This window comes from Paramisgurnus dabryanus, chromosome 2 (assembly GCF_030506205.2).
Source record: "Paramisgurnus dabryanus chromosome 2, PD_genome_1.1, whole genome shotgun sequence".
Lineage (NCBI taxonomy): Eukaryota > Metazoa > Chordata > Actinopteri > Cypriniformes > Cobitidae > Paramisgurnus > Paramisgurnus dabryanus.
Window position 1 is genome coordinate 14838830 of NC_133338.1, and position 72089 is coordinate 14910918.

Below are 72089 nucleotides of genomic sequence, written 5' to 3' on the forward strand. Positions count from 1 at the left end.
TGTTAGAGATGATGATCTGAGGGGTATTGCACAAAAGCAAGATACGGTATTAAGCTGGGATTTTCCAGTTATCCTGGCTGAATTTAGCCCTGACTTGGTTGCATGAAGGAAGGCTAAATTAATCTAGATGAAGTTACTATGGATATTTACTCTTTGCAGCTAGCCTGCTCCAGAGCAGGCTAACAACCAGGCTAAGATTAAAGTGATTAATTCAATTCAAAGAATTGTATTAATCCCAGGGGGAAATTGCTTTAATGTTACAATTATAGAAAGAAAGAAATGAAAGAAAAAAGAAAGAAAAACATAATTATATGCCCATCATTGATTTAAAAATTAATAGAAAAGAAATGTAAAAAAAATCAATAAACACATAAAAAAGGTAATTTACTTCAACAATGAATTGTCCTAGCACTTACAAAGAGGAGTTATACAGCCTAATGGCCACAGGTATAAAGGATCTTCTATGGCCCTGTCCCAAATGGCGCACTTCATGTGGACTTTCGGTCTCGTGGAATTAAATTGCGCGTTCTCGCTTAGTCTACGAGTCCGTAGGGTGTCCCATCTGTCATTTTTACGCTTTGAAGTGTGCTCATCAGCGCCTCCTTTGCCCCCTTGATGCGGTCTTCAGCGAAGCCCGCACTGCAGCAGGCTTCGCGCACTTTGCCAACCCAGAAGTCCTTGCGAAAGGGCAATCGAACCAATCAGACGACGGAAGGGAGGAGTTCACACTGACGGGCAACTTCTCTACCTATTTTCCGGTGTGATGCTCGAGTCTGTCCCAAAATACGACTCCGGTGCACCCACGTGGACTCGCATCAAGGGTCCCTAAAGTCTGGACTACGTGATGTCATCAAAGTGTGGACTCTGAGGAGGACCACAAGTCCGAAGTGTGCCATTTGGGACAGGGCCCAAAACGCTCAGTAAAACACTTAGCAGTTATCAGTCTCTGACTAAATGTAACTTCTCTGGTCGGCTAGCATCCTATGTAGTGGGTGAAAGGGATCGTGCCATTCGTAGATAGGAGTTTTCCTTACTCAAACATGTTCTGAGGGCAGAAAGAATGTGATTGGTTCACAAAAACGACCAATCAAAATGCTCGTTACTGGTTTAAGCCCTCGGCGGAGCCTCCAAGGCAGCTTCTGCAGTGAAGCAGTTCGAGCTCACCGTCGGTCAGATGAGTAGCGCAGATATGGTAAGATAGGAACGAGACTGTTTTTGAATTCAGCTCGAAACGTTTCGAGCATTTAAGTGACGAGTTTTCACGTGTATGTGGCACGACTTTCTTTTTCGTGCTAGTTTCACATATTAGTTATTCAATTTTTTTTCCTTTTTTCAAACCATTGTCGCTTGGGATTGGTGTTAGATTTGTGGTTTTCGGCACATTTTTACTGTTTTCGCACGAGGATAAAGTTGGGTTTGGGTTAGAATGGCATTGTTTATACATTTATTTGTCAGAAATTTAAATTGTTCTTGCTTGGAGTTGGGGTTAGAGTTGGGTTAGGGTGAGGATGTCACTTTATGTAACAGAAAGTTGTTCTAACCCCAATCCCAAGCAACAATGGTAAGAATATAGGAAAAACAATTGAATAACTAATATGTGAAACTGGCACGAAAAAGAAAGTCGTGCCACGGACATGTGAAAACGCGTCACTTAAATGCTCGAAACGTTTCGAGCTGAATTCAAAAACAGTCTCGTTCCTATCTTACCATATCTGCGCTACTCATCTGACCGACGGTGAGCTCGAACTGCTTCACTGCAGAAGCTGCCTTGGAGGCTCCGCCGAGGGCTTAAACCAGTAACGAGCATTTTGATTGGTCGTTTTGTGAACCAATCACATTCTTTCTGCCCTCAGAACATGTTTGAGTAAGGAAAACTCCTACGTGCGGATTGCACAGAGTTGAATTTAGTTTTGACAGTATTCTTCTTTCAGCCACAACATGAACAGAGTCCAGCTCCATACCATGTACAGAGCCAGAACCTCTTATTAACTTGTCCAGTTTATTTCTGTCCACCACCTTCATACCAATTCCCCAACAGACCACTGCATAAAAAATGATGCTAAACACCACAGACTCATAAAACATCCACAGCATGGTATAGAAGACTATACCATTTCAGATTAATCGGCTAGATCCTCTGTCAATCCTACTAGATATTCATGTGTTTTAGTCACTTCGTGGTCCTGCATTAAAATACTAGATATACTGTAATTTATTTACTGTTATTTTAGTGTTATTATTAAGACTGCTGTCAGGGGTTTGATGAATATATTTATTAATGCAGTTGTTGAGATAAGAAATGGCTGATGAAGTTAAAAGGCTTCAATTAAGTTTCAATTAAGTACATATGTAGACTAGCATTAAGGCATGAGAAATATCTGACACAGAGGTATAGATTCTCAGGTAAAGAAATGTCAGTCTAGCACTGAAATCACTTCTTCAAGATTGCAAGTAACATAAACAGATTACTCCATAAAGTGTTAGGGCAGTCACAGTAGAACAGGCATTCTTTTGTTTTACAGCTTTCCCTGTTGTCATTGGATGCAGTGGACTGCAACCACCCCTGTGGCAGATATACAAGACTTTTTTAATGTTAAAATTGTGATGGATTGTCCAAATTATTATGCACATGCTATTTTTTTTAATAAAGTCAATAAGTTTACAAATTGTATTTTAATCTCAATAGTTATATGACAGTGTGCATGTTATTCTATTTAAATACACAATTTGACATATTTAAAATGTCAAAAGATACTTTAATACTTAAAAAAATATGCAAATTATGCTTTTCCAAATTATTATGCAAAATGCACTTTATCAAAATTTAGTGTGTTAAAATAATCCACAAAACAGATATCTGTCAAATGTGCTGCATGGACAGATAATGAAAAAAAAAAACATTGTAAATCAAATAATTTATTAAGTTACATAATAATATATGAGCATATTTTTGACAGTACAGGACTTTAACTCTCCCATTTATTAAACTTGTAAGTCTATATTTTCTGTCTTTATTTCACTTGAAGATGCATCCCAGAGTTGATGTTTGAATATGAATTATAGTGCTGTCCACCTCACAGATGGACAGCACCAGAGGCGATTCTAGGGTTAGAGCTTTAGGGGTGCTGAGCACCCAATAAGCTCCGCTGCCACCACCCACTCTTTTTTCCTAGAGAAACCAATAATATGTCTATTGTAAAATAACTATAATTTTAACATTGGTTCAACTAACTCCAAAATCCAGATTTTTTTGGAGACCTTTCAGGCATGAAAACGGGTCAGGGGTGAAAAAGATGAGAAGAATATTACCCCTCTAGGGTCTGGGAGCATGCTCTCCCTTAGAATTTTTTTAAAATTACACATTTTAAAGCATCAATCTGATGAGTTTTGAGATGCATTTTTTTGCCAACCTTTTTATTTCTAATTAATGGTGAGCTAGCACGTTTTTGCCATTAATGCCATATTAAAGTCTCAGGACAAAAGGTGGGCTACAGCAGCAGTGTGTATGGTTTTATGTGAATATACAGTGTATCGTTTTAAGCTTTTGTCAAAATGACAAATCTCCTAATTTATAACTTTTATGCCTACAATATATGGTAGGTTTATTAATAGTTTGGTAATTTGCAGCTTTTCTTTTAACAGTCCTTTAATTGAACCATTACCTTTACTATATGTCTAAAAGAAAACTCCTGCACTAAGGGTTAAAAGCGTTATCCCCTTCATATTAATCTACATGTGACAAACTAAAAAAAAAATTATTGTCTAGTTTGATAGTCAGACAGTTAGTGATTTCACATATAACTTACCGGTATACACAGTGATATGTAGTTTGTTTTCACTGACGACTGACCAGAAAAGACGCACGTGACATCATGTTTACATGACTCCCGATTGTTAAAATAAGTCTCAAATTAACGATAAATCATACAATAAACTTTAACAACGGAGACACACGTATGCAACTACACTGAGACGCACAAAACTGCATGCGTCTTGCGGAAGAACATTGTAACCGGCGCTACTTTTCTCCGTTTAAGTCTATGGACAAGTCACACAGGTACTGTGCTACTCCGCAGCGCGCGGGTACCCGCCGGACTAAAATAATCCGAAAATAAACACTTATTATACGTGTACCATGGTGATTCAGTATAAGACAAAAACACGGCTTGAAAGATTGATTCGTGATGTACTCGCTCATTATAAACATAACGTAAACATTTTGTAAGATTTGAACAAAAAAGTTGCATCACAAGCTGATTCTCACTCTGCATGTGTTTCGCGCTCGGGCTATAAGCGATGCAGGTACAGATAAGTAGAAGAAGAGGGTGACACCATTTGCTAAGCGGGGAGGTTTTCATTTTCTACCTTAACATAAACATTTTAAACCACAAACTAAGGAGTATGTTTTGGACATTATTTAACCTTGTCAAAGACGAACGAACATTTTAGAATAAATAAATTTCTTGCTCCAAGTTTAAGGGGTGCTGAGCACCCCTAAAAATGGGCTAGCCTCGCCCATGGACAGCACTATAATGATGCTTCATAGACTCCTGAGACTAAGGTCAGAGGATAGTATTCATACTGTACCTTAATTTTTTTCTTATTTCATGCCCATATTAAAATAGTCAGTGTTGCTTTTTTGCAGCATGCTATAGTGTATTGTCCTGCATGAAAGTAAATTAATTTCAGAAGACACGATTCATGAAGGTCACAGTTCCACCAAATATAAATCGTTATAGGAAATAAATAGCTTTTTTAAGATAATGCACACTTTTTTGCATCAAATACTGTAGATACACATATTAGTAGTTAAGTGTTTGCAGTTTCATGATGAATTTTTATGAGTTTTATCCATTTTTGCATCAGTGATTCTGTGACCGATCCTGTGGTCTGTCTAAGAATTCCATGAATGTGCACTTATCCAAGCTCAAGTCCCCCCTCAAGGGACTTACCATCTTACTTCCCAATATTCCAGTCCAAACCAGCCTTGTTTGAAGATGATGGCTATTCACCAACAATCCAGAATATACTATTTAGTGTACTATGGCATATCGATGAATAAAACTGTTTGAAAACTTCATGAAGGTCACAGTAAATGTAGTAATTTTGGAAGCTTTAGTTTGGGGGTGGGGTTGAAATCCACTTTTATGCACTGAAGGATCCCATATTGAGGGCTTCTTGGTATTACAGAGACACCAGCATGTTTGCTGCTTATGAGGTGGCATTTTTATTGTTGCCTTTTCCTAATATTTTCTTTAAAAAATTCTTCATATGGTCAAATCCTGTACATAAATCTTATAATAATTCAATGATTTTGGTTTAGTTCCACCAAATATAAATCGTTATAGGAAATAAATAGCTTTTTTAAGATAATGCACACTTTTTTGCATCAAATACTGTAGATACACATATTAGTAGTTAAGTGTTTGCAGTTTCATGATGAATTTTTATGAGTTTTATCCATTTTTGCATCAGTGATTCTGTGACCGATCCTGTGGTCTGTCTAAGAATTCCATGAATGTGCACTTATCCAAGCTAGCTACACCTGGCTTGACATAGCTGCCCGTTCTCATCCTGACTTAGCAATCGTGCAACAGACTTAGCCAGGATGGGCTGATTAAACTAGGTCAAGCTGGGCCTTTTCTGTTATCCTGGCTTTCTTAATTCTACTTTTGTGCAATACCCCCCCTGGGGTTCAGTTTATGTGAATTAGTATGTTTGCAAGTATCACACTTATTATTGTTTATAACATCCCTGCAAGTAAGCCTACGATGGCCCTGTATGGGCATAGCCTAAGGCAGGTGTGGGCAACTCCTGGGGGGTATTGCACAAAAGTAGAATTAAGAAAGCCAGTATAACAGAAAAGGCCCAGCTTGACCTAGTTTAATCAGCCCATCCTAGCTTATTCTGTTGCACGATTGCTAAGCCAGGATGAGAACGTGCAGCTATGTCAAGCCAGGTGTAGCTAGCTAGGATAAGTGCACGTTCACGGCATTCCTAAACAGACCACGGGATCGATCACAGAATCACTGATGTAAAAATTGATAAAACTCATAAAAATTCATCATGAAACTGCAAACACTTAACTACTACTATGTGTATCTACAGTATTTGTTGCAAAAAAGTGTGCATTATCTTTAAAAAAGCAATTTATTCCCTATAACAATTTATATTTGGTGAAACTAAACAGAAATCATTCAATTATTATAGGATTTTTGTACAGGATTTGAGCATATGAAGAATTGTTAAAAAAAAAAAAAAATAGGAAAAGGCAACAATAAAAAGGCCACCTGCTAAAAAACAAACATGCTGGGGTCTCTGTGATACCAAGAAGCCCTCAACCCTACCCCCAAACTAAAGCTTCCAAAAATGCTACATTTGCTGTGAGGTTCATGAAGTTTTCAAACAGTTTTATTAATTGACATGCCATAATACACTGAATATTATATTCTGGATTGTTGGTGAATAGCCACCATGTTCAAACAAGGCTGGTTTGGACTGGAATACTGGGAAGTAAGAGGGTAGGTCCCTTGAAGGGGCCAAAAGGACATATATAGAGTACCTTAAAGATGGGAAAAAAGGAATCATGTCTTCTGAAATTAATTTACTTTAATGCATGATAATACACTATTGCATGCTGCAAAAAAGCAACACTGACTATTTTATTATATGGGCATGAAATAAGAAAAAATGAAGGTACAGTATGAATACTATCCTCTGACCTCTCTATGGAGCATCAATATATGAAAGATCTGTGAGGTGGACAGCACTATAATTCATATTCAAACATAAACTCTGGGATGCAATACTAGCATCTTCAAGTGAAATAAAGACAGAAACTATAGACTTACAAGGTTAATTAATGGGAGAGTTAAAGTTATGTCAAAAATATGCTCATATATTAATATGTAACCTAAATATTTACCATGTTTTTTTAATTATGTGTTCATGCAGCACATTTGACAGATATCTGTTTTGTGGATCATTTTAACACACTGAATTTTGATAAAGTGCATTTTGGATAATAATTTGGAAAAGCATAATTTGCATATTATTTTAAGTAATAAAGTATCTTTTGACATTTTAAATATGTCAAATTATGTATTTAAATAGAATAACATGCACAATGTCATATAACTATTGAGATTAAAATACAATTTGTAAACTTACTAACTTTATAAAAAAAATAGCATGTGCATAATAATTTGGACCATCCATCACAATTTTAACATGAAAGAAGTCTTGTATATCTGGCACAGGGGTGGGTGCAGTCCACTGCATCCAATGACAATAGGGAAAGCTGTAACACAAAATAATGCCTGTTCTACTGTGACTGCCCTAATGTAACACTTTATGGACTAATCTGTTCATGTTACTTGCAATCTTGTAGAAGTGATTTCAGTGCTAGACTGACATTTCTTCACCTGAGAATCTGTACCTCTCAGTCAGATATTTCTCATGCCTTAATGCTAGTCTACATAATGTACTTAATTGAAACCGCCTTTCAACTGCATCTGCCATTTCTTATCTCAACAACTGCATTAATAAATATATTCATCAAACCCCTGACAGCAGTCTTCTTAATAACACTAAAATAACAGTACGCATACTTAGATAAATTACAGTATATCTAGTATTTTAATGCAGGACCACGAAGTGACTAAAACACATGAATATCTAGTAGTATTGACAGCGGAACAAGCCGATTAATCTGAAATGGTATCTGCTATACCATGCTGTGGATGGTTTATGAGTCTGTGGTGTCTAGCATCAATTTTTATGCAGTGGTCTGTTGGGGAATTAGTATGAAGGTGGCGGACAGAAATAAACTGGACAAATTCATTAGAGGCGCTGGCTCTGTACTTGGTATGGAGCTGGACTCTGTTCTGTTGTGGCTGAGAAAAGAATACTGTCAAAACTATATTCAATTCTGAGCAATCCCTTTCACCCACTACATAGGGTGCTGGCCGAACAGAGAAGTACATTTAGTCAGAGACTGATCACTGCTAAGTGTTCTACTGAGCGTTTTAGCAGATCCTTTATACCTGTGGTCATTAGGCTGTTTAACTCCACTTTGTAAGTGCTGGGACAATTCACTATTGAAGTAAATTACCTTTTTTTATATGGGAAAAGTTATAGTTTTTTTTTATTTCTTATCTATTAATTTTTAAAACATTGATGGGCAATTATGTTTTTATTTCTTTTTTCTTTAATTTCTTTCTTTTTTATAATTGTAACATTAAAGCACCTTCCCCCTGGGATTAATAAAGTTCTTTGAATTAAATTAATCACTAGGATTAATCTTAGCCTGGTTGTTAGCCTGCTCTGGAGCAGGCTAGCTGCAAAGAGTAAATCTCCATAGTAACTTCATCTAGATTAATTTAGCCTCCCTTCATGCAACCGAGTCAGGGCTAAATTCAGCCAGGATAACTGGAAAATCCCATCTTAATCCCTTATCTTGCTTTTGTGCAATACCCCTCAGGTCCTGAGGGCCACAGCCCTGCAGAGTTTGGCTCCAACCCTAATCAAACACAGCTGAAAAATTTAATTGAAGTCTTCAGGACTGTTTGGAAATGACATTCAGGTGTGTTCGATTAAGGTTGAAGCTAAACTCTGCAGGACTGTGGCCCTCGATGCCCACCCCTGGCCTAAGGGCCCCGCGCAGCTTTGCTAATTGGCAAAATGTTGGCCCCTTAGTGCTGACCCTGCATGGGCAGCCCTCACTTAGCCCCAAGGATGCCCTCACACAGAAAAATCCCCAAAGTTAAATGAACACTGCTGGGTGTATATATTGTCCCAATCTTGCAGAGTGTTAAAAAGTAACACTGAAGCAGAATGAAAAGCTCAGTTATCCTCTTTCTCACCATCTCTGTCTGAAACCTAAAATTGCATTTTTACATCTTACTCATAAGCTGTGTCCCAATTCAAGTGCTGCAACCTTATGAGCATTCGACCTTAAAAGGTGAGCACTCTGTCTTTCAAGGTGGAAGCCTCAGAAGTTCGCGAAGAGAACTGAAATGAGACGGTCTAACCTTCGGAGGACCCATAATGAGCGTCACCTGCTGCACGCGCCCACCTGCACGTTTCTGACTTATTAAAATAAATATGACATCAGAAAAATCATTAATTTATTTTAGAAATATGACACGTTGATGTATATTAAACTATTCAACAGTATACCAAATTAATCAACCTTATAAATATACGCAACATAAAAAGAATATTATTAACACAAAACATAACTTATAATACTAAAACAGTGACAAGAAAAAATGTTTTCTGATAAATACACTTTTGTTTAATAAAGATTTTAATTGTTTATTTTAGAATATCCACCCATTATATGCAGCCGTTGCAGACGCGCAATGACTCTTGGGATATCCTCGGCTGTTAAGGATCCATTCGTTCTATCCTTAACAGCGCGGAGAAATGAGGACGCATTTTGAGGCTTCATTCTAAGCATCCTTTGAATTGGGACGGCCTTACTGGCCTTAAGTCGCGCTGCTGTGACGCAATCGGTCTTAAAATACGTCCTTAGAAGGTCGCAGCCCTTGAATTGGGAAACAGCTATAGAGTCATTTTCTTACTTTAGGTTGAGATTTTGTTTCATTTAAAGTCACCATTATTGTGATCAGTGTTTGAATTAGTTGAACTTGACTCTTGACTCTTGCATTGTTTAGTCTTTTGACTGCTATAACTTTATGTGTTTGACATGTTTGTTATGGCAGAGTGCAATCCTTTGGTGGTGTTTAGTACTGTAAATAAAGTCTAAACATCATCATATTTAGAACTCAAATATTAATTTAGTGTTTGAACTTTTATCAGAAGCATCTTTCTCTGACAATAATGTAATACTATCTTATGAGATCCAGGAGAGGTTTGTCATTCTGAAGAATTTTGAAACACTGACAATTAAAATTAAGCAGTGTATAATGTAGACACACAAACATCAAGAATCAGAGTATGAATCACAACAATGTTGACAATAAAATGAAAAGCCTTATGCTGCAATGCATGCTGGTTATCAACAAATTACATATCTCATCCAGGACTCCCAAAATGCACTGCGGCATGAATAAATAATGAAAAATGTTTGTGTGTCTAATTTACAAAATTGAGTTTTTTTATGTGCACAAGTTTTCCAAAATCCTTCAAAAGGTCGAGATGCTATGAGAGTTCTGTAGTATTTTATTATTAACAGAAAATAATACTTCAAATGAGTATTTAATAAATACTCAAAACAAAATTCACACACTATTTAATTTTTTTTACATATGATAATGTTTCATATTATGTACAAACTACAACCAAAGAGATATTGTCTTCACAAACATGTTTTAAACACACAAAGTTATGGCAGTCAAAAAGACTAAACAAGTTAAGAGTCAAGAGACAAGATCAACTAAAACAAACACTTATCACAATAATGGTGAATTTAAATTAAACAAAATCTAAACCTGAAGAAAATAACTCTACAAGTAAGATGTAAAATGCAATTTTAGGTTTCAGACAGAGATGGTGAGAAAGAGGATAACAGAGTTTTTAATTCTGCTTCAGTGTTACTTTTTAACACTCTGTAAGATTGTGACAATATATACATCCAGCAGTGTTTATTTAACTCTGGGGATTTTTCGGTATGAGGACTAAGGCCTGGGAGCTAAGTGAGAACTGTCCATGCAGGGCCAGCACTAAGGGGCCAACATTTTGCCAGTGAGCAACCTGCGCGTGGCCCTTGGGATAGCCCTTAGTGGGCCCATAAAGGGCCATTGTAGGCTTGCTTCCAGGGATGAGGCTGTTGAATTCTGATTGGTTGAGAAATGTTCCACGGGTGTGCATTATTTTTCAATAACCCCACACCTTACCTGTCAAATGTTTTAAAAATAACAACCAGAGAAATTTCTGTGGTAACCATGGTATAAGTGGAATAATTAATGCGGTGTAAAGGCACTCCGCTTCACATCATGCTGCATTACCACCTTGGGTGTGCATTATTTTTGAACAATCTAACGGCCCTTCGTCCATTATTCCTTACATAATCCAAGTCTTAAAGTTGCTTGAGTCAAAGCAGACTCTTCAGATAACTCCAGACAGAGTTTTGATGTAAAATAAAGCAATGCAGCAAACATCATATCTACAAATTATGCAACTGTACCACAATTGAAAAGTGTGTCAAGTAGTTTGGTTTTATTTAGTCCAGTGTTAATGTATATTTCAGTTCCATGTGATGTTTCCAAGGTTGTTGGGTAAAATGTTTGCACTAGGTTGCTGCTGCACTGTGAGGGGGAACAAGACGCTGCATCCTCCTGAAACTTCATCTGCTGTTGTTTGTGCACAGATTTTGTGATATCTTTTATGTTAACATTGGAGTCATGCCTGACACACATGTACTTTTCTTCACTGTAAAGGAGATAAACGACAGTGGTAATCTTTCCTGTGTGTACTGGAACATCAGTGAGTGGATTGTAGATGGTTGTTCTGTTGTAAAGACCAACAGCAACTTCACTGTGTGTTCATGTCTTCATCTGTCAACATTCGCTCTTATCATGCAAACCAGCAGCAGATCATCAGAGGTAAGACAACTTGACACAGATGTGACTTAAATAAGTAAGAAAACGTTTAAGGTAGACTTAAACCCTATCAAGAATTACAAGCACTCCATAGACTTCTAACTCAAATGCAGATGTGACAGCAGTAGATTTAACACATTGTATCATGACATATTTTCTAAGGTTAAAAGTCAGCCGATGGACTCGATGAATGTGGTGTTTGTTATCGTGGGTCTGGTGTTTACTAGTTTGGCTCTGTTGACTTTTGCTTTCTGTCGATGGAAACCTGGAGTGAACAATGTAGCTCGAATCAACCTCTGCATCAGTCTGCTGTCTGCTCATCTTCTGTTCTTACTCACACAACGCTTCCTGACTTTCATAAAACCTCACAAGGTGAAAACTTTTGATTACAGAATACCAACATCTTTAGTTTGACTAGTTAGTAAGAAATTAGTGTAAAACAGAAAATCCCTTTTATTGTTTAAACTCTGTCTTCAGGAGTTGTGTGCTGTGATATCAGGAGCTCTTCACTTCTTCTTTCTCTCCTGCTTTATGTGGATGTTCATTGAAGCTGTGCTGCTCTTCATCTGTGTGAAAAACCTACCACAGATCAGCTCCAGACAGAGGGCGATACTTCACAAGGGATTCTTGATTGTGATTGGTTATGCAATTGATTTTGTTATAGTAGGCGTGTCTGCTGGACTGGTTCCTGAAGGCTACGGCAGTGAAAAGTATGTATAAAGAGGATCGTTCAGTTGATTGGATTCAATAAATTACATCTTAAAGGGGTCATAACCTGCATTTTTCTATTATTTTATGTTCCCAGAGGTACTTATCATTACTTAAAGAGCACCCATTACGTTGCTAAAAACAATGCCATTTTGTTTATTTGTGTAATACAATGTGTACAGCAAACACGCGAGTTAAAATTTTTTAACAAAAATTGTGATGCGTTGAACACCCTGTTCTGATGATGCAAGAGGTGCAACTACAGTAGCTGAGAAGGCCATTCTTTGTGTTCTTTTTTTAAATATGTGACCAGTCACGGAAAGTAGGGACACAACATTCTGGGGCATTTTGAGTTATTCATAGATTCTGAAAGTGCAGTTTCTAAGCTTTCTAACGATGTGTAACACATGGAAATCTGATAAGATTTGGAGAAGTTGTGGCCATTTGAATGTAACACATTCAAGAAGGAGAATGCTGAGAAATTTGAGAAAGAAAAAAGTTAACACTTTCCCTGTTCCCTGGCTGGAGAGACAATAGGGCTCATTTACATCTCATTTAGCTAAGACATACCCCCTGTAAAGCCGTTTTGAGATAGGCTACAGATGTTCTAGCATCATATGTAGTATTTAATTACAGAAGTCCGAATGAACAACATGCAAAAATAAACAGGACTTTTACCTTTGTGGGGATCACAAGTCGAATCCAGTCTGTTTCAGATGTGTGAATCATCCAATGATTTTTGTCCACAAATGCGTATAATCCGTGAAATATAGTCTATTAGTACATCAGATTTCGCATGAACTTCTGGTAATACAATATAATATAAAATTTGAGGACTATTTACATCGTAACATGTAAGGGTATATCAGATTACAGTCCGGTATTTGCGTTCCGTTAAACACATGAACCCGCCTTCAAATTTTGTATTTAAAATAGGGTCTCTGTGTAACTTATGAGTTTGACTTCATGCTGCGCTGCAAGACGTCTCGCGGTACTTTGACGTCATCCGACTGCGGCGCCCCATAAAGTCAGTGACGCGGCTGACGTACGATGCGGCTGACTGTTATTTGTTCCGCCCCAGCTTCTTTTATATTTCTTTTGTTTTGTGCGCCCGAGCTTCATTTACAGTCTGGGGAGACGCACGCTATAAGTTTGAAAAAAATAAATAAAACTAAGCAAACATGTCTGAGGAACAGGGCAGCGCGTCACTACAAGTCACGTGACTTCACGCTCCAGCCGGAAAAGAAGACAATGCTGAATAAAGTCGTAATTCTTGCTATTTTTGGACCAACCTGTATTGTCGATGCTTCACCACAATCTCACTGACCCACTGATGTCACATGGACTACTTTGATGATGTTTTTATTACCTTTCTGGGCATGGAAACCGTACATAGATTTTCAATGGAGGAAACAGAAAGCTCTCGGACTAAATCTAAAGTTAAAACATCTTAAACTGTGTACTGAAGATGAACTGAGGTCTTCCGAGTTTAGAACGACATACGGGTAAGTCATTAATGATATTATTTTCAGTTTTGGGCGAACTATCCTTATTCAGTAGTCACGCTGTTCCCTGTGGGGGCGGAGGCAAAAACACAAGCTTATACAGTATGTAAATATACACACAGACAATGACGCCCCCCGCTGCACGCTAGAATCTCTGGAAAAACAAGCCTATTTCAACCGCAAAATGTACCATTTTAAATATACATAAACTGCTATCTCAAACATGAAGAGGCTTCTTCGTGATCTCAACTAACAGATTCGGCAATAAAACGAAAATCACAAATTTTGAAAAAAAAAAAAACTTTGATTCTCATTTTCTCGAAACTTGTGCTGCCGACTTGTGCCCCTGGTTTCCGTGACGGGTCACATATTATTGGAGCTTGATGAAATCAGTATGTGTTTAATACTGTAAAATATGTCCAACATTACAATCACAGCACTTGCTGTCCAGAATGAAAGAGAACTTTCAAACTTAGACCCATTGTGTAAGCTGTCCTATACCATGTGGTTTATTTACATGTTGCTCAAACCCTGTTGCACACCGATGCACTCCAGGAAACATGTCACAGAAACCATAGCAAAATGTTACACACCGTTTTGAGCTTGAACGTGCCTGTGGTGTTGTCTTGGTCTTGGACAGGATACATGAAAATTAACCTTCATTGTGACTTCATACATACAGCAATTTTACATTTGTTTCATTTCTGGAAAACGATTATATAAATGTTTTCATTATTGATTAGGAGGATGTTTAAGAAATTTGCACAGTGTATTAATGATGCCAGATCTTAAATGTCAGAAGATCAAAGGAAATTTGATTCCTCAGCTCATTTAACTTAAAGCAACACTAAAAAGGTTTTTTTTACCTTAAAATAATGTTTCCAAAAAAGTTTCAGTCGTTCATCCACTCGAAACAGGGTGAACGGCACTTTCACATTCGCTTTGCAGCCCTCTGTCGGCCAAAACCGCACTAAAGAAGTTTCCAACCGACGGGTCGCGGTACTGTAGTTTGAGTAAAAACTACAAAACTTGCTTTACGGCAGACCTACAATCCAATCAGAGCCAGCTTTGCTGCAGTAGGCTAAATTATTTACGACAGTGGTAATGGACAATTCCGCTTCCAACCAGTAAATTATTCACCTAAAATAGTATTTCTGAATATCTTATTTATTCTTTCTCTGCCAATGTCGAGTATTTCCGGCAATCCGCATTACCATTATTATTCACCAGGTGGCACTCTTCAGTTTTTTGTTGTTGTTTGAAAGCAGATGTTCTGTTATTTCATTTGATATATTGTATGTTTATATATTTAAAGAAGAACCTTTTTAGGAAGGCATTAAACTTATGTGAAAATCTTGAAAAATGCCTGTTCTAGCTTGCAATATTTTTTAAAAATGCTGGTGGGGAAAGAGTTAAAGAGCACCAAATATCTGATTCATGATTTTACATTTCCTTTGGTGTGTATTAGTACACGTTAAAGATATGAAAAAGGTACAAATCCCAAATAAACGATCACACGAGTTATCGTTTCAATGTATACCTCTTTTCTTGTACTACAACAAACATACTTTACTTTTTATGTGTGTTTAAATTTTTTACTTTTTCGGCCTGTTGACGTGGACACGACGGTCATTATCATAATTTCGCCTGCATCTGACATACAGCCTGTGTCATATTTAAATAATTTTTCTACTGATTAAACCATAAGAGCAGCGCTTTTTGTTTGTCCTTTTTACGATCACAAATGCAGACATGGTTTAGTATCCTTACCAATCTGTTAAGGCCTACTCAAGCCATGCTGGCAAATTTGATCGATCAATTTGGTCATCTGCATTTTCTAGAACAGATTCAGCTCGTATTGATAAAATATAAAGACGATATTAACTCCTGTCAGCATTGCATTATGAGCTAATGTCCAAAACATGGTAAGGAGCATCACAGAATTCTGGCTGAAATCAGAGGTATTAAAGACAATCACAACGTCTGGCCAATCAAAGGACACTGCGCTTTTCAGAATATGAGCTTTGTAACAAATCAGAGCTTTTGAGGAAGGCAGGGATTAATGGAGCAACAATAATGTATGATATGTTGAAAATAATGTGTATTTTTAACCATAAACCACACAAACACATTGTATTATACCAAATACACAAAACAAAGTTGTTTTTAGCAATGTAATAGCTGATGTTTAAGTTTTTTTTTCTGTAAACAGATGCTGGATTAAACAGGAGAAAGGCTTCATCTGGAGTTTTCTGGGACCTGTTTGCTTCATTCTTGCAGTAAGTTTTAGTTTCAGACCAGTTGAAGTTCAAACCACTGGAAAAGAAAGTGATTGTTTCTTTACTGTGTTTTTTCTGCAGATAAACACAATTATCTTCATCAGTATCTTCATCAGTCTGAGCTTAACTCTCAAAAACCTCAACCTTGACGTTTCACACATGAGACAAACCAAGTAACAAACACCCTGAGTTTAAAGTGGTCATGTCATTATAATTTATTTCAGAGTGCTTGATTTATTTTCACATGGTGTGACTCTCAAAACTCTCTCTCTCTGTTTCTCTCTCTCTCTCTCTCTCTCTCTCTCTCTCTCTCTCTCTCTCTCTCTCTCTCTCTCTCTCTCTCTCCAGGATTACGGTTTTTAAAACTCTAGCCCAGTTTGTGATTTTTGGTTGTCCCTGGACTCTGGGTTTATTCATTAATAACAGTAAGATGATCGAGATTCTCTTTCTGACCCTGAACTCACAGCAAGGGACCTTCATCTTCCTGGTCTACTGTGTTCTCAATAATGAGGTTAATTTTCCCATACTCATTGTGTACCACAGCCATAAAAACATAATGTTATTTGTCTCTTTTGTATGAATGTGAACCATTAAACTTTTTGTCAAGGTTTTCCTGTAATGGCTTTTCTCATCTTATCTCTCGTTTAGGTTAGAGAGCAGTATGTGAAGTGGATGAGAGCTGTCTTTCTCGGGCTCAAACCAAAGACCTTATTAGATACCCCCATCCAAAAAAACTAAGGCCCAGATAAATCATGTTAAGAAAATTGTAATGTGTGTGTGTGTTTTATTTTCAGAGGGCAAACATACTGTGCATATAATCACATTAATTTGTGTTGTTTTTCATATTTTATTTACACATTAATCATTTTTATATCTCTTTTATAAACTCCTTTATTATGTGGCATGGTACCATAATGTAATTAATTTTCCATTAACTATGCATGGTTTATTTAGCAAAATTATTCTGTATTTTGTCAGTTTTTTAATTCTTCTAGATAGCTTAAGGACCTGTTATTGCATTGCTTGACCAGATGCACACTGTGATTTAGTAGAACCATAGGTGAACGAATAGTATTTCCGAAAACTCTGTATATGTAAAAGGGTAGACGAGAATTACCCTGATTTTGGACTATTTCTCATGAGATTCAACGGGCATGTGTACCTAAGTAGCATTCAAAACCGCCTATTTACCTACAATATAGTAGGAGAAAAGTATGCGAACACAGTAATATGTCCAAATCCACAGTATTCATAAAATCAGTAGGCGAGTAAATCCCTGGATGCCCTACTGAGTCCGCCCAGATTCTGAAGCAAGCATTGATGACCAATTATCTATCCTAGCTTTCCCAGGATGCCACGGGAAAGCAAAGCAATCGTCATTTTGACCGGACACCAGCCAAATGGGTGATTCGGATACACAGGGCTCTTCTTCAGCACCCTGACTTCACGCATAGACCCAGGATAACCCACAAAGTGCTCAGCTGATTAAGCAAAATAATGCTGCAGAATTGAGCTGTGTTGAGATGGCAGTAAATACCGGCATGTGATAGTTTGTCCGAAAAATTAATTTGTACCAAAATTGAATAAAGTTTTGTTTCATATGGTATTCACTTCTATATGTTTTCATGGATTGTGATGGTCTTATTTATTCTTTTTTAATTCATGTTTCCTGTTGTTTAAAGTAAATAAAAGAGCATAATTGTTTAAAATGTATTAATTCACATGGTCTGCATTTGTCTAGTTTGTGCTCAAGCATAGCTCTCATCTGACAATACATATTGAATTACAATCTGCTTGTTTTACTCATTTTTGTCCACTTAAAGATAATGTGTAATATAATATTGTGCATAACTTTTAGGGAGGGCTAGCAATCTTATTCTGGAGTATGATATCTTAGAGAGATCATAATTATTAATAATTTTTCTCAGTATAATTTTTCTCCAAAGGCGAGATCTTTAAGCAAGCTGCTGACTTCTCATTTGTCCAGACATTTCAACCATTGCAAACACTGACAGAGACCATAAAAAGTAGAGTTGTCAAGTTATTGATGTAATCAGGTGTTAGTGCACCTGTCTCTTATACGTTTTCATGCCTGTTATTAGGTTTGTTCGAGTTCATGCAACGCTGCAAGAACCAACAAGCAGATGACATTAAAGTACAGCAATAGCAATTCCAGAAATCATACGGAGAAGTCTGATTTTGAGTCGCTCTCGCGATATTGTGATGTCATCCTCCTGTCGATTCTTGTGGTTCCGCATGAACTCGAACAAGTTTAATAGTTTACATGATAACGTCAACATGAATGTTGTCCATACTCACATGAAAATACGTACTGTCTAAAGGGCCGGGTATACTTTTTTTAGCGCGCGTTAAGTAGGTACTCAGTAAGTATGTGATTCCGGACGCTGCCGAACACTATTTCCTAGAGGGACCATTATCTGTATTACCCGCCGATGAAGACGGTTGCTGTGTTATGTAGGCCTATGTAAGTAAGTCAGAGCAGTTGCATTTTGATTCTGACGTTTATATTGATCGTGGTGTTTCGCTTGATCGGTTCTCGTCTGCAATTTGACACAATGTATCTGCTCCGTCATCATATCATGCTAGTACATGTTAACGGTCACAAACATGTTTAGTATGTAATTATTAATATAAGCGCCTTTTACTCGCCCCAATATTGTATTATTGTTGACCATATTGTCACTTTAAATACAAACAGATCTGTTAAATATATTTGCGTTTTATATGTATATTTACTGATTACAATATTATTGGTGCTATTAAATTCTATCACATAATCCCTGCGGAAAAAACAGCATAGACCAGCATAATTCCAATGCTTGTCTGGTACTGGTTTAGCTGGTGGTCACCACCAAAACACAACATATGCTGGTCTTGCTGGTATGCTGTTTTTTCAGCAGGGATGTTAATGTAAATATGAGAATGCTGATTGCTTTTGTGGCATTTTTGTTAAAACTAATTACATTTCCTAATTAAACTAAGGCCTAGTCCTGGCTTAAGCTCATCTCTGTCTAGGAAACCACCCCAAAATGTAGTAAGGTTTCCTACAACTTGAACATCAACTTGATCACTTTGACATATACTGTATGACTTTTATTTGATTGAATAAAATAGTTAATATAACATCTTACAATGTTGATACTTCTTTTAGCTTCTTCTTTTTAGTTCCTGCTTAGATGGGTGGCTCCTTACAAAACTTCTCGTAACAGGCAATGCTGTATCATTCCACGTAATCAAAGTGCCATCTGCATGACAGTCTGCATGACAATGTTTAATTCGGCTGAGTCTATAGGTTGTTAGAATTGCGAAGGTGGGATAGACCAGGGGTTTTCAAACCTGTCCTGGAGGTTTTTGTTTTTGTTAACCAATCATATTTCTTTCTGCGCCTGAGATCATGTTTAAAGGATAATTCCGGTATTTAACACTTTGAGTCTCATTTCTGGTTTGTTTTGGATGAACTACAGTGATGGACACTGAAATTTTGACAATGGGTCATGTCTTGATCTATCTGTCTGTCTATCTATCTATAGCCTGGTCCAACCAGACTTTCGTACATTCATTTCATTTGTACAGAGAGTCTGGCCACGCTCCATTGCAAAGCGTTACTTCCGTTAAGGAGGGTCCTCTGTTGAAGTTTAAAACTATTGGATCTGCGCAGAGTCAAACAGGATCTGCCATACGCAGTCGCTAACGTGTGGTCATGAAGTATATCATGCGCCGAAAAAGGCCGGAAACAACAAGTACGAATAATCAGACCAACAAAACTTAGCAAACCTGGTTCTTGCTCCGGCTTTAACTTCTGTATATTCGGCAGCTTTGCAACAACGGACCGAATAGCTTTTCTCACGTCTTTCTCCGCTGCCATTACTGAACTACAACTCAAACTGACGCACGACCTCAACGTCATCATTTTTAGCCACCCCCCTCTGTTCGCTGATTGGAGCTGCAGATTTTTGCAGGAGAAAACGAAACTCTACAGAGCAGTCCCAGACATACTGCTGAAGCAAAATGAAAATTAAGCGGAAGCACGTAGGAGGGCTGAGCCAGGCTAATCTATCTATCCATCTCTGTTTGTCTATCTATCCCTACCTATCTGTCATGTCTATCCATCCGTCTGTCTGTTTGTCTGTGTCTGATAGACTGTATTGCCTTGAAACTTTCAGCTTGAAAACTACTTTGATCTGCAAACTGAAAATCTTCAAACTTCTAATTTAAACTTTTAGGATAGGCTTTCTCAAGTCAAATTTAAACTGGTTTATGTTGTTCATAAACAAAGTAAGTCTCTTAGGTGTACTTTACAGACAAAGCCAATAACACTCAAGCATATACAAAAATAAAAAATTCCTTGTATGACTCTTTACTATGTTAATGCCTATTTCCAGTTGCAGATTTCTTCAAAATGATTCAATATTGTTTGTTCTGTATTTTATCTAAATTAGGTGTTGTGAACTGGAGTGCATTTTCCAGACAATATAGGCAGGAGCTCCGGGGGCCCTACTCGTGACTTTGAAATATACAAGGACTGCCCACCTGGGTATGTAAGTGATGGCAGAAGGGGAGTCCTGAATGGGTTTTATTCCGACAAGGAGGTTCCGGGGCTATTGCTCAGTTGATTGTTTTTTCAATGATGGAGGGGAACTTCAGGCTGTGTAGATTGTGTGTGTGTATGGTTAATCTACGTGATTATCTTTGTGTATTATGTCTTTTAAACAAGTATCTTTGTTTTGAAATAAAAGTTATCACTGGTACGGTTTTTTTTTTTTTTGAGTTGGCATGCATACTATGGGATACAGAGATTAACAATGTACTGTATGTAGTTTAACTTCAAACTACTTTATAGGCATATTGTTTTAGTGGTTTTGTTTTGCATAACAGGCAAGTCCATATGGATTTAAATAAATAAACTGTATTTATCAGAGCATAGTGTGTAACTTGAAAACATTTTCATTTGACATGAAAAATAGACTTTTTTGCCAACAATAAAATGTTATTAATACATTTTATTTCAATTTGACCCAACAAGCTATGTTTAATCAAGAGAGAATATTTATTTTACAGAACATTCTATGTCAAGCTCAGTTAACATGCTGGGGTAGTCAGCACAACACAAAAAAGTTGATTTCCTTAACTTAAATTGGGCCAACTAAATATTTTAGGTGCAACGGGTCACTAGAAATTTTTATGTTGGAGAGGCATATTTTTTCTGACCTCAAATGTGTAAAAAAAGTGAGAGGAAGAGGAAGTTTTGCAACCGAGTACTCTTATGCGGTTTCTGTGAGTAAAAAAACACAGTTCAATCTAACTTACTGATATGAAGTGGTCTTGCTGGAAGATTTTTACATCAAAAATGAAGTTTGTCTATGCTGTGTGCATCTGGATTTGTCTGTCAGGTCAGTTTTGTGTGTATTTATGTCTCAGTAGTCTGATGGTACACAGCAGAAATTGGAAAGTTAAAATTTCAGTGTTAAATTTTTTTCTTGAAACCAAAACCTAAAGAGTAAATGAAACATATTTAGAGCAAATTGATGTTCAGAGTTGAGGTTAATTGATCGAGTTAATCATGCCAGTTTTAACCCAACTCAGAGATCTGCACACACATTTCACTCTTCCGTAAAATCATTAAAAAAATGTAAATGCTCCTGTAATGCAATCTGTAACTTTATCCTCTCTATCATAATCTCTGTTTGAAACCTAAAATTGCATTTACATCTTACTTGTAGAGTCTAATGGTTGTTTAATTTAAAGTCACCATCATTGCGATCAGTGTTTGCATTTTATTAGCTCATTTGCATTAATAAAAACAACACAGCACAATTCAGATCCATTACTCATATGCGCAAGGTATACAGTAGGTGACAGTAATACTCCCAAGGAGTGAGCGGCCATTGAACCGAAAGAAGAAGAAGAAAACAGCAAACCTAAAAATGACACATTTTTATTTGCATGTACACAGCAAAATCACAAGTTTTAAATGTACACTGTATTGATATAATCAGGTATGATGGTACTTGTGTAAACACCAGCAGTGTATATTTAATTTTGGTGTGTATGAAGTGGTAATTTTAACATGCTGTAATAAATTAGGTGTGTATTTTGAGCTCAAACTTTACATATGCACTCTGGGTACAAAAAACTTAAAAATCTCATGATGTGACCCATTAACACTTTTGTGAGACAAAGAAACTCTGGCCTAGTGTTAAAAATGTAACTTTCTTAAAAGTGTTCATTTAAATCTGATGAGTGTGGAGTGGGGGTGTGTAGCGGAGTCAGTATTTGTATCTGTATTTGTAACAATCTCAAAATTGTTTGTATCTGTATTTGTTTTCGAATGGAACCGGAAGTGGGTGGGTCTTAAGACGGAGTTTGTCAAATTACATAAAAATGGCATTTTAAATGCATTCTTGCTATTTAGTACAATTATCTCTTAAATACCTAAATATCTATTAAAATGCTATTAAAACAATAATACAAAATGTTCATTGAAAAGACAAATAACTTGATTCTCTTTAGTAATAGCCTATGCATGGAAAACAAACTTCTCATTTTCAAAGCCCCATACAGCTTGCGCCTATGTGCTTTGCATCACAGTATTGTAGCGTTAAAATAACAAACTTGAGAGCGCGGACAATACTGTACCTCACCTTTAAGCGTCACCTGCAGCCATATCCCCCTGTAACCCAAGACAGCTTGCCCACTAAAGCTAAGCAGGGCTGAGCCTGGTCAGTACTTGGATTGGAGACCACCTGGGAAAACCAGGTTGCTGCTGGTAGAAGTGTTAGTGAGACCAGCAGGGGGTGCTCAGCCTGTGGTCTGTGTGGGTCCTAACACCCCAGTATAGTGATGGAGACACTATACTGTCAAAAAAATCACCGTCCTTCGGATGAGATGTTAAACCGATGTCTTGACTCTCTGTGGTCATTAAAAATCCCAGGATGTCCATCGAAAAAGAGTAGGGGTGTGCCCTGGCATCCTAGCCAAACATGCCCATTGCCCTACTAATCATCCCCTCATACTTATTGGCTATATCACTCAGTCTCCTCTCCACTAATAAGCTGGTGTGTGGTGGGCTTGATTTTTTTTCCCAAACCAGTTCAGATAGGAGTTTTACTTAAACATGAGCTCAGGGGCAGAAAGAAATTTGATTGGTTCACAAAAATGACCAATGAAAGTCCTCAACCGGAGCCTTCAAGGAAGCTTCTGCAGTGAAGCAGTTCGAGCTCACCATTGGTCAGGTGAGTAGCGCAGATGGTTAGATAGGAATGTGACTGGTTTGGAATTCAGCTCGAAATGTTTCGAGCGTTTAAGTTACGTGTTACCACGTTTTCACGTGTCCATGGCACGACTTTCTTTTTCGTGCCAGTTTCACGTAATGGTTACTCAATTGTTTTTCCTTTTTTCAAACCATTGTCGTTTGGGATTGGGGTTAGATTTGTGGGTTTTTTTTCATTTGTAAACTGTTTTCGCGCGAGGATGAAGTTGGGTTTGGGTTATAATGGCAGTGGTTTATACATTTATTTGTCAGAAATTTAAACTGCTTTCACTTGATGTTGGGGTTAGAGTTGGGTTTGGGTTAGGATGTCATTTTACATAACAGAAAGTTGTTCCAACCCCAATCCCAAACGACAATGGTAAGAAAATAGGAAAAACAATTGAGTAAACATTACGTGAAACTGGCACGAAAAAGAAAGTCGTGCCACGGACACGTGAAAACGTGGTAACACGTAACTTAAACGCTCGAAACATTTCGAGCTGAATTCAAAACAGTCACATTCCTATCTAACCATCTGCGCTACTCACCTGACCAACGGTGAGCTCGAACTGCTTCACTGCAGAAGCTGCCTTGAAGGCTCCGGTTGAGGACTTTCATTGGTCATTTTTGTGAACCAATCAAATTTCTTTCTGCCCCTGAGCTCATGTTTAAGTAAAACTCCTATCTGAACTGGTTTGGGAAAAAAAATCACGCGTGTGGCGGGCGTTCTGGCGCAATATGGCTGCCGTCGCATCATCCAGGTGGATGCTGCACATTGGTGGTGGTTGAGGAGATTGCCCCATTCATATGTCAAGCGCTTTGAGTGCTGCAGAATAGCGCTATATAAATGTAACGAATTATTATTATTGTTTATTGTGTCTGTCATCACAGTTCCATATGTGACCCATGCAGTCTAAATGAATGGGAGGTTTTCATAAAAAATAAGTAGCCTACATTAATCCATCATCTAGCAGTTGCAATACTCTAGTAATTTAATTCGTTACATTTATATAGCGCTTTTCTCAGTACTCAAAGCGCTTTACATATGAATGAGGGAATCTCCTTGACCACCACCAATGTGCAGCATCCGCGTGATTTTTTTTCCCAAACCAGTTCAGATAGGAGTTTTACTTAAACATGAGCTCAGGGGCAGAAAGAAATTTGATTGGTTCACAAAAATGACCCATGAAAGTCCTCAACCGGAGCCTTCAAGGCAGCTTCTGCAGTGAAGCAGTTCGAGCTCACCGTTGGTCAGGTGAGTAGCGCAGATGGTTAGATAGGAATGTGACTGTTTTGAATTCAGCTAGAAATGTTTCGAGCGTTTAAGTTACGTGTTACCACGTTTTCACGTGTCCGTGGCACGACTTTCTTTTTCGTGCCAGTTTCACGTAATGTTTACTCAATTGTTTTTCCTATTTTCTTACCATTGTCGTTTGGGATTGGGGTTAGAACAACTTTCTGTTACGTAAAATGACATCCTAACCCAAACCCAACTCTAACCCCAACATCAAGTGAAAGCAGTTTAAATTGCTGACAAATAAATGTATAAACCACTGCCATTCTAACCCAAACCCAACTTCATCCTCGCGCGAAAACAGTTTAAAAATGAAAAAAACCCACAAATCTAACCCCAATCGACAATGGTTTGAAAAAAGGAAAAAAAATTGAGTAACCATTACGTGAAACTGGCACAAAAAAGAAAGTCGTGCCACGGACACGTGAAAACGTGGTTACACGTAACTTAAACGCTCAAAACATTTCGAGCTGAATTCCAAACCAGTCACATTCCTATCTAACCATCTGCGCTACTCACCTGACCAACGGTGAGCTCGAACTGCTTCACTGCAGAAGCTGCCTTGAAGGCTCCGGTTGAGGACTTTCATTGGTCATTTTTGTGAACCAATCAAATTTCTTTCTGCTCTGAGCTCATGTTTAAGTAAAACTCCTATCTGAACTGGTTTGGGAAAAAAAATCAAGCGCAGCATCCACCTGGATGATGCGACGGCAGCCATATTGGGCCAGAACGCCCACCACACACCACACAGACTGAGTGATATAGCCAATTACTGGATATGGGGATGATTAGTAGGCCAATGGCAAGTTTGGCCAGGATGCCGGGACACACTCCTACTCTTTTTCAAATGACATCCTGGGATTTTTAATGACCACAGAGAGTCAGGACCTCGGTTGAGCACCCCCTGCTGGTCACACTAACACCTCTACCAGCAGCAACCTGGCTTTCCCAGGTGGTCTCCCATCCAAATACTGACCAGGCTCAGCCCTGCTTAGCTTACACAATTATGTTGATCCATATGTGACAATTATAATTGTTTTGGTTTATAAAAACCCTGTGACAAGACAAACAGAAAAAATGTTGACACATTCAGACACATCCTACAAATCTCAACGATGGTGACAATCACCAAACAAATTCAGATAAAATGATCAACTGCAATGCATGCTGGGATTCATAAATTAGTTTAGTACTATGATTGATACCCAGCATGCATTGCAGCATGAAGCTTTCTTTTGTTAATCGTCACCATTGATGAGATTCATAAACCAATCCATGATGTCAGAGATAGATTCAGTAGTTTAACCTTCTAAATGTGTTTTTATAATTCTCAAAATAACAGACCTGGCACTGCTTCAACTAGTGCTGTAGTATAAAATTCTTACACATCTTTTACAGTATTTCATTAATATTATTTAGGCATACTTACAAGAGTTATAATACTTGATAACATTAGACCTTTGTTTTTTGCCATAGCAGATGTATTTTAAAGCACTGCTTCAGCAGCCAAAGAAAACTTACCATCAGAACACAAGAGTCAAGGGCCCAACTAAAGCAAACACTGATCATAATAATTGTGATTTGTTGAAATTTCAATATTTTTTCAATATTAATGGAGGGTTGTTACGGTCACAACCACAACACAATAAGGGAACACGAAGGCTCAGTAAATTAGGGGTATTTATTTAAGGCAATGTAAAGCGAAAGCTGGGAAGCGAAACACACACAGCCGCAGCACCGCAGGCTTTCGTCTGATAGACGCCGACACCAAGTGCTCCCCCGTTTCCTCGCCAGTCTTTGGTTTTTAAAGGCACATGTGGAGGAGACGCAGGTGCAGCGGATCACCTAATTAAAGGAAAAATAAACACAGCCACAGACACTAGAGGGTGACAAAGATTTAGGAAACAATACAATAAACTAAAAACATTACATTCTAAATGTAACACTTTCACCCCCAAAAGAGGAAAAAATAATAATAATAATTTTTTTTCAATAAACAGAAGTGAACTAAACTTTACGACCTGGAAAGGGCATCTGCGACTTTATTGTCCTTGCCTCGAACATGCTGAATGTCGAGGTCGTAGGGTTGTAAAAACAAACTCCAGCGCATAAGACGGTGATTTGAATTTCGCATTGAATTTAGAAATTTTAAGGGGTTGTGGTCACAATATACAATTACGGAATGTGAACCCCCCAAATACACTTCGAAATGCTTAACTGCAAGAACTAAAGCCAATGCCTCTTTTTCAATGGTGGAATACCTACGCTGGGCAGCCGTAAATTTCTTTGAAAAATAAGACACGGGGTGAGTTATACAATCAGCACCACTCTGCTGAAGAACAGCTCCTATTCCCGTATCACTGGCATCCACTGCAAGGCTAAACTGTTTAGAATGGTCTGGGGCGGCTAGAACAGGTGCGGACATCATTAAGGTTTTAACATTTTCAAACGCACACTGACAAGCACCTGACCATTCAAATTTCGTTTTGGGGCTTAGCAGATCAGTAAGGGGAGACACCACACTCGCGAAATTTTGGCAAAATGCGCGGTAGTACCCTACCATTCCGAGGAAACGACGCAACTGTTTACGGTCAGCTGGAGGTGGAAAATCACAGATGGCACAAACTTTGACAGCAACTGGACGAACTTGTCCCCTCCCTACTACTTTACCTAAGTATATCAAAGTGGCCTTTCCAAACTCACACTTTGCTAGATTAATAGTAAGTTTTGCATCCGCAAAACGACTGAAAACTTCTTGAAGTAAATTTAAATGCTCAGTCCAAGATGAACTATATAGCACAATGTCATCAAGATAGGCTTCACAGTCAGAAAGACCAGATAATACAGTAGCAATTAAACGTTGAAAGGCGGCGGGTGCGTATTTCATTCCGAAAGCTAAAACGTTGTACTGCAGGAAAGTATCAGGCGTCACGAAGGCAGAAATTTCTTTCGCACGCTCCGTCAAAGGAACCTGCCAATATCCTTTTAACAGATCGAGCTTGGAAACATACTTCGCAGAGCCGACTCGATCTATACAGTCCTCGATTCTCGGTAAAGGGTAACAATCAGTTTTTGTTACTGCATTTAACCGTCGATAGTCAGTACAGAAACGATAAGTACCGTCCGGCTTACTAACCAGTAAGCACGGAGAACTCCACGGACTTGAGCTAGGCTTTGCGATATTATTTTCCAACATGTATTTAACTTCCTTTTGTAGAAGAGTTCGTTTTAATGGGTTCACGCGATAAGGATGTTGTTTTATAGGCAAAGTAGAGCCTACATCAATATCATGTTCCATAATTGAAGTCTGACTAGGAATATCAGTGAACAACGTTGGAAATTGTGTCACAAGATTCTTAACATCATCTCTCTCAACGGGAGACAAGTGCGGTAAGTGGGAAGACAAAGTAGATAACATTTCGGAGTTTCTTAGTCTACCTTCATTTGTGCACCTGGAAGGTTCGACCTCGATCTCCTCCTCAATCTCCTCTAACTCTGCAAGTGCAACAGAACACACCAGATTTTGTTTCTGATCCTGGAAAACATCCTTCTCAGAACTGAATTCTCTCTCATGATAAGCTTTAAGCATATTCACATGACAAACTCGAATATTTTGGCGGCGATCGGGAGTTTGGATAACGTAATCTCGATCGGAGAGTTTACTGTCAATCACGTATGGACCAGAATATCGAGCTTGTAGCGATCCACCAGACACAGGTAAAAGCATTAACACTTTATCACCAGGTTTGAAATTTCGTTCTTTGGCTTTCCTATCGAATATGGTTTTCATTTTTACTTGTGCCTTTTCAAAGTTTTGCTTTGCCAAATCACGAGCTCTGTATAGACGTGTACGAAATGTTGAAACATACTCAGGAAGAGTAGAGCATTTAGGATCATCGAGCCATTTCTGTTTGAGCACAGCCAATGGACCACGCGGTGTGTGTCCAAATACTGACTCCGCGGGACTAAATCCCAATGACTCCTGAACTACTTCGCGAGAGGCAAACAGTAACCAGGGAACACCTTCTTCCCAATCTCGTTCAAGTTCGAAACAGTACGCACGCAACATGGACTTCAGGGTCTGATGATATCTTTCCAAAGCACCCTGACTTTCAGGATGGTAAGCAGTAGAGATGTTATGTTGAATACCAAGTTGCTTAAGCATACGAGAAAAAACCCGAGAAGTAAAATTCGTTCCCTGGTCAGTCTGAACTACCCTCGGCAAACCGAAAAGTGTGAAAAACTTAATGAGTGCCTTTGAAATTGCTTTAGTAGTAATAGAACGCAACGGGATTGCCTCAGGAAACCGCGTTGCAGCGCATATGATCGTTAATAAATATTTGTGACCAGACTTTGACCGCGGAAACGGACCCACACAATCAAGAATAATGTGTTCAAACGGCTCGGACACCATCGGAATTGGATACAGAGGAGCAGGAGGAATATTTTGGTTGGGTTTTACCACCATTTGGCAAACGTGACACGTTCGGCAGTAACGAGACACATCTTTTTTCAGACCGGGCCAAAAGAAGTTTCGCAGAATTCGATCGTAGGTTTTTAATATGCCTAGATGGCCAGCTGCACCATCATGGGCCACACTTAATATCATCTCTCGGTAGACTTTAGGAACAACTATTTGATTCACAGTATTCCAGTTACCAGGAGAGTTGCTAGGCATCCACTTCCTCATTAGAACTGAATTTTTAAGAAAGTAACCTTGAGACATACTTTCGATTTCTTGTTCTGAACGAACCAAATCAAACAACGATGCCAGAGTAAGATCAGACGGCTCGGCTCGGACACCATCGGAATTGGATACAGAGGAGCAGGAGGAATATTTTGGTTGGGTTTTCCCACCATTTGGCAAACATGACACGTTCGGCAGTAACGAGACACATCTTTTTTCAGACCGGGCCAAAAGAAGTTTCGCAGAATTCGATCGTAGGTTTTTAATATGCCTAGATGGCCAGCTGCACCATCATGGGCAACACTTAATATCATCTCTCGGTAGACTTTAGGAACAACTATTTGATTCACAGTATTCCAGTTACCAGGAGAGTTGCTAGGCATCCACTTCCTCATTAGAACTGAATTTTTAAGAAAGTAACCTTGAGACATACTTTCGATTTCTTGTTCTGAACGAACCAAATCAAACAACGATGCCAGAGTAGGATCAGAATTCTGCGCAGCAACTAACTTCTAAGGTGGCAGTACAGCATCTAGATCTTTAAAATCTGTTTTAGTAGAATAAGGAGAGGAATTCACTTTCTCCGGAGGAGAAACCCGAGAGTTCTTAATCACATTTGAATCCGCAAAAGACTAAGTTTGGTAACATCGGGGTGGGTGATTCTCACGAAAACTTGGTTGTAAAAATGTCAAGCATGAAAATGTAAAAATTGCTTAAATTTACTTTTTTTTCCACCAGACATTAGAAACAAAGTCTGAAGTATATGGGAACGTTAATTTAAAAACTTTTACTTATCATTTAACACTTTTTGTAACATAATTTCAAAAATAAGTCCTAAAAAATCTCATTACCGCAACAGTCAGAAAACATCAACACTGTTAGAAAAGCTAATATATTTTCACATTTTTAAAAATTGATTATTAATAGTCATGCACAGTAAATTGAAATTCTGAAATAATATTTATTTTAAATTTAACGGTTTTTTTATTTTGTTTTATTTAGCTCATATACCGCAACACCTTCCACAATTTACAACTATTTTTTTTTTATATTTCGAAGAAACCTGACACATTTTCAAAATGACATGACAAACCTGAAAGAACATAATTTGGAGATTCTGCACAAGCATTTAAAATCAAAGTATTATGCTTCTATTAATGAAATTAACATTTAATAAGCATCTGTTGCGGTAATGATACATAGGTTTCGGAAATTAGGTTAATTATTTCGGTAATGAGAATACGTATACTAGCCTGAGATTTTGTTAAAAATTTTTTTAAAGTAGAAAGTCTGATAATATTTACAGCATCATGCATTCAAGTTCAAAACTGTTTTATTGTGTAGTCTTTGAAAAAAATATTAAAGACAAAACATGAGAACAGGAAGGCTTATATTAATATTCCTTTGTGTCATATTTAAGTCCCCATTTATGCATTTAACATACTGAAATAAGATGGTCTTGATGACATATGCTGCCTACAAATGCGAGCTCTGAAGGCTGCAGCCATCGGATTGAGAAATGGCCAGCTAATGTCAGCTGGATATCACAAAACATTTGTGTAAATAAGATGAAAAATATTTCCTTGCTGGATATGATTTGGTCTTTTGACATTTTACCATTCTGTATCTGTTTTGATGAGAGAGAGAGAGAGAGAGAGAGAGAGAGAGAGAGAGAGAGAGAGAGAGAGGCTGTATCCGAAAGTTTAGACATTCTCTTCAAAGCCGTGCAGGACTTGGAGATTGAGTGGAGCACCCCACAAGAACCCCAGAGTAATAAGCTTGACTTTTGTTTTCTTCACTCAGGCCGCCCCGCTGATGCTCGGAGGAAAGTCACCAAAGCGTGGGCTACCCCTCCCCCCATTTTTTTTCTTAGGTAGGCTACCTGTGTATTCCCCCCATCAAGGACGCTGTGGCTGCTCACCTCTGCCCCTTGTCCACTTCCTTGGATGGTGTGGCACAGCTTTGAGGGTAGTGAAGCCTCATGACAGCACACCTGTCTGAAAAAGCATACCCGCGCCGAGAGAGGCTCTGTCTGCATTGCACACTATGGTGGTCCTACAGATCTTTTAGGCGCAGGTGCTTAAGGCTCTGGATGAGGGCAGCATGGATCTAAATACCTTCAGGGATCTGAGAATGGCTACGGATTTCACGCTAAGGGCCACGAAGACCACTCATGGTGGTCATGCACAGTCACGCCTGTTTCTCCATCCGGCATGTTTGGCGACACGGTGGGCACAATCACGGAGCATTTCTCGGAAGCGGTGAAGAGCTCTAAGGCTATGAGCCACTTCCTACCTCACCGCCCTGTGTCTCATGGACCAGAACCGGTGGTGCATCCCTGGCACAAATCCTCCAGTATATGATGCAGAAACTGGGTCCTGGGGGACTGCCGTCCGGGACGAAGCCGCTCAAAAACAGAGCATTTTTCTCCTCAGTTGGTTTTGTGTTGCTCGCCCTAGGGCCCGTCCTCACATAAGCGTCTACAACACGCCCCCCCCACTCTCGAACACGACCCACATGCTGCGAAGACAGCAGAGGCGGAAAGGGTTAACGCACAGTCCTAATGAATTGCGCAGCAACCCGCTTTCTGTCACAGCGCCGGGCGCTTTTAGGCCATCCTCTCTGGTGTCTGTGACTCACGCACTGCGCAGAAAGGAGGTGCCGCCTTTAGTCTCCCTTTGTCCCTCGCCCCCAGGCAGCAATCTGACGCTGCAGACAGCGCGCGTTGTGCGGTCGCAGGTAGCTGAGATGCTGGCACACATGGGATCCAACTTTGTGGATCTTGTGATCCAACTGATGTTGCAGCGCCTAGATGCGTGCCATCGCTAGGTTGTTTTTGATACCTGAAAGTGGAAAGAAAGCATAACATTAAATTAGCATGTCTCACAACATGGGAGAAAAAAATTAATGTACACATCATCATATAGTATAGACTTGTTGCGTTGTGTTGTGTGTGTGTGTGTCATGTACATTTCCTAACACTGTAGTGTGTTTTTTGCTAATTACACCTGCTAGTAACATCTCCAAACCTAACCTCTCTCTCTCCTTCCTTCTGTACTCCTCGAGCCATTCTGGGTTGCTGTTAAGTTTCTCCCTGAACTTTGTCAACCTGGCCTTTGCTAAAGCTTTTTTTCTCACTTGCTGACTGTCTACAATGAAGCATCATAAAGCAAAATATCAACAGTAATAACATTTTAAATTTATATTAAATTCATAAGAGATATTTAAATGTAATAAACAATATGCTTAAATTCTCATTTCCGAAACAGAAGTTCTCTTTACCGCAACTGCTATTAAATGGGGCGGTATATGAGAATGGTGTTGCGGAGGATGAGGTACCCCAGTATGTTTTGCTAAAAATAGAGATGCCACATAGGCTTTGCTCATTTTTTATTCAGTGCATATAATTAGACTTTAATAAAGAACATTTTCATAAAAAATTGTAAATCAAACAATTTTCGAAATGTAGAAAACTACCTGTTTCGGTAATGATAATCAAAATGTCGTGTAAGCATTCTGACAAGAGAATATTTCAAATTTAACTGGAAAGATATAAAGAGATGATCTTACCTGGTAGCCATCTTGAAGTAACTGGTCCATGTGCTTGGTCACTCAAAATCAAACTTTATTAAAATTCTGTATGTGTGCTTAAACTGTTCTCAAAAAGTGTTGCGGAGGATGAGAACATCAGGCATGGACACATCAATTTCCAAATTTTTCTTCATTATTATTATACATGAATATTCAGTAAATTATTTTTCTGTCATCTAAAGTAGTCTAGCAAAACATCCATTTATTTTTTTCTAAATATTTTTATTTTAATATGTTTAAATTACAGCATAACGCATGTTCAAACACAGCCGGACGCATTGCGGTAATGAGAATTTCAGCAGAAAATGAGATAAAATTGACAAATTATAAATTCTTATGTTGAAATCACACATTGTGCAAGGTAGAACACAGTATTGTGTTAATTCTGAGGCTTTTTAATATTACTCTATTACACATTTTATATCTAAAATCATTAGTGCCGTGGTGTTTCAATGGTTTCGTGAGAATCACCCGGGTATTCTTTCACACAGTTATCGTTAGAAACAACGAGTGGCACGGAGACAACAATAGGAGGCACATTTGGGCAACACCACACATTTCCTCCAGCCAAATCATTTCCCAATATGAACGATACATCTGGAATTGGAAGTGACGGACGAACGCCGACTACTACATCTCCAGAAACCAATTCAGAAATTAAATGTACCTGGTGTAAAGGGACTTTCATTACGCCCATTTCAAATCCTCGGACAAGGACATCACTACCGGTTGCGGTTTCATCAGATAGTGGCAGCACTCCTGCCAAAATAAATGATTGAGCTGCACCAGTATCACGCAGAATGCGAATAGGTACAGGAACAGAAAAACCAGGAATGGAAACGGAGCCATTATGCATAAAAGGCGCATAACTGTTTTTACTATGTAAAGAAAAATCCGGAGAAACATTAGAAATTTGAGTCAGATGACTTGACGCTAAACCAACAGGTTTTGCGTTATACTTCTTTTTCAAGACAGGACAATTTGCAATCATATGTCCCGAGGCTTTACAATAGAAACAGACCCGCCTAAGAGTTGGGCTGACAGTTTTGTTAATTTGTGGAGTTCGAAGTTCTGAGCTGAACGGAACAGTAACAGCCTTGTCACGCGGTTTCTCCTTAACGAAGTGTTTGTGAGTTAAGACAAAATCATCAGCTAAAGACGCAGCTTTTTGGAGTGTATCTGCCTTTTGCTCATTTAAGTATGTAGATAGTGCAGTAGGTAAACAATTTTTAAAATCTTCTACAAGAATTAATTGTCTTACCTGTTCTTTACTTTCTGCTTTTTGTGACGCACACCAACGATCAAATAAAATCTCTTTCTCCCGTGCAAACTCGACATAAGTTTTATCAGGAGGCTTTACATGATGTCTGAATCGTTGCCTATATGCCTCCGGGACCAATTCATACGCTTTCAGAATAGCAGCTTTGACTAATCTATAATCTTTAGATTCCTCCAGGGACAAAGTCGCATAGGTTTCTTGCGCCCTACCCGTAATTACGCACTGCAACAGCAGTGGCCAAACACTTTCAGGCCACTTCAAAGAAGTAGCAACTCTTTCGAAATGGCCAAAATATTTCTCGACGTCTTTTTCACAAAACGGAGGAACCATCCTCCGATTCCGGCCAACATCAAATTCACCAGAAGCAGCAGTCGCCTGGGCACTTAATTCCAACTCCATTTTCTGAACTGAAATTCATGGTCCATTTCATATTTCCGCAATTCTAGTTTTGCTGCTTCCAACTCAATCTGCTTTTCTTGCAGAGCTAGCTCTTTTAAACGAACGGCGACTGCACTTTCAGGGGGAACAGACACATCCTCATGGGGATCCTCCTTGGGTTTCTCTAAAACGCCTAACTCAATAAGACTGCCCTTTAGGACATCTAACAAAGTTTCTTTCAGTGTCTTGTGTCGGGGAGCTAATTTAACTTTGTAAAACTCTGCAATTTGCAAGAGCTGTTCTTTTGTACACGTTAAAAGTAGCTCTTCAGACGGAGACTCTTGAAAGACATCTACTATTGATGCCATGTTAACCACGAATGTAATTAAAAATAGCAAAATTTCAGGCGTTTAAATCCCCATCTAATTATATTATTACCAAAGACCATGAACTTCATGCAAACCACGCGATTCACAAAGTTTTAAACGACTTTTACCGAAATACAGTCCCAAAATACAAAATTTACCCACAAAAATAAAAAACAAAAACGAAACAAAAGTTCCCTAGTCTTCAGTGGCGTTAGGGGCTCGGGGTTACTTTAAACGTTGAACTCATGAACAGCTGCGCACCATCCCATTGACGAGATGAGCGACAGCTGAACTGAAACGTACCCCCACTCCGAATAACCACCAGAAAATAAAAAAGGCAAAATAAAAAAAATGGTGGTTCCACAGACTCACCCGATGACTAAAAAAAAAGGGTAATCACTTACATGAGACTGCAGAAGGTATCTTAACACAAAGTCTTACTCAGAGTATTTAACGAAGACGAAACGGTATAGAAAAACGGGGCGGCAGCACTCTCTTTTCTTTCTTCCCTCCTTACAAAAAAGTTTATAAATGTGTGGACGAGCCCCCAAATTATGTTACGGTCACAACCACAACACAATAAGGGAACACGAAGGCTCAGTAAATTAGGGGTATTTATTTAAGGTAATGTAAAGCGAAAGCTGGGAAGCGAAACACACACAGCCGCAGCACCGCAGGCTTTCGTCTGATAGACGCCGACACCAAGTGCTCCCCCGTTTCCTCGCCAGTCTTTGGTTTTTAAAGGCACATGTGGAGGAGACGCAGGTGCAGCGGATCACCTAATTAAAGGAAAAATAAACACAGCCACAGACACTAGAGGGTGACAAAGATTTAGGAAACAATACAATAAACTAAAAACATTACATTCTAAATGTAACAAGGGTGCACATGTGATATTGATTCAATGGTATTAACATTGTTTCAATGGTTGCATGCTATCTGGGTTTGGCTATCTGAGGAATTCAAAACTGTAAGAAACGCTAACAACATTTCCAAACCCCAGTACGGTATTGTGCAGTTAACCTCCTCTGTGTAGAAAATTTATGGTTTAAAATGTGACAGTCTCAACGTTATATTAGTAGAGATTTCTAGATTCTTCTTGGTACAATGCCAAAGTTCACCTGAGTTCACGGGGGTGCGGAATCACACATGCTCACATGAGGTAAAATTTCATGCAAAAATCTGTTCCTCTAATAATTTTATCTAAACATATTTTTTAAATCATTATTGAACATTAAAATCAATCACGTGCTTATGTCATAGCATATCACAAGCCTATCATAGCTTATGTCATTGTCATTGTTTTGGATTTAAAATGACATTCAATTAAACAAGTCATTAAACAAAATGTAAATATGATGCCAATATGTCATTATTCCGATTGAATTGTATTTCATATAAAAGTTAGTCAACACTTTTATTTTGGAGGGTTTTGCATGAAGGCAGGGGCGCTCAGATTGTTAGAAATTTAGGTGCCATGGAAAAGACTGAAAGCTCTATAATATTTTGTTTGATGTCTGTGTATGCACAAATTTCTGTGAGCTGTGCACACTGTGCCCCCTTAAAAAAAATTGTTGCATAACGCCCCTGATGCTAATGGCCAGTGTTTCACATCTAAATTATAACTGAAAGTTTGAAATGTGTCACAAAACCATGCTGTTACCACCCTCACGCTTTTTTTTTGTGGGTATACGGAAATCCTTGACAATTCCTGGTGGGTATACGGCGTATACCTGCGTATCACATAGACTACACCACTGCTCTAGTAATTAAACATCTAAAATGATCTTTATTTGTATGTTTTCTGAGAGGTGCACCATCCTACACGATTAACCTAATACTACAAAGATGTGTGTCCATCCACATTTTGGTTTCAGTTTAAAAACATGCAGGAATTTGAAAATGAAATGCAAGACTTGTTTGATGTTTAAAGAGTTATTAAGATAGAAGATAAAGTTTGGGACCTGATTTATGTTAAAAAGTGATTAAGATCGACAAGACTCAATGATTGACAGATCCGAAACGCACAGACGCGCAAATGCGCGCACAGATATACACATATAGACAGAATAGTTCAAAAACATCTGCTTTGAAAAGAATTCACAAAAGCATTGTAAGCATTACAACAAACTTGCCGAGCTCATTATCATCTATGTCCATACAGTATTTGCGCGAACATAACACATTGTTTTAATCATCATCTAAATAAATAATCAAATATTCGATTAAAATTTTAAATAACAGCATGCCCTTTTTTTTAAATCAGTTTTGACCATTAGTTCAAAACAAGCAACATAATTTTTAACAATAAGGTAATTAGAAAGTTTGAATTCAAATGGTTTAGTTGCTATTTATTTACTTTTTTTATGTTAATTGCAATTCATGTAATAGTATTCTTCAGTTTAAAATTTGCTTGTAGAATATTAAATTTTCATATTTTTATCTATTTACTTATTTATTTTATATTCACCTAGACTGACAATAAAGCTTGCCTCAACTTGAAGTAGTTAAAAGATCATCTGTGACCGGAGTCACACGGAGACACTGAGTTATTAACAAATATTTTATTTACAGAGTGCAGCATTTTTTCAAGCTTTTCTGGTCTTGTGTAATTAAATAAAATAAAATAAAAAAAACGAAAGGGTCAATTTTTACAGTTGGTTTAAAAGAAGTTTGAAATTAACAGCGTTTTAAAGATTTTTAAATTCATTCCAAAAAAGCTTGGATTTCTAGATAAGAGACGCACACAAAATGTCCTTCATGTCATTTCATAGATTGCACTCATTCACTTCACACACACACATATTATTCGTGCTTTAAAGGAACACGGCCACATTTTGGGAATTTAGCTTATTCACCGTATCCCCCAGAGTTGGATAATACCATACATACCTTTCTCATCACTGTGCGTGCTGTAACTCTGTCTGACGCAGCCCCCGCTAGCTTAGCTTAGCGCAAAGACTGGAAGTTAATTTCTCCAGCTAGCAAACTGCTTCCAATAAGTGACAAAAGAACGCAAAAATGTTCCTGTTTATGTGTTGTGATTTGTATAGTCACACCGTGTACAAATAACAAGTTCATATGAGACACAGCCATCTTTTTACAGTATACATACTGGGAACTATATTCTCAGAAGGCATTCTCAACAAACGGGGAGATGCGAGCACAATCAGCAGAGGCTTGTGTTGCGGACCAATGCGCGAGTAACAGAGCCTTCAACCATAGTTTTCAGATTGAGAAATTAGGTCGCATATGCAGGTGCATACGTTATCAAGCCTGGTTTATTTAAGTTAACTGAGCATTACATTCGCAAGTCATACGATTAACAAAGAATAATTATCATATTTTAATTGTTTATATTCTGAAATAAGACAGTATTGATGACGTATGCAGCCTACAAATGCGACCTCCGAAAGCAGCAGCTTGCCGATTGAGAAACGGCCAATGACTGCTGGTGGCTGGTGTTGCCAGATTGGACATATTTTCCGCTACATAATAAGGCCTGTTTACAGTGGGTTTTAGCCAGGTTTTTGCCTAGAAGGCTCTATAGAAATCTGGCACCCCATTGAACAAAGTTAAACTGAAAGAGCATGCCGTTCACAGACACCAGAATGAATGAGTTCATAATAACGTTCATCGGCAGAAATACAGTACGTTCAGTTCACAAAATATGAACGAGTTCATGAACTATCGTTCAATGAACGCGTTCACGCACAACACTGGTTACTGGGTTGATCTTTTTACATTTTCTAGGTTAATAGAAACACTGGGAAACACATTATAGCACTTAAACATGGAAAAAGTCCGATTTTCATGCCATGGCCCTTTTAAGGTGTTTATAATTTAGTGCTGTTCCAGCAAACACATGATTGTGTCTGGGCGAATATTTTTTCTGTTATTCGGATGAATTTGTTATTAGGGGTCAAGCCCAGAATGGGCGAGACCCCTATTGGGATTGTTAGTTTTCTTATTATTATTATTATTATTATCTATTATTCTTCTTCTTCCGCCATTGCGTCTATGGCAGCCCATAGAACCGTACGTAGGAAAGTTATGAAATTTGGCACACTCAAAGAGGACATTCCAAATAGTCAACACACCAAATTTGGAGTGTCTATGTCAAACCCAATAGCGCCACCAACAGTGCAAATTTTCACTTACATTTTTGGTTATAACTGCTGACCCGTACGTCATAGAAACGCAATTCTTGTTTCTTCTGATTCCTTGGCTCATGCCGATTCGATTGCACCATATGATGTAATTTCGGTTATGCTATTTATTTTGATATTTTGAATTGTTTGTAAAACCTACTTTTTCGAACTCGTCCTAGAGCTTTTGTCCAATTTGCGTAAAAAATGGGTGTGTAGCATCTAGAGACACTCATGGCAAAAATTTATGGAATTCGTGTCGATTCGCCAATCCGTTTCCGTATATCGCGTCAACGAATTTTACGTAGAGTGCGTAAAAACCGATTTGAGGCTGTATCTTCGCCAAAGTTAAACGTATTCACACGAAACTTGGTAGTTTTGATGGCAGTCATGACCTGAGGGTTCGTGCCCAGTTTCATCACAGCGCCACCTAGTGTTCACGAGATTTGAAAAATGGCTATTTTTGCTTATAACTACTGCAAACTTGAGTCTAAAATTATACAAGTGCTATTGTTAGATTCCTTGAGGCATGCCGAGTCAAACGATACCAAATGGTTTTCAGTCGGCCATTTTGGGGGTCGGCCATTTTGATTTTTAACTTTTTTTGTCGGAAAGTTATGAAATTTGGCACACTCAAAGAGGACATTCCAAATAGTCCCCACACCAAATTTGGAGTGTCTTTGTCAAACCCTATAGCGCCACCAACAGTCCAAATTTTCACTTGCATTTTTGGTTATAACTGCTGACCCATACGTCATAGAAACGCAATTCTTGTTTCATCTGATTCCTTGGCTCATGCCAATTCGATTGCACCATATGACGTCATTTCCGTTATGCTAATTATTTTGATATTTTGAATTGTTTGTAAAACCTACTTTTTCGAACTCGTCCTAGAGCTTTTGTCCAATTTGCGTAAAGAATGGGTGTTTAGCATCTAGAGACACTCATGGCAAAAAGTTATGGAATTCGTGTCTATTCGCCGATCCGTTTCCGTATACCGCGTCATAACATTTTACGTAGAGCGCGAACAAACGGATTTGAGGCTGTATCTTTGCCAAAGTAGTTTTGATGGCAGTCATGACATGAGGGTGCGTGCACAGTTTCGTCACAGTGCCACATAGTGTTCACAAGATTTGAAAAATTGCTATTTTTGCTTATATCTAATGCTAGCTTGATATTAAAATTATGGATTTGTGGCTATATCTTCGCAAAAGTTTTGCACATTAATGTGTGCATTGCCAGTGGTTCAGTGGTTAGTGAAGGTTCTCTACAAATCGGAAGGTTGGTGGTTCAAGCCCCAGCTCCACCTGACCAAGTGTTGAGGTGTCCATGAGTGAGACATCTAACCCCAACTGTTATATGTCATCAAAGTCATGAACAGAGGGTGCATGGAGCGGTTTGTCACAAGGCCACCTAGTGGTCACGAGATTTGAAAAGTGACTGTTTTTGTTTTTATGCTGCAAAATTGAGTCTAAAATCATGAAATTGCTATTGTTAGATTCCTTGAGGCATGCCGAGTCAAACGATACCAAAATGTTTTCGGATGGCCATTTTCAATTACAAAGCATACCAACTTTTTCAAACTCCTCCTACAGCGTTCATTTGATTGGCTTGGATTTGGTACACACAATCTAGACTCTAGACAAAAAGTCATAAAAAGATTTTGATAGACCAATCAGTTATTGTATAGCGCATCAACAAATATTATGGCGAGCACGCCGGAATGGATTTGAGGCTATATCTTTGCAAAAGTTTTGCATATTAATGTGCGTTTTCCATATTAATGTGCGTTTTCCAGTGGTTCAGTGGTTAGTGTAGGTTGTCTACAAATCGGAAGGTTGGTGGTTCAAACCCCAGCTCCACCTCACCAAGTGTCAAAATGTCCATGAGTTATATGTCATAACAGTCATTGAAAAGTAATTTTTTTTTTGCTTATAACTACTGCAAAATTGAGTCTAAATTCATGAAAGTGCTATTGTTAGATTCCTTGAGGCATGCCGAGTCAAATGATATCAAAACGTTTTCTGTCTGCCATTTTCAATAACAAAGCATACCAACTTTTTCAAAACTCCTCCTACAGCGTTCGTTTGATTGGCTTGGATTTGGTACACACAATCTAGACTCTAGACAAAAAGTCATAAAAAGATTTTGATAGACCAATCAGTTATTGTATAGCGCATCAACAAATATTATGGCGAGCACGCCGGAATGGATTTGAGGCTATATCTTTGCAAAAGTTTTGCATATTAATGTGCGTATTTCCAGTGGTTCAGTGGTTAGTGTAGGTTGTCTACAAATCGGAAGGTTGGTGGTTCAAACCCCAGCTCCACCTGACCAAGTGTTGAGGTATCATTGAGAACCCCAACTGCTCCTGATGAGCTGGATGGCTCTCGCATGGCTGACAGTGTATGAATAAGTGAATGTTTCACAACTTGTAAATGTCATGAACTGAGGGTGTATGGAATAATTTGTCACAGAGCCACCTATTTCATCAGCTTTTTTTGAAAGCCCTTGTAAACTTTTCAGTGCCCCCTAGTGGTTAAGAGTTTTGAGGCTTTATCTCCAGATCGCTTTATTGTGTGTACACCATATTTGGTGGGTGTCATCACAATTATGACCTGAGGCACCATCTATTGTTTTGGTGCAGTGCCCCCAGTGGTCAAGTCATTTGAGGCTATATCTCAACATTGCTTAATCATATGTATATAAAATTTGGTGGGTGTCATCACAATCATGACCCGCGGCACCAAGATAAAGAAGATTTGAAAAATTGCAATTTTTGCCTTAATTTACTGAAAACTTAGATTTAAAATCAAGACAGTCATTACTGATACTTCATTCTGTGCCCTTTTTTGCTTGACCCCGGCATCGCTGCTTTGCAGCTATATTTCATTTTTGAAGCCATTATTCATGACCTTCCGAATAACGTTCGGCTTTGGTCACACCCCTAGTGTGGAGCTATATAAACTCTGAAAAAGTGTTGAAATCAACTCTGTGAGAGATCATTTAACACTGGACTTTTTGCTGTGTATAAGTTTGGTTAACGTGAAGGCAGGTCGGCACAATATTATGAGGTTCTGCAATAACTCATACAACTGTAATGCTATTTAGACAAATCTAAACCATAATTTGCAGATGGATTGTCCGGAGCATCATATGTCCTGCTTCCCTAATCTCAATATAAATGTACATTGCTTCTGGTCAAAATAATGAACAACTGTATTTTATAAAAATGAACATTTGTGTTGGTTACAAAATTCAAATCATCCACAACCCCAGTGAACCTCAACTCAGATTTACTTGCTGGGGTAAATTAACCAAGAAAATGTTTTCATTTGACCTGACAATGGGCTAAAACAACCCAGCATAGGTTCAGTTACAGTCCAGTGGGTTGGGTTCATCCCGTTTTGACCCAATGCTGGGTTGAAAATAATCCAGCATTTTTAGAGTGTATAGTATGTTGCCTTCTTTATCCTGTGTCAGTGTGACAAATGAAACTTGCAATATGATGATATAAAAAGAAAATGTCTTTCTACACTTTCAACACAAGGTTTTCATACTGAATGCTTGTAAATGTAGCATTAAACACTATGCTAATAGACTGTTTCAGAAAGAAAGGTCTTTGTAATTGATGTTATCATAAATCAGTACCAGTACATAAACACTACTCAGTTACTTAGACCTTCATTTAAATAATCATACAATATTAAAAATTTAGAAAGACATCATACTCAGTGCAGGAGAGTCAATATATTGCTTTATTCAATTCAACAGGGTTTGTAAATTCAGCTACTCATGAGATTCACATAAACAAACGTGAAGGGGATCAAGTCACAATTATGTGTACTCCTGTACCGGATTCAGAAAACAAAAAGTATTTCTGCAGTCATCCATGTAAAAATGAAAGATTTATAGTATCATCTGATCGGACTTCTATCGGGAGATTCAGACTGAAAGATTTTGGAAAAGGAACGTTTACAGTGACCATCACTGATCTACGGGAGACAGACACTGGGAATTACCGGTGTGGAGTGGATAAAGTAGACGAATATGAAAAGGTCATTCTGAGAGTATCCAAAGGTAAAACTAACAATATTTGGTGTATATGTTCTACACTGTAAAATACACTGTTTTAGTTGAATAGCACACACATAACAGCAGACAAAAACACAACACACATCAGAAGCCTCTTGCACCAGAGACAAAATCTTTGGGGGCGGCACAGTGGCTCAGTGGGTAGCACTGTTGCCTCACAGCAAGAAGGTTCCCGGTTCGAGACCCAGCTATGGCAGGTGGCCTTTCTGTGAGGAGTTTCTGCATGTTCTCCCTGTGTCAGCGTGGGTTTACTCCGGGTACTCCAGTTTCCTCCCAAAGGCCAAAAACATGCAAGTTAGGCAAATTGGAGATACCAAATTGTCCCTCTCCCAACTTGTGTATAAATCAACTTGTCTGAATAAACTTGTGTATGGATTACCTGGTTCTCGCCATGAATATAGCCGTAGATGCTGGAATGGCGTTAAGAAATAAAAGAAGAAGGAGAATGTTTTTGAGGCTCGATGTGCTGCTGCTGGGTGATATGTGAATTCCTTGTTCCATAGCTTACACTCAACCATGCTCTTATCGACGCTTCCATCCGTTAGTTTTTTATAAAAAAAAAATCCCATCCACGGGGCCAACCAAAGCGATCTCATCAGCTTCTTCGTTCATGTTTACTGTGGTTTGTTGTTGTCTGAAGTCATGAACGCTAGTTGTTGCTCCAGTATAATCGTTCTGCCGAAACTCATCCAATGAGAAATGTTCCGCGGTGCAAAAATAAGTGCGATTAAAATGCGTTAAAAATGTTAAAAATTTGTTTTAAAGTCCCGGCCCTAATAAATAATAAAGAAACATTGCATTTTATAAATTTAAAACTGTTATAAAACATTTTTTAAAGTTCATTAAAATATTGCTGTAAAAAAACAAAATTCACTTATTAGGTTTAGATCTTGAAGATTTGTTTCATTTTAAGTCACCATTACGATGATCAATGTTTGTTTTAGTTGAACTTTTGACCATTGAAGGTTTGTTGCTAGTTATTCCCTTGTTGCATTACTCTGTATTTATAAGAAACACCTTTATGCTAATCTACATCATTGGTGCAGTTCTATAGTGATTTGTACAAAACGGTAAAGATCATCATTTTATTCATTCATCAAAAGTTTATTTTTTGTAAATTGTGTCTATAAGATCCGGCACTCCCATAACAGTTTGTTATTACAGATTTTTAGAAACAGTGAACAAAAATTAACCACTGTGGCCTTGAGACACACAAACATCAAGAATCAGAGTATGAATCTCAACCATGGTGACGAAGAACTGGAGTTGAGAACCACTGAATTAGAAGATTAACTTAACAATTATGTAGAATTGCACCAATAAAGTTAGACTCGCATAACATATGTGATTTATACAAACAAAATAATGCAACCGGAGAAAAAGCAACAAAGCGTTAAGGGTCAAGTGTCCAACTAAAACAAACAACGATTCATAAAAACAAATCATCAACATCTAAACCTAATAAGTGAATTGTGTTTTCTACAGCAACATTTTTAAAGAACATTCAGAAATAATGTTTTATTGCCGTTTTAAAATAATAAAATGCTTCTCTATCATTTACATAACAATCAAATAAGTCAATATAGAAAACAGGTGTTGTTGTTTTTTGTGTGGACATTATAACATCACATTATGATTACTTTTGAAAATGGTAAAATGTAACATTCCTCTAGCGTTTAGACATACAAGAAAAAATTTTAGAACGTCAAGAAAACTGGACACTTTTTACGTTGGCAAAACGGTTTGTGTTTTTTTTTTTGGCACATTGGGAACTTTCAAGGAAAGTTTTATGTTCTCAGTTAGCTGGGTTTGTTCGTTAATTATAATTCATTAAATCTTTTAGATGTTAAGAGCGCTATTACCACTTATACAACTTTCACACCAGCGATTTCCGCACCCAGTAATGTGAAAATAGTCTACTGGTTTTATTTTTTCCACCATGCAAATCGGGCAATGCATGTAACACAATGCTGTTTAATAAAATTAACCGAATCTTGCTCATTTTCTAAATTTTCTCATGTACTTTAATCCCATTGATTTATAACTGTAATTTAAATATACCGTTATTTTACTTTAATTTATTATTGTGTTCATGATTTGTTTCAGGTTTAAATTGCATGGTAAGTTGACAGATTTTTTTTTACTACAATTACTAACAACTAGATATTGTCAATTTAAAGAGCAGTACCAGTATACAGTATAAAGTGCTCTGTTTATGTACTTTCATACATTTTCTTACTCTGTATAAAAGCAACTATGATGTTTTTAAAAGAGAGAAACATGTTTAAAAACATCCCTAGCTCTACTCAACAAATATTATTCTGTCAATGTCACAACTGCCACAGTGTTGGGTGATGACAGTGAGGTTAGTGAGGTTGATATCTTCACTAGTCCAAGTAACCAAAATCTTTAACATTACGTTCTTGTCCACAGGAAACCTCATGTATACAGATTCTCCTTGACCAGATAGAGAATATTACAGCTATCAATTTAACGGTAAATCTATCAGAGAAAAAATTTCAAATTAAATATAGAGTATGTTGATTGTTTCTGGATCTTCAACTATTTCCTTATTTGCTGAATTAGAATGTTACCATGTTCATGGACAAGGTTTTCAGCAATTCAGAGAAGATAAACACATCATCAGTTGACCCAAAGAAACTAGCGTCAGATGTGTTAAAAGTCAGTGAGAAGCTTGTGTCAATGTTGGTGAAGCCAACAAACACCTATGACAATGTCAGTTTCACTCGTGCAGCTGTGGGTAAGAGAGAAACAACCATCACTAACATATATTTAATGTAATTTTAGAACTTTAGATGTAAAAATATATATATAATGTAACTGAAGTCATGCTCATGATGTTCTGGATGACATAAAGTTAGTGTTTATTTATTTGTTTATTTTAAATCAGAGGCGCAAGTGTTTGTTGTTGGACCACAGGCCAACCTTGATAAAATCCCTCAGCTCAACACATCATATGCTTCTATAGACATTGATCTTATTGGGATCGCCAGGAACAAATTGAATTCAGGTATGAAATAATGTTGTTGTGATTTAAATAGTTTCAACACAGCCAATAATTATTGTCAGAGAGCAGATATATACATGGTTAAAAAAATACAATTATCCCAAAATTTACCCAGCATAGGTGCACGTGACTTTTTTATTATATTGAATGGAAGTGCACCCATTCATCCTGCGACCAGGTGGCACCCTCTACGAATCTGGACTTTGGACATTCTTTATCCATCTTCAGTTACTTCCTGTCTTTTGCATATAAGCCATGCCATTTCCATCCCTGTGTCCCATCTGCAATTTGAAATTGAAATTAGTATGTCCCAAATCATAGTATGTTAAAATGAGAATCCATAAAGTTCCCAGATGGTTTACTGTTTTAGGTAAAAATTAAAAGAGTATGATCCATGGATACTCAAACAGCATTTCTTACTTCATTCTTACATTCTGAAAGCTATTTACACCCATCAGCAGAAGCATTATTCAGCACCTCTTGTATGTGTGTTGATACTTTGATTCATGTAGTTGGGTGGGGTGCCTATTTATCCCATATTTCACTCTGTTAAATCTGTTTACGGTACACCTGTGACTCACTTTGTATTAAAATGTCAATGAAATTGGACTGTACTTGAATCTTTTGCAGGATTAGCTGCTGTGGCTTTTATGAGCTACAACACAATGGAGGACCTACTGAAACCAGACTTCTTCAACACATCAGATAACACAGTTAAAACCATGATGTCCACTGTCATCTCAGCTACTCTACCTAAAACCACCAACACAACCCTCACCAAACCAGTCAACTTCACCCTCAAACACATCAGAGTAAGTTACTCTCATTGACTTATTCACATGTAATGTAATATAATGTAATATTAAGAGGAATTTCCAACATCTCCAGTTACTCTGGGCTTGGGATATAACTTTACACACAAAAATATTTCCGTGTAATTATGTCTGTTAGAGATGATGATCTGGGGTTCAGTTTATGTGAATTAGTATGTTTGCATGCTGGCTATCACACTTATTATTGTTTATATTTGAGGCTGTTGAACGCTTTATTTTGATTGGTTGAGAAATGTTCCACAGGTGTGCATTATGTTTTAATAATTCAACGGCCCTTCATACATTATTACTTACATAATGCACTTCTTATAGTTGCTTGAGTCGGAGTAAACTCTTCAGATAACTCCAAATAGAGTTTTGATGTAAAATAAAGCAGTGCAGCAAACACCATAGCTACTAATTATGCAACTGTACCACAATTGAAAAGTGTGTCAGGGAGTTTGGTTTTATTTTGTCCAGTGTAAATGTATATTTCAGTTCCATGTGATGTTTCCAAGGTTGTTGGGTAAAATATTTGCACTATGTTGCTGCTGCATAGAGAGGAGGAACAAGACGCTGCATCCTCCTGAAACTTCATCTGCTTTTTTGTTTACATTGCAAAAAATGCCTAACATGCCTGACACACATGTACTTTTCTTCACTGTAAAGGAGATAAACGACAGTGGTAATCTTTCCTGTGTGTACTGGAACATCAGTGAGTGGATTGTAGATGGTTGTTCTGTTGTAAAGACCAACAGGAGTTTCACTGTGTGTTCATGTATTCATCTGTCAACATTCGCTCTCATCATGCAAACCAGCAGCAGATCATCAGAGGTAAGACAACCTGACACAGATGTGACTTAAATAAGTAAGAAAACCTTTAAGGTAGACTACAACCTTATCAAGAATTACAAGCACTCTATACACTGCTAACTCAAATGCAGATGTGACGGCAGTAGATTTAACACATTGTATCTTGACATGTTTTCTTAGGATAATAGTCAGCCGATGGAGTCGATGAATTTGGTGTTTGTGATCGTGGGTCTGGTGTTTACTAGTTTGGCTTTGTTGACTTTTGCTTTCTGTCGATGGAAACCTGGAGTGAACAATGTAGCTCGAATCAACCTCTGCATCAGTCTGCTGTCTGCTCATCTTCTGTTCTTACTCACACAACGCTTCCTGACTCTCATAAAACCTCACAAGGTGAAAACTTTTGATTACAGAATACCAATATCTTTAGTTTGACTAGTTAGTGAGAAATTAGTGTAAAACAGAAATGTATTGTTTAAACTCTGTCTTCAGGAGTTGTGTGCTGTGATATCAGGAGCTCTTCACTTCTTCTTTCTCTCCTGCTTTGTGTGGATGTTCATTGAAGCTGTGCTGCTCTTCATCAATGTGAAAAATCTATCACAGATCAGCTCCAGACAGAGGGTGATGCTTAACAAGGGATTCTTGATTGTGATTGGTTATGCGATTGATTTTGTTATAGTGGGCGTGTCTGCTGGACTGGTTCCTGAAGGCTACGGCAGTGAAAAGTATGTATAAAGAGGTTTGGTCAGTTGATTGGATTCAAGAAGTTAAATCTCAAAGGGGTCATAACCTGCACCTTATTTTATGTTCCAAGAGGTTTTCCACACACCATACATTATTTTTGACTGTAGAAATGACAAACAACAAGTGCTACTCTGCAACAAAAATTGCAATTAAATTATAGTTTAGTCAGTAGTTAATTCTTTAAATACGAAAGCAGGGGGCTGGACAGTGGGACAGTAGCCGTGTTTGCACTATCGGGCTTCAAGCGGGCGTGCCAGTGCCTGCCGAGGCCTGTGGCGTTTGTCACTTCCGGGGCATGACGTGCTTCACTGGTGCTTCGTCGGGGCTTAAGGCCCGGCTTTTCTGGCCCGCCGAATTCTTGGGCCAGAGCGGGCTTATCGGGGCTAGGGGAGTGGTAAAGGTCAAAGGCGGAGTTTATCTGAGTCTCTGGCAAGATGCGCATCCATCTGTCTGCAGATTTAAAACTTTAAAAATAATCGGGATCACCAGTAATTTACTGTTTAACGGAAGATGCCTGCTATGTTTGTACTTCGGACTGAAGAAAATGATCTGCATATGTAAAAAACAAAGACGCGTTACGACGCCGAACTCGCCATGCTAAGGATCCGGCACACACCGCTACCGGTTCGGGAGAAGTTTATAAAGTTTCGGGCACAGAACAAAGTGTTTAAAGTGAACAGTGCTGAGAAATTAAGGATGTGTGTTGGATCATCATTTCATCGTCCATGTATTAAAGAAGCGATCACTCGAGTCACGATGGTATCTACAGTCGGTGAGTTAACATGCTACACAACGTTTGCATACAAAACACTTAAAATGGGAATACAAATAACGATTGCATAAGTGTCTTACATGGGTGTTTATTGTGTTTTTTGTGTTATATTGTCATCTCTGTTGAATTTTTTTGTCAGCCCTTAGTAAAAGTAACCATGGTTTTATTATATTAGTCATAGACATGCTTTCTGGCATTTTGGAGATTAATTTGACTCTTATATGAATGTAGCAAACTTTATATGTGGGTATACTGTATGTGTATTTACAAACCCTTTGTACAAAACGTCACATGTGCTGCTTTCTTTTGTGTCCGTTTTACAGAAAAATGCCAACGTAAAGCTTTCAGTTTGTCATCCAGGAGTTTTTATTTAGTATATGAGAGATGACACAGCAACAAATGCAAGAGCAGGAGATGAAACGAAGATGATGATGATGAGACGACAGAAGCCATGGATCTTAAAATCCGTCCGGAGGAGATGTCTTTAAATACACCTGTTTGTGCACTGATATTAACTTCATATGTAAATAAAGTACCGCGCTATTATTACTATGGCTGCTTGTCAGTTTATTGAAAATGATTGCTTAATAAGGATCACATCTGAAACACAGAAATGGTAAGATGCAACAAAATGGTAAATATAACCATCATTATCTTAACCACTGTAAAAAAGCTTTTTAAATACTTGTGTATATTCAGAGTTGATTCTTAACGAGTACATTTTATAATGATTTCTCAAACGTTTTTATTTTTGAGATGCAAGTAAAGTGATTTTCAGTCCTATTCAGCTATTCGAGGCAGTTTTTATAGACAAAAGTATTTATTTATTGACACATTATTGAAATAGCTATTAGACAGTTACCTTGCGTTTCATGTGATGCTCAACTATTAACGTTTTCATGATTAAAGATATCACACCTCTTATAATGTGTAAGTATGTTTACATCGCCATAGAACTATAATTACAAACTTAACGTTACAAATTTAGACACATGTGCATACCTGTATTTTAAAATAAAATTATTTTACATAAATGTAAAACTAGGACTCGTTATATTCTTTAAAATATTGTGTATATAGTATAATGGCACATTAGGTAGATGAACGCTTTATTTGTAATTATCCTACTTCATAAAGTTTACTATTGCTTATTGATCTGAAATTGTCTCGTCGTGAGATCGCTCGTGTGAAGCCAACATAAACTTCAAGAGTAACACCGCGGATGGAGCAAACATCTCTATCTTCTCATCTAGGCTTTCACCGTGCAAACAGCCCCCTCAGTTATGTTCATTTGTATGATGATGCGATCTCACTCCCGTCTCCTGTCAGATTGAAGTGACTTCCTCACGATAAAACAGGCAGAGTTGTGTGACGTTACATCCAGGTAGGCGTATTAAGGGCGGGGTTTTCTGAAGCGCTGCGGCGCTAATGGTTTGACAATGCAAACGCGTCGTGATTTTGGCTACACAGCTGGAGGTCTGAGGCTATTGGCTCCTTGAGGCCCGTTTGAAGCCCTGGCTCGCACAGGCCCGATAGTGCAAAAGCGGCTATTGTCTCAGTGGGTAGCACTGTTGCTTCACAGCAAGAAGGTCCCTGGTTTGAGCCCCGGCTAGGACAGGTGGCCTTTATGTGTGGAGTTTCTGCATGTTCTCCCTGTGTCAGGGTGGGTTTACTCTGGTTGCCTCCCACAGGCAAAAAACATGCAAGTTAGGTGGATTGTTATGTCAAATTGTCCCTCCCCCAACCTGTGTATGGATCAACTTGTCTGAATAAAACTTGTGTATGAGTTAACTGGTTTTTGCCATGAATATAGCCGTAGATGCTGGAATGGCGTTAAGAAATAAAGGAAGAAGTCTGAAGCAGGTGGAATTATGATAATGACCGTCATGTCCACGTCAACAGGCTGAGAAAGTAAACTGTTGGTTGCAATCCTTTTGTTCGTTGTAGTCCAAGAAAAGAGATTTCAGTTGGAGACTATAACTCGCATCATTATTTACTTTGGGATTTGTAGATTTTGCATATCTTTAACATTTACTAATACACACTTACACACCAAAGGAAACGTAAAATCGTGATTCGGATAATATGTGCTCTTTAATGTATTTGCTGAAAAACACAAAATTTTGTAATTTAAAGGGGACATATTATGAAAATCTGACTTTTTCCATGTTTAGGTGCTATAATTGTGTCCCCAGTGCTTCTATCAACCTAGAAAATGTTAAAAAGATCAACCCAATAACTTAGTTTTAGTAAACCATTTTCTGCAAGCATGTGAAAAAATAGGTCATTGTAATTTGGCCCTTATTGTGATGTCAGAATAAGGTAATACCGCCCACTTTATCTGCACTATCCAACCACAGCACAACCATTTAGTATGGAGAGAAAGAGAGAGATAAAATATTTCACAGCACAATTGAGCTTCAATTGCAACAAACCACCATCATTGTGATCAGTGGTTGCACTTCATCCGCTCATTTGCATTTTAAATGACACACCCAAAACGGCACACTTTTGCTCAGACCTATTTTAGACTTAGTTTACATCTTTAAAAAAAATCTCATAATATGTCCCCTTTAAGTTATGACCTTTTCTACACACTTTTCACCCTCTGACTGAAACAGTCTAAGGGCGCACTCACATTTGGCATGGTTATTTTGAACCATTCCCAGGCACGGTTGTCCCAACTCGCAAGGCAACGATACAATGATGTGTGCTGCATTCAGTACAAAATGTTGCACAACGTTTTTTAAACTATAACTATAACTTTGTGTGTTATATTTGTTATGGGAAAGAAGAGACCATGTTGCAATTCTGTTATGGTGATGTCATGACTGCTGGGTGATCGATGGCTGTGTTATCTGTGTGTGTGTGTTGTTTACCTGTGGTGCCGGTTCCTCGTGTGTTCACTAACTCCGCCCCCTTGTTTCGGTAATTGTTCACCGGTGGTGTCTCGTTTACCTTTTCCTTTATATTGCACGTAGTCCTGTCCTTCGTTGCGCGCTCATTGTTTTATCACAGTCCTGCTGCCCTGCCTTGTCTTGTCAGTCGCTCTCTGTCTCTTCCTCTTGTTACCAAAGGTTTGGTTTTCGGCGTTCGGGGACTCGTCTTCACCCGGACCGCTCGCTTGTGGAGTACTGGATTTATTGACTTTGTTTGTCTCTCGGTACAGCTGGTTCGCCTTGTTTCTAGGCGGTATACCAGCTGTCTCTGTCTCTCTCCGGTTTGCATCATCACCCGTGAGTGGAGTACACCTATTTACCATTGTGGATTACATTTGACTCTAACGACTGTTGTTTCTCGGAACCGCTGGTTCGCTTCGTTTTTAGGCGGTGACCAGTGGTTTCCGGGTGGCTTTTCTACATCAGGATTTCACAGTGGATTATTGTGTAGCGCCGACTCACTCTCTCCTACTGTGGGAGTGCTTCATTCCCACAGTAGCGTTTTCATCTAGAGTGAGTCAACGGGAGTGTGCCATGTGTGGATCTACCAGTGACTTTGCTCTCCAGTTCTCTATCTCCTTTTCTAAATAAATATTGTTAACTTGCACTTGACTCCGAAGTTCATTTCCTGACAGGTGATACATCATGTCAAACATCTAGAAAATTTTAGTGTTTGCTCAATCATCAGAAAATGTTTTTCTTTCTTAGTAATATTATACTACAGTATGAGATCTGGCACTCGCAAAGCAGTTTGTCATTCTCAAGATTTTAAAGGGGCCATGGCATGAAATATGAGTTGGTTTCTTCAAAAACACAAAATTTTTAGCAAAAAGCTGAGATAATTCCATTTTTTGTGAAAGACTTTTGTTAGAGATCAGATTTAGATTCAGAGCGATCCTCAAAACATACACGTAAAATTAGGGCTGGGTACCGAACGTCGATACTATGAAAAACTTAGATACTTTGAGTATCGAAAAATTATTTATCTTTCGATGCCAAATTTTGATTCCAAAAGCGGCTGTGTCTGTGAGCCTGTACTTGCGTGTAAGGACCTAAAGCGCCAGCGATTGGCTGTCCACCACCACGTGACGGGGAGGATTTCTGAAAATACTACTCGCAGTCCACCTCGCAGTCACCCAACACAAGTGTAAGGATACAATATGAGAAGAAAGTCTTTGTGACAGTCTTACCAATAGAGTTAGCGCAAGCATGGCCGTGTTGTCTCCGTGAAAGGCACGTCAACCAAAACGGCGCTTCTACTAAAGTGACGAGGGGTTTCAATTTAAAGCACGCGCACAGCCCGTGTCTCTGCTTGATTTACTCGTGCCTGGTTCCGCATGACAAGGCTTTGCGCGCGCGTCTCCCACAACAGTCTTGACAAGGTGTTTAAACTTGACCCACGCACGCAGCTTGTGTCTCTCAATGCTTATGAAATACTCTCGCCTGTCTCTCCGCATCGCAAAGCCTTCATGCCCTCATCTCGCAAAATGGACGATGCGTTTAAACCTACTTTTTACAGTCTATGGTTTAAACTTGACGCACACGCGCAGCCCGAAGCCTGGCTCGTTATTTAAAACAAACTAAAATTCCATTTAACTGGTTTGCTAATTTCACTTGAATGAAATGACATTGAACGCATTTCTACTCATTTTAAAAATCCCAAATGTATTTAATATTTTGATAATTATGAAGTTGAGTATTGTTAACAAAAAACAAACATGCATACAAATCTTCCCAGTAAAAGTAAATTTAAATTCACCCATTTAAATATTTTAACTTTTTGTCAAAGTTGCAGCTATAAAGAACCCACAAATACTGTTAGTCCAAGCTAAATACCATTTTACATTTCATAAAATAAAGCAGTTTTTATTATATTCTTAATTTCTTTATTTTTGTTTCCATTGAAAAAAAAAGTGTGTCTGCTGGCGCACCCCTATCCAAAAAGCACAACCAGTTTTATTAATGTTACCCTGAGTGAGAAGTGTTACCAGAATTTGTTTTAATTAAGGTGAAAAATAAAAGTTGTGTGTTTAATGTATTGTTGTTAATGTTTCAATGGATTTTAAAACATGATATCGAAAAAGTATTGTTAGGAACCGGCATCGAAACGGAGGTATCGAAATTAGCACCAGATCGAAAGATTTTAAACAATACCCAGCCCTACGTAAAATGCTTCAGTGTTACTGTTTAACACTCTGTAGTATGGGCCTATATAAACACTGAGCAGTGTTAATGTTGGTGTCTTAATAAGGGAACGTTTCAACCATTTTCCCAGCTAACAGAGAAAAGTTCTAAGAACGTTCCTTGAATGTTTCCAACGCTCTCAAAAATGTTTTAAATAAACAAAAAAGTATCCTGTTTTTATGCTTTAAGAACGTTTCTTTGTTGTCTGATTTATTTATTTTTGCTTTTTATGTAAATGATAGGGAAACATTGCATTTTATTATTTTAAAACTTTCTAAAGTTTCTAAAGTTCATGTGGGCTAAGTCAGATGTGACTTAGGGACAATACTTCAAGCCCCTACAGCCTGTAAGTCGTCCATGTTTTCCATAATTAATGAAGTTACTGCTGAAAAACCATAAGAGTAGCGTTTGTTGTTTGTCCTTTCTACAATCACAAATGCAGACATTGTTTAGTATCCTTACCAATCTGTCACGGCCTACGCCGTGCTGGCAAAGTTGATCTGCCTTTTCTAGAACAGATTCAGCTCGTATTGATAAGGTATAAAGACGATATTAACTCCTGTCAGCATTGCATTATGAGCTAATGTTCAAAAAATGTTAAGGCGCGTCACATTTCTGGCTGAAGTCAGAGGCATTAGAGACAATCACAACGTCTGGCCAATCAAAGGACACTGCGCTTTTCAGAATATGAGCTTTGTAACAAGCATTTTAAGAAGGCAGAGATTAATGGAGCAACAATAATGTATGGTATGTCGAAAATAATGTGTTTTTAAAACCATGAACCAAGCAAACACATTGTATTATACCAAATACACAAAATAACGTTGTTTTAGCAAATGTAATATCTGCTGTTTAAGTGTTTTTTTTTCTGTAAACAGATGCTGGATTAAACAGGAGAAAGGCTTCATCTGGAGTTTTCTGGGACCTGTTTGCTTCATTCTTGCAGTAAGTTTTAGTTACAAACAAGTTGTAGTTTAAACCACTGGAAAAGAAAGTGATTGTTTCTTTACTGTGTTTTTTTTTGCAGATAAACATGATTCTCTTCATCAGTATCTTCATCAGTGTGAAGTTAACTCTCAAAAACCTCAACCTTGACGTTTCACACATAAGACAAACCAAGTAACAAACACCCTGATTTTAAGTGGTCATGTCATTAGAAATCAGTTGTTTATAATTTTTTCAAAAGTGCTTGATTTACTTTCACATAGTGTGACTTTCAAAACTCAAAACATGCACCTCGACTTAATGATGTCTTTATAACATAGTGTTAAAAGTAGTTCTTCTCTCTCTCTCTCTCTCTCTCTCTCTCTCTCTCTCTCTCTCTCTCTCTCTCTGCAGGATTACTATTTTTAAAATTCTGTCCCAGTTTGTGATTTTTGGTTGTCCCTGGATTCTGGGTTTCTTTATTCATTACAGTAAGATGTTTGAGTTTCTCTTTCTAATCCTGAACTCACAGCAAGGAACCTTCATCTTCCTCGTCTTCTGTGTCCTCAATAATGAGGTAAATTATCCCATACTCATTGTATGCATATCTATAACATGACTGTGAACAATTAAATCAATCTAACAAATCCTTTGTCAAGTTTTTTCCTGTAACGACTTCTCTCATCTCATCTCTTGTTCAGGTCAGACAACAGTATGTAAAGTGGATGAGAGCTGTCTTTCCCGGACTCGAACCAAATACCTTATAAGATGCCCCACCCAAAAAAAATATTACAGTTAAATATAACTACATTTAACGTTTATGCATTCATAGTCTTATTTTCTGTAAATGTCATACTTTATACAATAATGCAAAAATACAGTCAATGTAAATACAATATTTACTCTTGTTTAGGGAACAACATTTAAAACTGCTAGTCTGCTTTTGCTGCAATATATATACATGGAAATGTAAAAAAAACAAAAATAAATGAGTATTTATACCTGTATTTCTTTATTTATGTATAATTGTATTTTTTCACACTATTATTTATTTATTTATTCATTTATTTATACATTTATTTATTTTTACTTTTATTTTTTTCACATTTATTTATGTATAAATGTATTTATGTCTACACGTATTTATTTATACATTTATATATTTCTATATATATTTATTTCCACATTTATTTATTTATACATTTATTTAATTCTTCTTTTCTTCGTCTGTATGCTAATGAGGGGGGCTTGTTTTACCTCAGACTTAGCAATCGATCTCTGAGTGCCAGTGCTGAAGCTTTGAGGCCACAGTGACACCTGGTGGTGTGACAAAGCGAACGAAGTTGCACATGGAGTGAATAGGCTTGTTTGAGATGCAGCTTGCCTCGCCTGAAATATAGGCGAGAGTAGCCGGCTGCAGTGAGGGGAGGAGTAAAAAAAGTGGAGGCAAGCCGGACGCTTCATGAATCTCGCAGTGTTGTTGACTGCAAACGTCAGCAATGGAAGAGATCGCGTTCGCGTATTTTATCGCGGATTAAATAGATGCAACTGAAAAACCAAGAAATGCATTTACATTAAGATGTTTATAAGGAGAATCAACAAAGCTGAACTGTTCATTATTGGAAAAGGCTTCTTAGTAAATGTTAGGATGTAATCTAAGTCTAGACGTAATACAAATTCGTTTCTGTGTGAAATATAAACAGCACACTGTACAAATAATACAACACCAATATACCGGTAAAAGTTTAAAGGAATTTATTAATAATATAAATGTCATAAGTCAAGAACAAGTTGAATAAATATAAAAACTACTGCAGGAAGTGGAGTTTTTAGAATTAAAAAGTCATTAGCTGACATTCCCGGGCAAATCAGCATTAAGCTATGTCGTCAGCAAGTCTTTTCCCATCGTGCTTTTCGTCAACGCAGTCGGTGGAGAGCAACTGCGCTCGGCTGTAGAATCCGACGAGCCCGCCTCTCCATCGCGAGAGTTATTTTGTACACGTCAGCGTGACATCAGAGCAAGTCGGACGTAAGTCGGACACTTTTCTAACCGGAATGCATCTTGCGCTGATCACCGGTGATCGATTCTGCGCAGAATTTGCTCATCTCAAACAAGCCTAATGACTTGGAGATGTGCAATATCCCAGTGTTTCCTCTAGGATTTTTTCCAGCTGTGGCGGCAGGGGGCGCCCATGATGATTATAAATGTACATTATTTTTTTTAATGTTGAAAATAGGCTACAGTAAACTAACATGTATTTTTTATCATTTTCATGCTGTCATTCACTTTTCCTTATATTTATAGCATATTGCTTTTCTATGTTTGATCTAAACTGTAGCCTATTTTCTTAAAAATACGTAAGTTTTATAGCTTCATATGGATCTTTCATTGTAGTTTTAATGTAGTGTGCAAGTTCGTGCTCGGGTTTGCTGTTGCAAAGTCACGCACAGTCCTGTTTGATAATCCACACCGCTGTGATTGAGAGAACATTTATCCTACATCAGACAGCAGCAATTTTTTTCCACACCCGGCCTGTCTGACATAAAGACCCCGACCCGGTCACACCGCAAATCGCGCAGTTATAGAAACCTTTATGCTCTTCGCATACAGATCTTAAACACAAATAAGCATGGGGACATTTAAAAACTGTTACCTATCGGAATCGAGTCGAATTCTGTTCTTGGATGTTAGACCCGCAGTTCACGCTCGCATATTGAGGCCCGACCTGGATCTACAACACATATAACACGTTAATATTATTACACCCGTTACATCAAATATTAGAAGTTTCACCCGCGGGTACCCCGACCCTGTTGTTTCGTCTGAAAACAGATGAAACAGTCTCACCGTCTGCCTCCAGTTTTTATTACCAACGTCCTTCTCTTCCACGGGAATAAGTTTCCTTCCAAACAGATTCAACTAATGTCTTGCAGTCGTATATGAGTTGTATTCAGTATTTAGCCTTTTGTTTTTGGACAAACATCTTATCATTTAATGTGAAACTTTGTGAGTGTCGATTTAAAGCACAGAAGATTGACTGACAGCTGAGCGGTCTATGTATAGCCTATGTTCTGAATAACTAATGTCCAGATAAGTTGATAATATGAGTACAGTGATTACAAATGAATGTCCAAAAAACTCGTAATATGTTAAATCGAAAGTTTAATCATGTCTTTTCTCGCAGCCCCGCGCTGCGTCCGTGTATATGCGCCTGTGAACAGCATACGTGTGATGACCTTGCAACTTAAATTACCCTTAATTTATTGCCAGACAGATAAAAGTAAAATAACATTCGAATCTGTAAATTGTGTATTTTTATTTATGTAAACTCACAATAAGGAGAAAACCTTGTGCTTATTTAAAATCATTAAAAACATGACGTGCTTTCTGCTGGTTTGGTTTTAGAGCGCATCACAAACAAAGAACAGCAACTCAAATACTTTTTTATTCGTTTTGTCAATCTGATAATTATAACATATTTCGTGTAGACTTATTTATTTAATTATTATTTCTCAAAACAGAGACGTAGCCTAATCATCATCCGTTGATTTAAATCTATTTGTGCATGAAACTAAACCCATGGGGGAAATAATGATATTTTAGGAGATTCATTTATAAATGAGTGAACAACGCGAATCCAGAAAGGAATTTTTTTCTTTCTTGCTGGGCGGACATTTCGGTATAGCTTTATTTATTTTGCGAGCTGCCGCCGTGGGTTTTGTCTAGAAGGGATACAGAAAATGCCAAAAAGTTTAGGATTAGATTTGGAGGTAGGATTTTTAGGATGAAAACAGCGGCTCTGGCTACATGAGATACACATACATCCTACAATCCTGTGAAATGTTGTGTTTAGAGTTGGGTTTGGGTGAAGGATTAGGATAAAACAGTGCTCATCCGGCGAGATTTCGTTTGCTGTATCCCTTCTATCCACAACCGCAGGCGTGGGGGGGATGTTTTAGGCGTGGCGGGCCGCCACGGTTGAATGTATATAGCGGAAACACTGATATCCAAAACCTTATTTCAAGTTTTAAATTTTAATTTTGTGTCACCATAACTGTGTATATATAGGGTCACTATACATAGCATACGCACTGAACTCAGGACATGGCCGTAAATCGCCACCCGGTCGTGATTTCTAAAATGTCTTGGCACACATCAATATCAAAATGCACGTTATAAACAGATCTGATGACAGACCCTTGGAAGTGGACACTTTAATATGGAAACGTGTGAAATTATGCACTATTAAAGCAGACATATCATGCTTTTAAATCTGTCCTTTTTACATATAAATCATCTATTTGTGGTCTATGTAAAGCGAAACTGCAATGCTTGGGTCTGAATTCCTCATTATTATAGCCCCACAGGCCCCCTTTCTACCCCTTTTCTGATGTGCATCTGAGAGCAACTCGTTTTGGTACTGTCTTTTTAAATGCACGTCATACCCTGCCCCCTCTCCAGGTTGCAGAGGTGACACTCGGTTAAACTCCACCCCGTTCGGCCATTTTTGTAGTTTTATAGCAGAGATACAATTATCTAGCTGCACAGAAACGTCTCGGTTACTATCGTAACCTCGGTTCCCTGAGAGAACGTGAACGAGACATTGCGTCAGTTAGCTGACGCTATGGGATTGATCCTTCAATCACGATAACCCTGAAGCCTTATTGCACAACGCCAGTGCAGTTGAAACTCGCGCTGGCCAATGACGCTCAAGACGGCAAAAGAGGGCGTGGCCTTCTCACTATAATAGCAGCCGTCCTGAGCGAATATCTTCAGTAAAAACGACTGAACGAGCGTACAGCCTACGAAGCCGTGAGCACGGCAGCTAACGCAATGTCTCGTTCACGTTCTCTCAGGGAACCGAGGTTACGATAGTAACCGAGACGTTCCCTGTCGAGAACGTTCTCTCGACATTGCGTCAGTTAGCTGACGCTATGGGAGATTGTATAGAACCGCGCCGTGCATACGGCAAGATAGGCCAAGCATAACGAAGCAAACAGCATGCAACAATCTCAATGACCAGCCGATAGCGGCATATCGTACTAATCACCAGCCAAAAACCATAACAGGGCCAGTAGCGTACTTAGCGTAACACCACATTAAGCGGGTAAGAAGTAAACGCTAAAGAATTAACAACATACCTAGCGAGCGGACGGCGTCCGGCGCACAAGTTGTAGAAGTGTTTAGATCATTGGACTAGCGGCGGTGAACACAGCACTCTTGCAGTCACCTGTTGACATCCCCAAACGGCGGACGAGGTCCGGCGTTGAAGTTTGTAGAAAATAATCCACATGCAATATTCATATGACTCAGCATCCAGCGAGCGGGTGATTTCCGGCGTCCGGAATGCAAGTGATAATCCGCAAAAACCAATACATGGTGGTATTCTCGTAGTGAATAAACCGAATACTCAGCGAGCGAGCAGCGTCCGGCGCTAAGGTATTCTCAAGTTGGCGTCGCAGTAGCGCCGCCCCTTACACACGACCTGATAGAAACCATCAGGTATGTCAGGCACTGGAGGTGGAGGCATTGTTTACCGAAAGCACTCGGGAGGCCAATGAGGAGACATCCAGATTATAAAACCTAGCAAAGGTGTTCTGAGACGACCAGCCAGCAGCCAAGCATAAATCCTGAATAGATGCGCCTTTATACCAAGCCCATGACGATGCAATAGCTCTCGTAGAATGGGCTCTAATATTCAAAGGGCATCGCACTCCTTGGCTAGAGTATGCCAGTGAAATAGCATCAACCACCCAGTGCGAAAGTCTTTGCTTGGAAACTGGGCGTCCTTTGGTGCTGCCTCCAAAACAAACAAACAGCTGTTCCGCTGCCCGGAACGGTGCCGAGCGATCAATATAAGCTTTTAGCGCTCTTACCGGGCAAAGCTCCCTCTGGACGATCGCGTTAGTAGTCGCCGCGTCATCCGAGGAGAAGGCGGGGATAGAAATAACCTGCGCTCTAAATGGCGTGGATAGCGATTTAGGCACATAACCCGCTTTGGGTTTCAACGTGACATTACAGTCTCCTGGTCCAAATTGTAAGCATTCAGCGTTCACAGAGAGAGCATGCAGATCTCCTATGCGCTTAGCTGAAGCCAAAGCCAGCAGAAGCACAGTTTTTAGAGAAAGCTCCTACCGACCACTTAAGGGCATATAACCGTCTTGTAGCGGGGGCACGCGACTGCATCAGCGTATCGAGCACACTCTGCGGCAGCGCCGCGTCTGTCAGCGGTTCCCACACACCTTCCACGCGTGAAGTTTCCACTTCTCGGGGCTGGGGTGCCAGATTGATCCGTTCGCCTGAGAGAGCAGGTCTCGTCTCAACGGGATCGGCCACGGGGGAGCCGTTGACAGTTCCAACAGCTCGGGAAACCACGGCTGGTTCGGCCAGTACGGGGCGATTAGTGTCACTGCTTTTTCCTCTCTGATCTTGTGTAAAACTGACGGCAGCAGTTTTATGGGGGGAAACGCATATTTGCTGGCTCTCGGCCACGGCAACGACAGCGCTTCTCCGCCCAGAGGAGAGCTCGTCAACGAGAAGAACAGCGGGCAGTGTGTGTTTTCCTCGGACGCAAACAGATCCACTTCTGCTTTCCCGAACTGACTCCAGATCAGCTCGATAGATAGGGGGTTCAATCTCCATTCCCCTTGGGGAATGCCGTTCCTCGACAGCATATCCGCTCCGCAGTTCATGCTGCCCGGTACATGCGTCGCTTTTATTGAAAGGAGATGACGATCCGCCCACAACAGTATCGCTTCTGCCTGCCTGAACAGCGGCCTGGAGCGCACTCCTCCCTGGCGATTTATGTATGAAACCACCGTAGTGTTGTCCGTCCGGACAAGAACATGATGGCCCCCGATCAGCGTCGCAAAGCTCTGCAGTGCTAAAAAGACGGCTTTGAGCTCTAGACGGTTTATATGCCATAACCGCTCCGACTCCGGCCAGGAGCCCGAAGCCGGGACGCCATCGCACAGGGCTCCCCATCCCGTTAACGACGCGTCCGTTGTGACTACTTTCCGTCTCGTAACCAGCCCGAGTGGGGCACCCCCGCTGAACAGGTTGGGATCGAACCAGGGTCTCAGCGCTCGCATACATCCGTTCGTAACTGTAATGCGCGCTCGTCCCGATATCCACGCCCTGTTGGGCACTCTGGATCGTAACCATAGTTGCAACGGGCGCATATACAGCAGACCGAGTGGGCAAACCGGTGAGGCTGCCGCCATCAAGCCTAAAAGTCTCTGAAACCGTTTCAGTGGCACAGTGCCTCCGTGGCTGAATACATTCAGAGCAGACGTCAGATCCCGTTTGCGCTCCTCTGATAAGAAAGCCTTCATTGAGACTGAGTCGAGACGCACGCCTAGAAACGCGATCTCCTGCGTTGGAGATAGAGCGCTCTTCTGCAAATTCACACGTAGACCGAGGCTGTCTAAATGCGAAAGTACTGCGTCCCTGTGGCTGATGAGCACCTCTCTGGATTGTGCTAAAATCAGCCAATCGTCCAAATAATTCAGGATGCGAATGCCGCTCGCTCTCAGCGGGGACAGCGCCACGTCTATACATTTCGTGAATGTGCGCGGGGCGAGCGCCAGACCGAACGGGAGGACCGTGAACTGGTATGCAGCATCCTTGAATGCAAATCTCAGAAAGCGCCTGTGGTGCGGGGCGATCTGAATGTGAAAATAAGCATCCTTTAGGTCCACTGAAATAAACCAGTCCCCGGGCCGAATGTGGGCGAGGATCTGTTTCAGTGTAGTCATTTTGAAAGCACGTTTGTGTAATGCTTTGTTGATTTGTCTCAAATCCAAGATCGGTCTGAGACCGCCGTCTTTTTTCGGGACGACAAAGTACCGGCTGTAAAAACCGCTCTCTCTCTCTTGCATCGGAACTGACTCTATCGCTTGTTTGGCGAGGAGATTGCAGATTTCCTGATACAAAATCGACTCGTCCTGAGCCCGGACCGTTGACGCTATCACGCCGTTGAAACGGGGAGGTCTGCGTCGAAACTGTAGAGAATATCCTTTCTGAATAATGTTCAGCATCCATTCCGATATGTTGGGAATGGCACGCCATGCATCTAAGCGCAGTGATAGCGGTTGAATGACAGGATGACCTGACCGCTCGTTGCCGCCGAGCGTCTCGTGCGTGACGGGTAGCTCGGTTCTGGGGGGCTGCGCGTTGCTCGCCGGATCGCTGCTCGGGGGCGAGTGACCCAGCGGGACTAATGAAGACCTCTCCGCTCTGTGCAGCGTGTGTGTTACGGGCACAAGAGAGGACGGCCGGGGGGCGGCTGACGCCGCGATAGACAACGGGCTTTTGTGCGGCTCGCTGAGACCGTGCATTAACCCTTCCCGTCCCCGCTTTCTCTGCGACCCGCGCGTCGCGGGGGGGTTCGAAAGCAGGGAGGGTGCGCTGTGCGTGTCTATATGAGGGTGGGAGCTGCCCTGGGGCGAGCGACCCGAAACCAGATAAGGAGGAAAACGCTCTTTTTGTGAAAAAGTAACATTTTTTATTGCATTCAACACAAAAACATTTAAAGAGACAGTCTCTGCGTCGCCCGCAACAGCCAGGGGGACGCTTGACGAGACTTTCGTTCTCTTGGCGGCGGGCTCGCCGCTCGGCGTTCTCTCTCTCACACCACTCACGTCAGGAACGCGGCTTTGCTCCGGACTGCGGTCCCCCTGGACCCGGTTTCTTGCGACGCTTCCTGGTGGATTCGTGCCAGGGGCTCTTGTGACGCACCACCGGTTCAGGTCTCACTGTCGGGGGCGTCGCCGCGGGGGGTTGCGCTGCCGGCCGGCGTGGCGCAGACTCGGAGCGGTGTCTCGGCGGCGCATGAGACATAGGGCGGCGAGGAAGAAAGTGACTCATGGCTTTAGAACTCTTCACCGCCTCCGAGAATCGCTCCGTGATGGTACCCACGGCGTCACCAAACAGGCCAGATGGGGAAACGGGAGCGTTAAGCAGCGTCTTCCTGTCGGCCTCCTTGAGATCTGTGAGATTTAACCACAGCTGGCGCTGCATCACCACCATGAAGCCCATGCTGCGTCCGATAGCCTGCGCCGACTTTTTGGTGGCTTTCAGCGCGAAGTCCGTTGCCGCCCTCAGATCCCTGAAGGTACTCAGGTCCGTGCTGCCCTCGTCCAGCGCCTTTAGAGCCCGCGCCTGGAAAATCTGGAGGACCGCCATGGTGTGTAGCGACGACAGAGCCTCCCCTGACGCGGCGTAGGCTTTATCAGCCAGGTGCGCCGTCATGCGGCACGCCTTAGAGGGTAGTGAAGCCTCACCACCCAAGGAGGAGGACGACGGGCAGAGATGGGCCGCCACGGCTTCCTCGACGGGGGGGATATGCAGGTATCCACGAGCCTCCGCCCCGTCCACTTTAGAAAACAGCTCAGACCCGCCGGCGCGAGCGCGGACGCCCTGGGGGGTCGCCCACGCTTTGGTGACCTCATCGTGCAGGTCTGGGAGGAAAGGGGCACTTTTCCTCGGAGCGGCGGCGCGGCGGCCCGAGTCAAAGTACCACGAATCAAGCTTGCTCCTTTGGGGTTCTTGCGGGGAACTCCACTCGATCTCTAAATCCTGCACGGCCTTAGAGAGAATGCGCACCAGCTCTTCGTGAAAGGAGGGGGGGTGGGCGTCAGCCTCCGACGCGGCAGGCGGAGATTGGTCCCAATCTCCGTCAGACGCCGTCAGTGACATCTCATCCTCCTCTGCGGGGACCCCAAAGGAGACAGACTCGGCAGCTCCCGGTTCAGGACGCAGGCTCTCGGCGACGAACTGAACCGGAGAGCGACGGGGAGGGGAAGCGCGGCGTTCCGGCACGCGCTCGCTCTCCGTCGGTGGCTGAGCCCCCACCAGCGGCACCTTGGCGGCAGTGGGAGGCTGCAGCGAGGAGCTTTCGAGAGCGATGTTGAGCCGAGTCCTGAGCACCCTCATTGTGAGCTCATCACAATGAGGGCACTCCGACCCAACCAACGCCGTCTCTGCGTGGAGAAGCCCCAGACATACTATACACAGTTTGTGCGAATCGGGCGGGTCGATAGGACCTCCGCACCGTGAGCACATTCGCGACATCTGGATCGCTAAGAGGGACGTCCGTCTTATCCGCGTACTCAACAGATGTCTTCGTTGCAGGGTAAAACTTGCTCGTGAAGGAGAAAATACTGAAGATATTCGCTCAGGACGGCTGCTATTATAGTGAGAAGGCCACGCCCTCTTTTGCCGTCTTGAGCGTCATTGGCCAGCGCGAGTTTCAACTGCACTGGCGTTGTGCAATAAGGCTTCAGGGTTATCGTGATTGAAGGATCAATCCCATAGCGTCAGCTAACTGACGCAATGTCGAGAGAACGTTCTCGACAGGGAACTTTTTATTTACTCGTTATTCACAAAATGTCAACAACGGAAGACTTGTCCATCCAGCCTTATATGTTCGCGCCAGAGTCGGAAACGGACTGAGAGGAAAATGAAGACGACGAACCTGCAGAACAACGTCTTCATATTGAGGTATCGCAATGGTGTGAGGCTGCAGCCTCCGGAGGTCGCATATCTAGGCTGCATGCGTCATCAAGACGGTCTTATTTCAGAATATTAACAATTATAAAGTTTACTATTATTCTTAGTTAATCGTAAGTTGTTGTAATATGCTCATGACTTGCAAATGTAATGCTCAGTTAACTTAAACCAGGCTTGATGCCCAAAAGCGATCTCCGCAGGCTGCAGCCTTCGGAGTGAGAAACAGCACTGCTAAACCATGACCACCGTGTACTTTACTTTTTTACTTTAAGTTATAAACTGCTTACCGAAGTGCTCTGCTCGTCGTCTCCAAAGAAAGAAGTAATTGACCCCTCAATCAGACGAAGTCTATCGGTAAATCCTTCTTTATACTGGCGGAGATTGGTGAAGTAGTTATCCTTAAAGTGCCTCGGGCACACAAAAATGACTTTATCCACAGATGTGAGTACATTTCTTACGCTCTCGTAACTTCTGCATCCTTGAGCTTGGACTACAATATCGCAGCGAGAAATATAAAATGGCGGATTGCTCGTAGTGTTGGGCTGGAAGTCGATGTCCTTATTTAGCAGTTCCGCTGCAAATACTGTGACGTAATTGTTCAAAAAACGTAATAGATAATAGAAAAATCAGAACCGGTTGGAAAATATGACCAAAACAGAATATAAAGATATCAACAAAGCACCTGAAGAGACTTATTTCAACTTTTATGTACTTATAAACACTACAAATATACAACAAAATGCATTTAAGAGCCAAGAAAGTGGATTTAGCATGATATGTCTCCTTTAATAACATTTAATGTAAATGCCCTGGATGGGGGCTGATCAGAGTTTGAGGCTCGCCCACCAGCAGCACAAAACACGGAGAGAAACCAGCACACACAAGAATATTGATCAATGCCTCGTTTGAAACGTGGCTGCAAACACTTTACATTGGCATTTGCTAATTTTGCAATGCACAACATGTGACAATTTGAATGATTAATGCCCCTCTTAGGGGCTGTCCACACGGAGACGCGTATCACTGTATACGTATAAATTTGTTATCGTTTTGGCGTTTCATCTACACGGATCCGGCGTTTTGGGAGACTGAATCCGATATTTTTTGAAACCGGGTCCTAAAGTGGATAAATCTGAAACCGTCACCCTTGCGGTTTCGTCTGTACAGCCAATCAGTATATTTGGTGAAGCGAAAATGTCATCACATCACGTGTCGGAAGCGTCACACGTAACAGCAACAACAATAACGGCGGATTACTTGATTGTGTTCGTGCTACAGAAGCTACTAAAGCCTACTAGCTTTATAACAGCAAAATCTATTGCTACTATGCAATTGTGGTGACCAACAAGCGATAATGGACAACACCATACGTTGGCTATGCGCATGCTCAAAGTCTTCTTCTCCGTGTATAGTGTATATTTGTGGCAGAATTACAGCGCCCCATACTGGTCCGGCATACTGTATATACTACACCGCTTTCAGTCGGTTTCAGTGGTTTCGTGTTTACAGATTCTTTTTTTAGAGCAAGGAAAAAAATATCGGATAGGGAATGCACCGGCTTCGTGTGGATATAGCCTTAATCACAAGTCATCAAGTGGAATCAGCTGAGCGGGATTAAATCTAACAAAGGGTGATCGTGCAAACACAGCGAGACACGCATAACGCCATGCAGGTGATCCAAATCATGGCGAGGTGACGCGTGACTGAGCTGCTAAGAAAAGCAGACGATAGACTGAAAATGAAGTAATGATTATAAGATCCCATGGTACTGTTGCTGCGCAGAATCATCATGTCCTTTCAAACCCTCGTCAGATTTTGAGTTTACTGATTTTTTTTAATGAAACATCCAAAAGACAACATTGACAGCAACAGAAACAAACCTTTCTATTGCGGTTATATTTCTCCATATAAATAGATTTTTAAACTTTATGGAGTGGTTTCCCGGACAGGGATTAGCTTAATCCAGGACTAGGCCTTAGTTTAATTAGGAAATATAACTAGTTTTAACAAGCATGCCTTACTAAAAACATTACTTGTGTGTATTTTGAGGCTTTTTAAGACATGTCAGTGCAAGTTGTTTTCAGTTTGGACAGCTCTTAGATTTATTTTAGTCTAGGACTTGTCTAATCCCTGTCCGGGAAACCGCCCCTATATGCATCACCATATATAGCTTATGTCAAGACATAGCCTACAGAAAGCTGTCTCGTGGCATATAATATAATGCAAAGCCTATTTTTACAAGGCTACTGTATAGGAAATTGCCCTTCAACCCTGCTGAAAAAAACAATAAAACCATTACAGACAGGGACGTGCACAGGAATTTTTAGGGGCAGTTGCTCTGACCTAAATAAAGGGCACCCCCCCTAAAAAATTTTTTTTTTAAACTCACGGCCTATATGAAGGACTGAGAATAACAGGGTCTTTATTAAAATCTGCAAACATGTTTGCCTAATGCCTACCAAAAAATTGTAGCCTAGGCTGCTTGTCTGCAAGCTATGATAGATAGCTGCTATCTGTCTGATTATTTAGCCTTAAACGTGGCAAACTCAGCCTAGATTCATGAAGATTTTAACAGAGGTGGAAAGAGTAGCCAAAAACTTTACTCAAGTAAAAGTACAAGTAACTAAATAAATAATTACTCAAGTAGAAGTAAAAAGTATGCAATGAAAATAATACTCAAGTAGCGAGTTACTAGTTACTCATGAAAAAATAAATCTAGATATACACGCGCAAACACACACACACACACACACACACACACACACACACACAATACAGTGCCCTCCATAAGTATCAGAACTGTAAAGACAAGATTTTTCTGTTTGCTGTGGAGACCAGAAATTGGTAAGATAAATATCAGTATGTGTTCTGCCCATTGTCATGGTATATTATCGCCATCTAGCGAACATTTGTAGTAGTGCAGTTGTTAGTTTTCTTTACACATGCGCACTTGCCATGTTGATATATTAGTTCGGCAGCAGTTCAACGTGCAGCATAATGTAGGTTTAATCCGACACTCAACAGTTTTTGCCTTGGATCAAGATATGCCTTTTTACAAATAAGGAAAGGATCATTGAAGTAAACATTCTGGAAAGGATAAACTGCTTCATGTGAGTTTGTTAGCTAGCTGTCTAGTTTCTTCAAAGTGACGCAGTTGCAAGGACAGCATAGTAAAAAGGCATCAACGCATTGGGAAAGATTAAAAAGAGGTTATTTAACATCATATGCTGCACAATTCTGAGATTAAAAAGTGAAAGAAAGCACTTTGCATGAAAGCAAGATGGATCCAGATAAGGATTCTGAAAAGGCCCAGCAAGCTTCTGAGAGGCGATCTCAAGTTTCTGGCTCCAGATATTCTAAATGCTCGAGTAGATCATCTGCCAGTTCATCAGCTATTCGTGCACGAGCAAAAGCCGAAGCGGCACGCGCAGAAGTGTCTTATGCTGAAAAAGAGGCAAAAATGATGAAAGAGAAAGCAGAATTGGAAGCGGAATCAGTGAGACGCAAAGCAGAATTAGAAGCTAATCTGCATGTGCTACAAAAACAAAGGGCAGCGGTTGCAGCCTCAGCCGAAGCAGCAGTTTATGAAGCCGCAGTCAAATCGGAGGATCCACTTCAGGACTTCTCAGAATTAGCAATTCAAGACTCAGCACAAAGAACCAGTGAGTATGTGGAGAATCATTCACTGAATGAAGATAAGTTGGAACAGGTTCACATGCAATCTACATCTCATGCATCACAGCAGTTTTTAGATTCTACGTGTCCACAGTTCACTCCAAAAGCTCCTAGGTTTGTTCCTCTTCCAGAAAGTCACATAGTCGATGTCTCAACACCAAAAGTAAGCATAAGAGACAGAGAAGGCTACATTGCTCCACAGCATCCCACATGCTATGCAACGTCTCACGAATCCTCTTGCAAAGACTATACAATGAGGCCTTTAGAGACAACTGACCTAACGAAACATTTGATACGACGAGAGTTAGTAAGTACTGGGTTACTGACATTCGACGATTGCCCAGAAAATTATTGGGCATGGAAGACATCATTGCGGAGTGTGATTAGAGAACATAATTTAACAGCCAGTGAGGAGTTAGACCTGCTTGTAAAGTGGCTCGGGCCAGAATCATCACAACAAGTCAAAAGAATCAGGTCAGTACATGTCCATAATGCAACACTAGGTGTTCAGATGGCGTGGCAGAGAATCGAAGAATGCTATGGTAGCACTGAGGTTATTGAGGAAGCTTTGTTAAAAAAACTGGAGAATTTTCCTAAAATCTCTATTAAAGACAATGTAAAGTTGCGAGAGCTAGGAGACCTTTTGTTAGAAATGGATGCAGCAAAGTCAGTAGGCCACTTACCAGGACTGACTTATCTAGACACTGCTCGTGGAGTTAAACCAATCATCGAAAAGCTGCCATACAGTTTGCAAGACAAGTGGATTGCTCAAGGCTCCAAGTACAAGGAAGATTATCATGTTTCCTTCCCACCATTCAGTTTTTTCACCAGATTCATTGTTAATCAAGCAAAAATCAAGAATGATCCAAGCTTTTCATTCTCAACGAGCAGTAACCAAACTTATGCAAAAACAGAGTCATCTGCAGCAAAGAACAGAGAACGATCATCTGTGTCAGTCAGAAAGACAAACGTGTCAACGATGCATACACCCTTTCAAAAGAAAAACCTTGAGAAGAAATCAATTGAACCGGAGAGTCAATGTCCAATCCACAATAAACCTCATCCATTGGCAAAGTGTCGTGAGTTTAGAAATAGACACATAGATGATCGCAAAAAGTATCTGAAAGAAAATGACATTTGTTTTAGATGTTGTTTGTCTACTCAGCATGGAGCCAAAGACTGCAAAGTCAACATAAAGTGCAAAGAATGCAACAGTGAGAAGCACACCACAGCACTGCATCCAGGTCCAGCTCCTTGGGTTACAGAACGCCCTGTGGGCGAGAGCCAGCATGGCGGGGAGAAAGAAGAGGCTACTTCAACAGACATTGTATCCAAGTGTACAGAAATCTGTGGTAACATGATAAAGCCCAGATCGTGTTCTAAAATCTGCTTGGTGACAGTATATCCTTGTAACAGACCTAAAGATGTTGTGAGGATGTATGCAGTACTGGATGATCAAAGTAATCGATCATTAGCCAAATCAGAGTTTTTTGATGTTTTCGGCATCACAGGAGAATCATTCTCATATACCCTAAAAACATGCTCAGGATCTATGGAGAAAAGAGGGCGCAAAGCATCTGGCTTCACAATTCAATCCATCGATAGGAAAACTCAGATAGAACTTCCGTCACTCACTGAATGTGATATGATCCCTGATGACCGATCTGAAATTCCAACACCTGGGGCCTCATTTCCCCTTTCAAATCTATAAATCAGAAATGAACTTGAACTTGTGCGCGCAGCCGAGCAGTTTCAGATCTCCGCCTTTAAACGATGCGTAATTAATGTCAGACATATAAAAAGCGCTTGTCAATTTTTAAACCCAATTTCAAACAGCAAGAATGGCTTATATTTTCAAAAACCTGCAGCAATCAGACAAGCAAAAGTGCGTACGTCTGCTCAGACACTGACGTGGCGCTAAGCACTTTTCCACGTCAAAGACGTTTTTTATAAATATGGACTTTGCCGTGGATTTTCGCCTACGCACACTTTACGATCAAATCTGTGCGTACGCACGCTTTATAAATGAGGCCCCTGATGTCACGCGATACTTCCCACATCTGAAATCTGTTGCAGATAAGATTCCAGAACATGATCCTGATGCTCCAATCCTTCTGCTGTTGGGAAGAGATATCTTAAGTGTTCATAAAGCACGTGAGCAAATCAATGGACCTCTCAATATGCCTTACGCCCAGAGGCTAGATTTAGGTTGGGTTATAGTCGGAGAAGTCTGCTTAGGAGGAGCTCATAAGCCGACGAATGTGAATGCATTTAAAACGAATGTGCTATCAAATGGACGACCATCTACGTTCAGCCCCTGCACAAACTACATGAAGGTAAAAGAGACTTTCAGTGCTCCTAAGCAACATGATGGTACACATTCACTGTGTTATCTAGGCACTCCCACATGCAAAACTGAGAGTTAAGATGATAATGTGTTCGTCAGAACTCCTAATGATGACAAACCTGCTCTGTCCATTGAAGACAGTGAATTCCTTCAAATAATGGAAAAAGGAATG

General features: G+C 39.8%; 2 protein-coding genes across 3 annotated transcripts in view; both read left to right on the plus strand.

Moving 5' to 3' along the window:
* Window positions 1–17749, plus strand: part of LOC135783776 (adhesion G protein-coupled receptor E3-like) — a 22903-nt gene extending 5154 nt beyond the window's left edge. For both annotated transcript variants that reach the window (XM_065294492.2, XM_073813566.1), the window contains 7 exons: window positions 11406–11570; window positions 11730–11939; window positions 12045–12277; window positions 15993–16059; window positions 16141–16232; window positions 16408–16570; window positions 16708–17749. In XM_065294492.2, the coding sequence (XP_065150564.1) occupies window positions 11406–11570; window positions 11730–11939; window positions 12045–12277; window positions 15993–16059; window positions 16141–16232; window positions 16408–16570; window positions 16708–16797 (1020 nt within the window). In that variant the 3' untranslated portion in view covers window positions 16798–17749. The remainder of the gene's footprint in view (window positions 1–11405; window positions 11571–11729; window positions 11940–12044; window positions 12278–15992; window positions 16060–16140; window positions 16233–16407; window positions 16571–16707) is intronic.
* Window positions 17750–42900: 25151 nt separating this feature from the next.
* LOC135783777 (adhesion G protein-coupled receptor E3-like) lies at window positions 42901–56290 on the plus strand. Its single transcript, XM_065294493.2, has 13 exons — window positions 42901–43154; window positions 45276–45289; window positions 45603–45665; window positions 45756–45930; window positions 46081–46200; window positions 46828–47009; window positions 47679–47843; window positions 48003–48212; window positions 48312–48544; window positions 55337–55403; window positions 55486–55577; window positions 55797–55959; window positions 56084–56290. The coding sequence occupies exons 1-13, from the start codon at window positions 42914–42916 to the stop codon at window positions 56147–56149; spliced, it is 1791 nt and encodes a 596-aa protein (XP_065150565.1). The 5' UTR covers window positions 42901–42913; the 3' UTR covers window positions 56150–56290.
* The last annotated feature ends 15799 nt before the right edge of the window (window positions 56291–72089 follow it).

Bases quoted from the DNA above. Each gene is read 5' to 3' on its own strand.
- LOC135783777 (XM_065294493.2), top strand. From the start codon at position 42,914: ATGTGTACTCCTGTACCGGATTCAGAAAACAAAAAGTATTTCTGCAGT. The intron at 45,931-46,080 runs GTAAGAGAGAAA...ATTTTAAATCAG, and splicing joins TTTCACTCGTGCAGCTGTGG to AGGCGCAAGTGTTTGTTGTT. The intron at 48,545-55,336 runs GTATGTATAAAG...TTCTGTAAACAG, and splicing joins GAAGGCTACGGCAGTGAAAA to ATGCTGGATTAAACAGGAGA.